The sequence below is a fragment of the Semicossyphus pulcher genome, unplaced genomic scaffold (genome assembly GCF_022749685.1).
Source record: "Semicossyphus pulcher isolate SPU_LCO1_2020_fin unplaced genomic scaffold, fSemPul1.0.p SCAF_8, whole genome shotgun sequence".
In the NCBI taxonomy this organism is placed as follows: Eukaryota; Metazoa; Chordata; class Actinopteri; order Labriformes; family Labridae; genus Semicossyphus; species Semicossyphus pulcher.
In genome coordinates this window covers 30,971,435-31,043,523 of record NW_027211759.1, presented here as the reverse complement: position 1 = coordinate 31,043,523, position 72,089 = coordinate 30,971,435, and the positions used below count along the sequence as shown (strand labels likewise).

The 72,089-nt window shown below is 40.3% G+C and overlaps 1 protein-coding gene across 1 annotated transcript; it reads left to right on the top strand.

The window, feature by feature from the left end:
- Positions 1-39,411: 39,411 nt before the first annotated feature.
- On the top strand, positions 39,412-64,069 carry cbln1 (cerebellin 1 precursor). Its single transcript, XM_069687181.1, has 3 exons — positions 39,412-40,048; positions 41,451-41,570; positions 60,174-64,069. Exons 1-3 carry the CDS (start codon positions 39,791-39,793, stop codon positions 60,369-60,371), a joined length of 576 nt encoding a protein of 191 aa, XP_069543282.1. The 5' UTR covers positions 39,412-39,790; the 3' UTR covers positions 60,372-64,069.
- The last annotated feature ends 8,020 nt before the right edge of the window (positions 64,070-72,089 follow it).

Here is a 72,089-nt window from a genome sequence, read left to right as displayed (position 1 = left end):
GAGGAAGCGAGGATGACAGTGTAAACATTGTCCAGCAGATGGCAGCATTGCACCTCTGACTGCAGAGTGAAGACTTCAGACAGCGGGCGGCAGAACATGGCTCAAACACTGGAACATGGACATGACGTTGTTTGTTTGACGCTGTTTGAATGAGTTTGTCTTGTCAGAGTCCCACTGAAGATTAAACAGTGTGTGTGGCTCAACTTAACCCAGTTTCACTTGTTTTAACTAAATCTCCTTGGCACCATTATTGGCCCTTTCGATCATCCATTTCTCCCGTCTTACTTTTGCCCATCTGCTGTTTCTTGTCTACCATTAATTCATAATTCATCTGGCCACATATTCAGCTTCCTCTCCCTCCTTTACACAGCCATCTCCCTTCATACTTTCATGTTCATCCGTAGGCCTCTCTTTCTGCCTCCTGTGTTTCCCTATCAAAAACACACGGCTGCGTAGGAATTTCAATATTCTTTAATCAGAAATAAAGAAATAAATGTTAAATATTTCTTATACAGTCAAAGTATAATGATATGGCTTAGCAATGTATTACAAAACCAAGATATTTGACATTGTCACAGATTTTCTTTCCATTTATGTTTAAAAATGCGGAGGCTGTTAAAAATAAAAAAACATGGTATAATATATATTTATGTATATATACAGTATATGTGTATATATATATACATATAATCATATAATAAATAATCATATGTCATAGATGATTAACAATATATTCTGTGTGTTTGTTTCCATGTAAGACAGTAAAGAAGCTCCGGACAAAAACACAGCTTATGTCTCCTTCTAATCATACAGTATAATGACATGCAAACTAACACCAATACAAAGATATTCAGTTTTGTATTTTAACAATTCCTACTCGCAGTTTTATGTTTGTTGATTTCCGTGTTGTGAAAATGATTTCAATGTTTGAGAATCAGAAAAAGTAAGATGATGGAAAGATTGAAAAACGTATAAGAAGAGAGAGGAGGAGAGAAAATGAATGCAAAAGGGCGAAACGAGGAATAATAAACAAAGAGGAAACAAAGGGGGAAGGTGGAGAGAGAGAGAGAGAGAGAGAGAGAGAGAGAGAGAGAGCTGTCTGTGGGTTGAAAAGACGTGGGTTGTTATTTTATTTCCTCTGTGGGTACACAACAACAGCGCTGTCTGTCTGAGGTGCTGACACAGCAGAAATACAAGGAGACGTTTTACACTCACACCCAAATGCATACATGCACTCACCCAAACACACACACACATACACACACACACACACACACACACACACAGAAAAACAAAAACACATACAAAACAGACAACATGTTTCACACACAAACATGACAGTATCCATTGTGCTGCTTTAAATGTTTTTGTGTGTTTTTCAATATGTGTGTCCTCACAATACTGTTGGTTGTTGTGTGTTCAAACGTTAAACTCCTCAAAAACTCTGTGCTTAAAATTTTCCACTGACAGTGACGTGTGCGTGTGTGTGTGTGTGTGTATCCCTGGAGCCTTGCAGTGATCTGGGTTTAATTTGACCAGTCAGGCGGTCGAAGCCGGGGCCTCAGCAAATCTGTGTGTGTGCGTGTGTGTGGGCTGACCTTATTGCTGAGGTGTGGCAGAGATCAATGCCGAGGCAAACAGAAAGGTTGAGACAAAACCCACCATCCTCTCTACCTTTCACTCCTCCGTCTCGCTTTAGCTCTCCTCCTCATCGCTCTCCTTCCTCCCTCCAACCTCTCGCCGCACAACTCCTCCTTGTGCTGATATTAAGAGTGTGTGTGTGTGTGCGTGCCTGTGTGTGTGAAGAGGATCAGTAGAGAGGAGAGCTTGATTGATCGAAAGCTAATAACCACAGTTGAGTCTCAGCCACACACACACACACACACACACACACACACACACTGAACAGCAGGCTTCAAGAGAAAACAAAGTCAGGTTAGCTGCTCAAGCAACATTCCCTCTCTCTGCTGCACACACACCTCTAAACCACTGTGGTTTGGCTAAGTGGAACTAGTATATGCCCATAGTGTGTGCGTGTGTGTGTGTGTGCGTGTGTGTGTGTGTGTGTGTGTGTGTGTGTTTGTGTGTGTGTGTGAGAGAGAGCGAGAGACAGACAGAGAGACAGTTGTGACCCAGCAGACAACAGTTATATTCATCCAGTAGCTTTTTAATTGGCGGCCAGTCATTACTAATCTGATCAGTATGGATCTTTTTGTCCTCTGTAGGTGTATGTATGAGCCCACTGTGCATGCACTGTGTGTGTGTGTGTGTGTGTGTGTGTGTGTGTATGTCTAAAAGAGACACAGCAGTAGCAATTTATTCTACCTCTATATCTGTGTGCGTACAGTAAGCTTGTTCAGTTTTGAAGGACAATAGTTGCAGTCCTTTGTTTATTTGTGTATGTGTGTGTGCGTGTGTGTGTGTGTGTGTGTGGTACAAGGTCAAACCTCAGGGTCTCTGTAAATGGTAAATGGACTGCACTTATTAGGTGCTTTTCTACTCTTTTGACCACTTAAAGTGCTTTACGCTACATGTCAGCATCCACCCTTTCACACACACATTCACACACTAATGGCAAGGGCTGCTATGCAAAGTGCCAACCTAACCATTAGGATCTGATCTCACACATTCACAGACCTATGGCTATATGCTTCAAGAGCAATCAGGGGTTTAGTGTCTTACCTAAGGACACTTTGTCATGAAGACTGCAGGGGCCAGGGGTCGAAGCAACAATCTACAGATTAGAAGAAGTTACTGTAAGTCTGAGCCACAACCACCGAATAAGTGTGTGTGCTTACCAATGAATGATGTATATATAGATGGACGACGTGTCTCCATCTGCTCCCATTGTACGAAATTGATGCCAAAATAGCCCCCGTGATAAGCGCTGCCATCTTGCAATGGTGACGTCATTTGGAGCCAGAGTCTGCGAAGCAGAGATCGGCGAGTGGCGCTGCCGTAGCCACTTGCGCTAACCCAAACACACACTTAACTTACCGAAAAAAATAGCAAGGATCTCACGCGTCGGCGTGTTTAACAGCAGAACAGCTTCTTTGTGTTGGTCTGAGGTTAACGTTTACAGGTATGGGAGCTTCAATAACTGAAGTGATTGTATTTGTTACATTTGTCCTCCACTCTGCTAATCCGGAACTGATTGGCTGCAGGAGCCAGATTTGTTAACAGAGCTGTCAATCATCATTTTGACAGCATCAAATAACTAATAAAAAATAAACTTGTCAGAAAAATGAACTCTTGGACGTAAATCAGCATGATAAGAACTAACTATAATGACAGAAACCATGTTTGAGAAGAATTTATTTGGCGTGTATTTTGATTTTATAGTTTGACTCATGTCCCATCTGTTAACATGGAGGAGGTGGGCTTTATGACCTATACTGCAGCCAGTCAGCAGGGGGCACTTGAAATGTTTTGGCTTCACTTTTAGGGAGCTGTCATGTTGTCCATCTTTTTATACAGTCTTTGGTGCTTACACACACACTTTGGGTGTTTGATCATGTGACTAGCTGTCATGGTAATTGTCAGGAAGCACAGTGATTGATCAAAGAGTCTCATGACAGGAGGGTGCAGAACAAACATCCACTCCGTATATCTTTTCATTTCAAACGTACACAAAGAGAGCGACACAGGGTGACAAGAAAAGCTCTCTAAAACAATTTTATTTCATTATGTTTTTGTACATGCAGCCACAATAATTGTGTTGGAAGGCAGTGCAATTAAAGAAACAGATACTTGTGGCCACTGGGTGTCTCTGTCTGGTGCGTTGCAGAAGAGGTGTGTCCTGGATGGCTCATCAGCTGCATGACCGTCCGAATCAGGGTTGAACCCAGAGTCCAAAAACTAGTATTTATTTGGGCCCAATGTGGCACCAAGCATTACCCTTTACCTATTTGTATAAAGGCAGCAAAAAACATTTCACAGTAAAAAAATAAGTATTATTTTTCAACATAGAAGACTCACCAAATTCTCCTTGTGCTCACTTCTACAACAGATAAAAAAATAAAATGTCTGCATCTGTATGAGAATGCTCTTACAACTTACCTTACACCTTTCCCTTTCGTTGCGGCATCCAATCAAAATCATCCAGAACAAAAAGCTGTCTTGATGTTCCAGCACACAGACAGATAATATTACCTGTGACACAGTAGTAATAATGAGCCACAGAAGCATTCAATGCTGTCAAACAGGTCGTTCTGCACAATTTATTGAGGTATTAAGTTAAACTTTCACTGTCTGTATCTCCAGGATGTTTAGAAAATGTTTCCACCTAAGCAGAAAATATCACGGACTACACATTCAAGACGGTATTATAAATGAAAAAAGAAATAAAGTTCATTTATTTTATGTGCAAACACACAACAAATAATGGAGCTTAAAAAACATTTAATCAAAGTCATGTTTATTCCAAGACTCATATTTTGTAGTTTTTCTCTTTTTTTTGTAGTTTTTCCTTCTGTTGGTTTTCACTTTAAATTGGACAGATGCCTACAAACACAATGTGTGTAGTACTATAAATGCACTACAGTACTAGAAGAGCTGGACAAAAACTCTGAGAACATGCTGGGAGTGTATTCATTTTTCCTAAGAATTATTCTATAAAACTGTTAGTCACATCCTTACTGCAGACTAGGCCACAGATCTAACTTACTCACCAAAGGAGGCTACAGCCCACTGAACATGTCATTCTTATCACCAAAACTTTCAGTCAGCATCATTAAAATACATTTTCATATTGTGGATACGTTTAAAAATACTACTGGTGACCAGAAGAATTATGGGGCAGAGGCGTGTTTGCAGCTGTCTATCATCCTTGAATGTAGCTTTGCTATTCAGATTAAGAAACATTACTAGTGAAATATCCCAACAAAAGGAATTAAATTTACAAGGACTTTAAATAATAATAAATGAATTAATCTATTCAACCTAACTGTTGAATTGAGTCACAGGTGATTTAGGATTTAAAGGTCATTCATCTAGCAGGGCACACACTCCAAAGCATCAACAAAGGACCTTTGAGTTGGTGTCGTTAACTAGAAATGGATTATTCAGATAGATGAAAATTGTTTGGAAATTGAAAAACAACAACAAAAAAGACGCAGTTTGTTAGTTGTAATCGGACACAGTTTCCTGTATGTTCAGTAACTCAACCAACATACATCACTGCATCTCTTTCTGTTTAGTCTATAATTAGATTGTCAGAGTGACACATTTTGGTGTGGCTACAGGCACTGTCACAGCATGTGGATCACAGGACAAATTGATTCCAAGGATATGTGGAAACATGATTTTAAATAATAATCGACTTCTTTCGATCAAGTAAGATCATGTAGTTCTTTGTATTTTTTGTCAGTTTTAGGCAAAGCACAGTAGTGTGTGATAGTCTCTACCTGCTCTTCCTATGTCCTAATGGCTGACCACATCAGGTCAATGTGCGCTTTTGTGGGCAATATGTTACAAGCACTGTCCTTAGGAGGCCGATGACAATGTGTTTGAAAGCAGCTGCGCGCTGCGGATGTAGGTGAAGACCGCATATGACCAATGGAAGAGCAGCCCGCCAATTCCCCAAACAAAGTATCCAGAGCTGTATAGACAGAGAGTCTTGTCAGTGGAGGTCCAATATGCTCCATTATCCGCCATTGCAATGTCGCAACTCTCTCTCTCTCTATGGCTGTAAAAGTACCGTCACTCAGTCAGTCATTCAGTCACTCAGTCAGTCACATACAGACTCATGTGTAGGGCTGACCCCGGTGGTCAGCCAAAAATATGCTTATTTTACCATAAAAGTGATGTTTTTTGTGTGCAAAGGATAGGTTCACAATTTTTCTCTGTAAACAATATGCAGCTGCTAACTTGTACAATGAAACATGTTTTTCTTGCTGTAATCAATCGCTGTATTGATACAAGCAAGAGTAACAGATCCCTACTTATAACGTTCTGAAAGGGAGTGAGCGAATGGAAACATGGCCTTTGTCCGATGCACATTGATTTTTCAAAGAAGAAAAGTGAATTTATCCTTTAAATATGTTTTGCCCATGTAAGTGTTTCTATTGAATTATCCACATAAGAACTACTGAGGGCCCTATTTACACTATTGAAGGTGCACGGTATAAAGTGCATGGCGTTAAGTGAATTAATGTGTGTCCGACTCACTTTTGCTAGTTACATGGTGCTCAGTCTGGGCACAAAGTGAGGCGAAACGTGCAAAGATATTGGCCGGCACATTTAACTCCTTTTCTTTTGCTGTTCTTTGAAGCCTGGTTTGGATCCAGAGGACCTTAACAACTACCAGCCGATCTACAACCTTCCTTTCCTGAGCAAAATCCTGGAAAGAGCAGTTGCAACACCACATGTCCAACCATTAGCTCTATGAAGCTCCCCACTCAATCTCTTGTCAACTGCCTGCAAGAAATAAAAAACTGGATGTCATCTAACTTACTCAAACTCAACATTAATAAGACAGAGCTCATGGTTGTGGGTCCCAAGGCGCTGCTCTGGAAGGTTGGAGATCTGCTCCTGTCCTTTGACGGCTGCTCCATCTCTCCGTCCCTGAAGTCCGCAACCTCAGTGTCATCCAGACTCCAACCCCCCCTTTATAGGCTCACATCAAATCAGTCAAATCTGCTTTTTACCACCTCCGTAAAATTTCCAGACTCCGGCCATCACTCTCCGACTCCGTTGCAGAGACCTTCACTCCTGGATTACTGCAATGGAGCCCTGTTCGGGGTTCCCACCAAAGCCCTGGACAGGCTCCAGTATGTCCAAAACTCAGCCACCAGGGTTCTCACCCGCACCAAGCTCTGGCAGCACATCACCCCCACCCTTGTCCACCTCCACTGGCTTCCTGTCAAGTACCGCATCACCTTCAAAATCCTCCTCCTCACCTACAAGTCTCTCCATTCCCTCACCCCCCAGTACCTAAAGGATCTCCTCCATCCCTACACCCCATCCCAGAAAATACGGTACTCAGATTTTTTGTAGATTTTTCTATTTGTTTGCTTGTTTTGTTCTGTTGTCTGTTTGTTATTTACTCTATCAATCCCCCTGCCCAGCAGAAATGAAAATTAATAGAGAAGCTGTGTGTCACAAAACTGAGATGTTTTTCACTTTCAGAGGGGATAGTTTCCTGGAAGTGTTTTAGAAGATGTTCTCTGTTGAAGGAGGACTTATTGTCCACACAACTATGAATGATTTCTTTAAAGTTATTGAGAAAACTGATAAATACAGACCCTGATCTGGTCCAAGAGCCATCGTCTTAACATTTGTAACAGTTCCAGTTGTAGATGGAGTAGATGGAGAATTTTAAAAATGAACTGAAAGAGAGACATTTTATGAAACCCTTAAACATAACCAAATATGTGCACACAAGTGTTCAGGCCTTCAAGATATCATCTGTAGACGGCTGAATGGTCTGAATTTCTGCTGGATTGTCTGTTCTATGTTGCTCTAATACTTTTATCTCTGGGTATCCATTTGTGAAGCTGCTGCCACGAGACCTTGAAGAGAGATACAATAAGCCTTTATGGTGTTATAGATTCTGAGAGAAGATGTTGAAATAGCTGGGCAGTGTGTCTCTCCATCCATTACCCCATCTTAACCTCAACTTACACTGTGCACAGCTTTTATTCAAAAGTAGTCATCAAACTGTTCTTTTTAGTTGATGAAAATCAGGTCCATCTACATTTGAAGCCCAACCCAACCTTGTGTTTGACTCAAAAGATACAAGTCCTACAACCTATACCACTTTCCCTCAAATAAAACCCACAGAACAGCCTACATTAGCACCTGTACCAAGGCAAGAAACAGGTCCTTATTTCAACATGTCACTACTGGACAAACAATTTGTGGAAAGGCTTGGATTTCATTAAGTATAGGTACCAGAACTACCTGGCAAGGTTTAGAAAACGTTTGTGGTTTGGATTAAAATGCGTTATTAAGTTATGTGGGTGATCTATCATACTCTGAGTGACTTTATATATGTTACATATGTGACGATATTTACAAGACATTTAGTTATTTTTAACTAACATTTAAAAATTCAATTCCAGCTTGCAGGGTGCAAGTCTTTTGTTCGTTTGACCCATCCTTGACCTCACCAAGACTCTCTCGCTCTTCATACTACATCACCTGATTTCCATCATTCTTTCTGTCATAAATACAACGGTCGGTTGAGATTGCCACGTAATTATAGATGCAAATACGTTTCTTTAGATGCTCCAGCCTGCACAGTTGTATTTTTGGTGAGGACACTCTCTATAATAGGAGAAGATAAGAGCAAGGCTGAATGGGTTTCCCTTTGGAACTTAAACACAGTTTGAAGCAGGACTGTGTGTCTCATCCTGATGATGTTCATGTCAGTTGTTTCTGTCTTCATTATTCCCTGTGGACTGACACATTGCTCCCCCCGTTCTGTTCTACTTCACATCTTTTCTTCTGCTTTCTTATTCTCTTTTTGCACTAGGTTTGGAGTTAATGTGTGTGTGTGTGTGTGTGTGTGTGTGTGTGTGTGTGTTTGTGTGTGGTGCCTCTTGAGTTTTTCAGATGATGAGAGGAGGGATGCAGTGTCACTTAAGTCAGTGCCTCTCATCTGTCTCCAACCTTTTGCAAGTGCATTCATCCTTAACGCACACACACTTGCGTTGACACACAGATACACACCTGGGCACTCAAGATCTCTGCGATATCTTTTTTTAATCGTTATCTTTCCTCCTCTCTGATTCTTTTCTCTCTTTTTTTCCCCTCTCTTGAGCTCACTGGTCTTTTTTATTGTTTTTCTTTCTCTCTTCCATCTTTCTCACGCTCTCCTCAACAACCTTTTCTTCCTTTCTGCATCGCTCCTCTCCTCATATTTCCTTGTTTCTCCTCCTCTCCATTCATACATCCTGATTTAACGTTCTTGTCCATATTTCCTGGTGTTAGACATGTCACCTTGCTCTCTGCTCACTCGCTCCTGCACTTCCCCGGGGAGCTATTTGCGGGATGCGGCTCGCCTGTGTCCCTGCTACAACATCCCTGATAGTAACAGAAATGAACTTAAATGGATGTGGTGTGAACAGGGCAGGGATCTGTGTTGTTCAATCCTGAAAATCATAAAATGATGATATTTGAGAGTCAGAGCCTGGTTTGTGATCCTGGGAACAGTACTCATTGACATTGCTTGTAACATGCCTCCTCTGTTTTCAGGAGAATATAAAATTGCAGCATTGTGGACTCTTTGATAGCTCCCTCTAGATTTGAATCACTGGTTTCATACAGTTAACTGAAACCTGTCCATTTACAACCTTACCTTTGAAATCTCTTCTTTAAGCTTCACAGCCATTATCATGAACAGGTAATGCACATCAACATTAGCTCACCACCAGAGGAAAGTCTTCATTAAGTGTACTCAAGACTTTCTTTTGATAGGTTTCAGGCATGACCATCCTCAGCCGGAGCAATCTGGGCAACCATGGGTCTTCCAACGTGGTTACATGGTAAGCAGGGGTGGACAGTAAATTTACTTGAGTACTATACTTAAGTGCATGTTTTGAGTATCTATACTTTACTTGAGTATTATTTTTTGGGTAAACTTTTGACTTTTACTTCACTCCATTTGAAATACCGTACTTTTGACTCCACTGCATTTCTATGAATGTTCTTGTTACTCGTTCATTTTGCTCTGAAGTCAGCTGATGAATTTTCTTTTCTTTTCTAAAATCCGAAAGACAATAAACTGTGTTTGTGTACTTCTGTGTGTGATTTGTCTAACCCTCAAATTCCACAGGATCCGTCTCCAGCACGTTCTGTGTGCGCCGCGACCTCCAGAGTCGATCGCGCCCATTCATGTCAATGCTCGTGATTCCACAGCACGTGCCGCAGTCTGTCTCCGGCACATCCCGGAAGCGTCTCGCCGCTCTGCTCCGCTAAAGATACTCGTCAAGTCTATTTTTTGACGGAGTCCGCTTCAAGCTTGCGTCAAGCTAAACAGAGCAGATCGTTTCAAACGTGAAGTCAGACACGAATATAGCACAGAGCATCAAAATAAAATACCATGTACAGACCGGTACAGACGTACGTTTTAACAACAACACACTGAAATCTTGAAAAAAGAACACTGTTAATTAAGTACTGTACTCAGCCATGGTAGAACCACAAAAGTCATGGAATGATATCCAAATGAGCAGATAATCAACCTTGGAGGGGCAAACTGAACTGTAGTTTGTCTGTTGCTCTGTTTAACATTGATGTTATCGCGTGATTTCGCAATTCTCGTGCAATAATATAGTTCTCCCTTCTCTCTCACTCAGAGCAAACCTCACTCAGATCAGGAGGTTCATTTAGTGGTGGTTATGATGGCTACGGCTTATTTTGGGTTGTTCCTATTATTGTTCCTATTATTTTGGAGTTGCAAATCTGGAAATCTGAAGCATGTGGGTTTAAAAATGTAAATAATGATTTCTAAATTAACATACATGCTGCGGTCTAATTAGGACCAAAACCTCACACCACAAGAACACTTTCCTCGCTCTGCGGTCAGCCTCATCAACAAGGCCCCAAACATCACCAAGACAAATTCCTTGTATGTGTAAACCTACATGGCAATAAACTTGATCCTCATTCTGATAACGTAGCAGAATGTACACTCGTGTATTCTGGACTGCACATTGTGAAAATAAAACCATGTTTTACTTTGTCCACCACTGCGAGTAAGATGCTCCGGAAAGAATCACCAGTGATAGGGTATCTGTGGGATTGGTAGAAAATACTGTGTATGTTCATGTCTGTATGTATATGAGGAGGTATTCAACAGCCTCATTCCAGTCAGGATAAGATATTTAATTTAATTCTCATTGTTGTGGGTTTGTCGTGAGCACTAAGCCAGTAAATCTGTTTATCAAAAACTAATGACACGCCATGTTAGAATTATTTGCAGAAACCATTACATTGATTCTACAGCTCCGGAAATAATAAGAGACCACTCCAAATGTTCCTTAAACCAGCATCTCTCTCTTCATGTCATGAACAGCCCAATCCAGATCTGAGCCCCATTAAAAACCTCCTGAATGTGATCAAGAGGAAGAGGGACGGTCACAAACCATCGAACAAAGCCGAGCTGCTCCATGAGCAGCCTAACGTCACCCAACAGCACTGTGACAGGCTGGTGGAGAGCATGCAGAGGTGCATGAAAGCTGTGATTAAAAAAACAGGATGTTCCACCAAATATTGATCTGTGAACTCTTCCTGAGTTCAATCATTCTGTTGTTTAAACATGAACATGACATGACTTGATTTCTTTACATTATTCAAAGACTGAAAAACATCTTTTTTGCATCTTTTCTTTATCTTAACCAGATGTCATTTTCGGTAAATTAAAGACCTAAATGAGAATGTTTTATTCTGAAGAAGGGAGAAATGTTGTTTACTACAAAAAAAGTTCATTTTCAATCCACTGATTGTATAACACAGTCTTTTAGATGTTTTAAGTGACTCTATGGGGAAAAGGTCATATTATGTCAGTGTTGTGTTTACAGCTTGTTCTGCTGCACTCACCTGGCCAAGGAAACCCTTTTTAATACATCTTTAGTTAATCTGATAACCCAGCAGTGTTTGTATTAAATGTATGACTGTTGAACTGTTTCTCTTACCTCCGTATTAGCAGAAATCCCAGCTGTCTCAGTGAGACTAACCTGGATAGATAAAGATTAAAATGTCAGTCGGATAGTCTGTTCATCCATACATTCATTCATCCCTCCATCCTCTTTCCGGTCTGCTCTTTATTTTTTGTCTTCTATCCATTCATCATCCATCTGTCTAGCTATTTAGTTAAACCCTCCTCCTTCCTTCCACCCATCAGTCATCCATCTCCTTCATCCTTTATGTCTGGTTCTGCACACAATCCTCCCTCCATCGCCTGTCTGTCTATGTGTTTTCCTCTGTGCGCTGTCGGCAGCATTGCTAAAAGGCTGTCAGCTTTGACCTTTACCTGCATCCTCCCACCTGCCCAAAACCCTTCACCACCAACACACACACACACACACACACACACACACACACATACACACACACACACACACACACACACACACACACACACACACACACACACACACACACGCACACAAACAGTCTGATGACAGGGGAAAGATGCTCACACTTTCTCACTGTATACCGACATATAAAGAACTAACAAAGAAGGAGGGTAAGAGCACATGAGGGAAAGTTACGGCCATTTGGGAACAAGAAGGAAACAGAGGCCTGGGAAAGAGCAGAGGGGCGCGCACAAAAAGACCAAAAATAGAACAGGGAAAATAAAAGTGAAGGGTTGTTCTGGACAGACAGCATTTATAGATTTTTTGTCTGCTTAAGACCAAAACACCAATAAATGACCTTTTGAACTGACATGACATGAGCATCAGGTGAACTCACCTTGAAGCAGCAATCGAACCTGTCACTATAACTGACATTTCTGAAGTTTCGTCAGCTTGAAGTGAAACTGTTTAACTTAATTAGAACTGATTTTATAGTGAGAGAAATAACTATGCAAGTATCTAAATATGGTTCCGTTGTTAGCAGAGTGCTACAGCTGTTGAACAGGACGAAGCTTGCTCTGCTCCTCCCAGCGCTGCACATTGTTAAAAATAGACGTGTGACAAGAGAGTGTAAATTTGATATGCGTACTATGGCTGTTTTACAAATACCATGAGGATGCAGAGTGCAGGACTCATGTGCACACTGCTGTTTATTTCCCAGGAATAATCGGACTTGTAATGTGAGTGGACAGGTGTAAGTGTGTGTTGCTTTACACAGCTGTCAGCCTTCCCGCCGCATCAGATCGGTGATTTTTCACAGGGAAGAGGTAGGAGAGGCTGCGACCGGGACACTGCAGTGACTCACCCTGCTAATGGACTGACTCTCAACCTTTTTGGTCAAACACAACAATCCTAATGGCAGCCCAGCTGCAGCATTTCGATTAAATCTTGTTACATTAGTGTGTCTGTTTTTTCCAATCACTGGATGTTATGAGTGTGTCAGGGCAAGCTGTGGCTGAGGAACTAATTTCTTTGTGACTTTCATCAACATGTTGATGAGCTCTGTCAGGTAGATCAGCTACACCAGCTTGTAAACGAAAACAAAACATTTTAACCAAAAGAGAGGTAACAGCCTCATCACACTGCTGTTTTACTTCAGGCATTTATTTAGGATTTGTTCTGTTTTTTTCCGTTATCAAGTGACATTTCACTCCTAGAAATATAACTCCAGTGCATCACATGTGTGGTAGCTGGTGCTAGCTGCAGTTAACTTCACACTGGTCAAAGACATAGTATGTCAATGTAATTGTTGGCAGCTGAGGCACAGCAGGCAGAGCTGATCTCCATTAATCCTAAGATTGGCAGATTGGCTCCTGGCTCCACATGTCCTTGGGCAGGATGTTGAACCCCAAAGTACTCCTTTGGTGCGTGGATGTGTTATTAGGAATCATCAGTGTATAAATGTGTATATGGGGGTTGTGTTTTGACATGTAGTGTATCAATCAATCAATCAATCAATCAATCAATCAATCAATCAAATTTCATTTGTATAGCGCCAATACATAACCAGGGTTATCTCGAGACACTTTACAGAAAGAGCAGGTCTAACAAAGCTGTGATTGGTCAGTTATTTTACTAAACAAGAATCATTGGGCACAAAACCATACATGCAGTTTTTTACAGAGTCAGGTAAGCTGTTACCTGTTACAGACGTACATGTGAAGTCAGTCTCCTCATCTCACTTCTGGCAAGTGAAACTAACAAGCATATTTTCCAAACTTCTCTCTTACTAAGCAGAGATGCTGTTCAAACACTCTATTTTAAAGTTTTAGAGGAAACTTCAAAAGTCACATTATAAAGCCACAATGTAGCGATTTGTTTATTTGACAACAGCATCTTTTAAAATGTTATTGTGCAGTAATATAATCCTGGTTAATACGAGCACATTCTTTGTTTTAACTGCAGTCGTGGTGTCCCATGGTCAGCTTCATGAGGTGAGTGGTGCACATTTCTTTGTTCTAGTGTCTTCTTCGATATCATTTTGTAGTAAACATTTTCTTACTCTACTACAGATAAAGGTCTTTTATCAATTCACATTTTTAATAGAACAATCACAGATAAATTGATCAAGACAGTTTGAATACAGAGAGCATAACAGAGAAAAAAAATGAGAGTATTTGATGCCCAAAATGACTTCTGTCTACGTTTACCATCAACATTGCCTTATATGACCCATTTACTTCTATGTCAGTGATTACCAGCATCTCCAGGAACACGGTTAAACAGAATGTCTGTGAACTTGCTGCGTATAGCCATTTGTTGCATGTAGGTGGTTAATTGTTAATTATGATAGCAGTGTGAAAGGTATTCCTGTGGAGAGAAAGTGAAAATCACATGCGAAGTCTAATAACCAAAATGCATTCTGGTTCAAAGAAAAACAGACGTCTCTTTGTTTGCTATCACAGAGTTTGCTCTGTGACTGTGTGACTGTTGAACCCAATGACTGTATGTATAGATGGACGACTTGTCTCCATCTGCTCTCATTGTATGAAAGTGATGCCAAAACAGCCCCTGTGATACGCGCTGCCATCTTGCGCTGGTGACATCATATGGAGCCAGAGACTGCGCAGTAGAGATCAGCGGGTGAAGCGGCTGCTTCTGCTAACTAAAACACACACTTATCTTACCAAAAATCAAATTCAAATCAAATCAAATTAAAACCAATTTCAAATCAAATCAAATTCAAATCAAATCAAATCAAATCAAATCAAATCAAATCAAATCAAATCAAATCAAATCAAAATCAAATCAAATGTTATTTGTATAGCGCCAAATCATAACCAGAGTTATCTCGAGACACTTTACAGAAAGAGCAGGTCTAGACCGACTCTTTGTTAAGTTATTTAAAGAGAGGCCCAACATGAATCCACCATGAGTAGCACTTAGCAATATTCGGCACATTGGCAGAAAAACTTCCTTTTAACAGGCAGAAACCTCGAGCAGAACCAGACTCATGTTGAACAGCCATCTGCCTCGACTGGATGGGCCGAAAATGGGATAGAAGGAGATGCAGGATAGAGACAGGCAAAGAGAGAAACAACAACAACTGTCCTTGTTACATCAACAACAGATAATACATACTTATGGTTACAATGCCAATAATAGTGGTAGACTAGGGTGAAAATTAGCAACAAATAAATTAGCGAGAGAAGCATAGTAATGAAGTAATGAAGGCTGTAGTAATTGTAATTGTAACAGTTAAGGTCAACAGGTTAGCATTAGCATACTACTACTATTAGCATTAGCAGCAACAATAATGATACTATGGGGAAGGCTGATGTTAGTAGTTGTTGCAGTCGAGCAGGTCCACAGCAGCAGGTGGTCTGCAGCAACGATCCTCAGGAACCTACAAGACAAGGGAGCACAAGAACTCCCGGGAAGATATGTGGTTAGTAATGTTAATGGGACCAGAAGATACAGAGTTAATAAGCTGCATTAATATGACAGAGAGAGAGAGAGAGTGAGAGAGAGAGAGAGAGAGAGAGAGAGAGAGAGAGAGAGAGAGAGAGAGAGAGACAGGGAGAGAGACACACACACACACACACACACACACACACACACACACACTCACAGACACAGAGACAGATAGAGAGAGAGGAGCTTGGTGTGTCAGATCCCCCCGGCAGTCTAAACCTATAGCAGCATAACTATGGGCTAGTCCAAGCCTGAGCCAGCCCTAACTATAAGCTTTATCAAAGAGGAAGGTTTTAAGTCTACTCTTAAAAGAAGAGAGGGTGTCTGCCTCCTGGACCCTGACTGGTAGATTGTTCCAGAGGAGGGGGGCCTGGTAATTGAAGGCTCTACCTCCAACACTACTCTTAGAGACTTTGGGTACCACAAGCACCAGCAGAACAGCTTCTTTGTGTTGGTCTGAGGTTAACGTTCACAGTGAAGAATGTTATAAGGGGGGGTTATGGAAATCTCAGTGACTGTAGTGATTTTTTTTGTTATGTCTCCTCTTGCAGATCGTCCTCCACTCTGCTAATCCAGAACTGATTGGCTGCAGGAGCCATATTTGTCATAAGAGCTGTCAATCATCATTTTTACAGAATCCATCCATCCATCCATTATAAATACCGCTTATCCTGTTCAGGGTCGCGGGGGGCTGGAGCCTATCCCAGCTGTCATTGGGTGAACATTTTTACAGCATCAAATAAGTAAATAAAAATAAACTTGTCAAAATTAAAACTTGAACATAAATCAGCATGATAAGAACTAACTTTTATAACAGAAACCATGTTTGAAAAAAATGTATTTGGCGTGTATTTTGATTTTATAGTTTGACCCATGTCCCATCTGTTAACATGGAGGAGGCGGGCTTTATGACCTATACTGCAGCCAGTCAGCAGGGGGCACTTGAAATGTTTTTGCTTCACTTTTAGGGAGCTGTCATGTCATCCATCTTTTACAGTCTATGGATGAACCTCACAGTAATGTGATCATCCGACACAAAAGTCCTTAATTTTGGAGACTGAATATCACCTCTTAAGTTGTAGATAACCAACTGTAAAACATCCTGGAAACAAACTCCCATTTTAGCTTTGCTGAATTAATATTCACCCAGAGAGAGTGCAAACCTCAAAAGAAAGGTTGACTTCATGCTCCTTTCTACAGAAACAGGTTTGCTCTGGTATCACGCATGCAGTCATGTACCAAATATCTCTGTAGAAAACAACATGTTTAAATGACTTTGCTTTTAAAACAGGATACAAACTGTAAAAATGCACGTCATGTAGATCAAATCCTGTCATATTTATTATTCCTCTATTCCTCTGTATTTGTGTTTAAGGAAGAATGGGTCGGATTTATTAGTTTGGTTTGTAAACACAATACTCAATCAGAATCAAGTTTATTGAGAAGTAGGTTTGCACAAACAAAGAATTTGACTTGGTGTTTAGGTGCAGAACAATTAACATAGTTGAATAAAAATAAGTACAAAGCTATTTAACAGTAGTACTCCTACTGTCAGTGAACTTAAAGTAATAATCTTGAACTTATGTCCGTTAAGTCACTATCTATCACTGAATGACTTAACGCAATGGTGATTGAGCATATGACCCACTGATGAAAGCCTTTGCATTTGCAGTATTTTGTATTTTTATGGACTGGGTGTCTGTGGCGACATTCGCAGAAGAAATCACAAGCGGTGCCCAGTTAGTGACGCGTTTTCCATCACCCAGCAGTGGTTGGTCTGCCGAGAGGGTAGACGGAGCTAAGTGGCTGCACTTCGGATCTCTGCAAGTGTTGGAAACGGTAATCTACTATGGCTGACCAAACAAAGAAAAGATCGATGACTACAGATACAACTTCAAAAATAAGTGAAAATCCAAAGAAAAAGAAACTAACTTGACGCTCAGATGAAGGCAAACAGTCTAAAAAGGAAAGCGACCATCAGCGAGGAAAATCAAGAGTTAGAACCATGACAAAGGGAGCCAACCATAGACGTCTGGTTTCCGATTATCACCAGTGGGTGGCGCTCAAGAAACTGAAATATTCAGGATTGTATCTTTTAGTAGAATAAGATGAAAAATAGACAATAAGAACAAGATAAGGGGGGTTATTGTTGATGAGGCTGGCAGCAGAGGGGAAGAAGCTGTTCTTATGGCGTCTTATTATCGCCGGAGGGAAGGCGTCGGCAACAGTCTTGGCCTCTCCTCCTTGGAAGCAGACTTAATGAGACCAATACCTTCCTCTGGGATCTTACCTGGTCACCACATCATTTTAATACATGGCTGTGTTAAAAACTCGATACTGATTGGTACTGACTCGATCACGGCTGTCCAAGGTCTACTATTCTTGATAGCATGTCAATCTACAGAAAGAAGTCTGTCAGCCTGTTTACAAAATGTCTGTAAGCCTGTTGATGCTGTGGTCAAAAAGAGAAAAAAACAGAAGAGCTAGACGACATAAAAGTCAGTAAATTTGAATAATAAATAAGTAAACACTAAACTCAACACTGTATGGACTATGGCATAGGTTTTTCCTTGTTTTTCTCTGACTTTTTCGGAGCTATCTCTTCATACTCTTGACCTTTGACCCATTTCCTTCTCAACTCACAATCTTTCCCTCCCTCCATCTTTCACTCCATCTTTTCCATTAAGAGCACATGACCCCTTCGGTAAGTGCTAGTTGAGTTGATCCTTTCCTCTCTTCACTGTGTTTTAAATAGCGCTGCTTTTCACTGCCCTCTTAGCTTCTGTCCCCTCCCCTTCCTCATGATCTCCCTCCAATCTCTCCCTTCCCCTCAGTGATTTTCAAACCGTGTTTATCACGGTTACTGCTGGTGCTGCAGATTTTATCCTCTGCCTTGGGTTTGTCTTTGGGGTTTTTGCATGTCTCCAGTGTAGTTGTGTCAGCTTACTTTCAAATTGTACCAACATATAAATGTTGAACTGGAAACACTTAAATTCCTGCAGATGTCATTGTGTTTGTCTGTGTGTCATTGGGAGTTATAAATGTGGTGGCTGTGTGACCTTTATGGCTCATTTTGTTCTGCTTTACACCGATTTTATTCTGCGATAGATCCAGCGTTGCTGCAACTGTGGCACAGCCTCTCTCCATCTCCTTCCATGCTACATTTTAAGATGGAAAGAGATGGAGGGGAAAGCCTAAATTACCTGCAAGGCAAAATAACAACCAGACAAAACAAACAAAGTGCTCTTTATTCATTTGCTTTCTCGTCATCCCAGTGACTAAAGGTAAAATGCAGTGGTTACTTTGATGCTACGTTTCTGCTGGTTTGTGTGTGACCTGAGACTTGAGTGATAAATGCCTGATATGCAGTATGTTGCAAGTTAATCAATGGATTCAGACAGCTGAACAGATTTATGTACAATACGCAACCACTAATTCTACTTACATTAAACCCACTGATCTTTAGCAGTGGTTATGTTTGGGAACTTTGACCTCTCAAACGTAGGTCGTCCATCATCACATCACTAATCGCTTGCACAGAGACATTGTTTTTGTCATTAGTTCCTCCTGTTTCACTCAAAATGTAGTGAATGCAGTGAAGCTTGTCGTTGTCACTTTGGAATAAGACAAAGAAACAAAAACATGATCAAGAAAAAGTAGTCCTTAGATGCTAGCAAAGCAATGAAGATTCAAGTCTGCTAGGTTTATTCAGAGAAGTTGGCAGACATAAGATGGACAGAGGTTTGACTGGGAACAAAAGAAAAACACCTGATGGTCACCAACCAAACACAAATCAAAAAGTATCCAAAGTAATAAGAAGCACTGGTGCTACGTAAACATTGGCTCAAATATGCTAATGCTACAAAGAAGCTTGTACATGGACTGTGCATCTGTTTGCACAGGTTTGAGCTCAGTTAATGCACTACTAGGACAGCTCTTGCTGCCTGAAAGTCCAAGTTCAAAGTACAAGTAACAATAAAACTCCTTTATGATGTTTAAATGTCTATAACAATACAATCAATTATCTATATTAATCAGGTTTGTGTGTTAAAACATTGACTGAGAGAAAGTTGTTCATTGAGATGAAACTTTCTAAAGGATCAAACAAATGTTGACCTCACTGGATCTGATTTATTTTCCACTTCATCCCTACATTCTGCTCCTTGCTGCACGTATGAACTAAAACAGCAGATATGCTTTGATACGTTCCTGCACACATCAAGGGGTCTGGATTTGGATCTGGATACTGAAGGCTTTAACATTCAACAATTTAATATTCATTCATCTCAATTTGTTTTTGGTTTTATGTCCATAAAGTCTGTCATATACGTACACCCTTTACCCTTTGCACTTAAAGACATGTTTTTCCTAAACATCAGAACCAAGGCCAGGGTTTGTATTTTTGCACCTCTATCTTTTTCTTCACCCATTTGTCAACCTCTCTCAGTCTTCTTCTCCTGACTCACTCCGTCATTCCCCATCACACCTGCATCATTTTCTCCCATTCCCCCCCACCCCACATTCAGCTCTCTCTTAATGTGTGGATGAAGTGAATGGGCAAGCCAGGCTCTCCTCTCTGCATACATTTAAATTAATTGGGGGCATGAGATGCAAACTCAAGTTTTCATCTTCACAATCCAATCAGGTGCATTTAACACATCTACGGACACACACGCACACACCCACACACACAAGCTGAGAGTTTTAATTATGTGTGTGCTGAGCCCTGCACTGCTTCTAAAGGTAGCTGCAGTGGAAGAGCTAAAGAAAGAATATTTGTTTTACTTAATTTATGGGCGCAGTTGTTTGAAAAAGTTTTTTTTTTTTGTTATCTTATGGCATTATTCAGTCTGCAAAACACTGTTAAAAAGCATTTCTATTTTCTCTTTGGTTTCCTGTTACATTGGTTTACAAGTAATTACCGTGCAGCTCCACCTGTTTTGTTGGATTTTGTGGTTTCTGTTGCTTTGAGCTAACAAAGCCTTTCAAAATGTATTTTTAGAAAAGTAATGAACAAAACTTTGAGCTGTCGGATGCTTTAAAGCTCAATGGAGCTGAGGGGAACTGAAGAGTTGAACTGTCACAATTGTAATCAAAGATCAAACGTAAATAAAAAACTTTTAACACTTAAAAAGAACAAATCTAACGACTTTCTGAGCGGACTTTGACGGCTTCCCTTGAAGATAGTTGCACATTCTTCTCAGAAAATGTGCTCTCATGAGGCTGGACCGACTGTGGTTGGTTAGTGTTAGTTGTCCTATTATCAACCAGACAAAAATGTGAATGAGATGAGAATTTTCGTTTTAATTACCAACTAATGATTAATCATAACACTCCAGTTTCAGGTAATATAGCAGCCTTCATAAAATGTTTTGCACAGCACAGGTAGATGAAGATGTATACTGACACCAATATTAAAAACAATCATGGCTAATGAAACAGTTAACAAGGGTTAATTACATATTATTGTCATTTAGCTACTTTCCATTGAAAGATTTTACAACTCTGCTTTCACATACAACTACGAGATCTGACATTAAGATAGAAATAAAATTTAAAGCAGCTTTAAAAATATGGGTAACGCTTTATATTAAGGTCCTTGTCATAAGCGTTAATATGTAATAAGACCCTTATAAATCCTTATAAGATGCTTATTATCATTAAATATATGTTAATAAGACTATATAAGTGTTAATAATAATCATGTTTTTTGTTAGATTAAATACATTTATAAGCACTTATAAGAAACTTGCAAACATTTTTTTAGACACAGGAAGAGACGGGAAGTTTCTTATAATTGTTTATAATAGCATTACAAACTCATTCATTGAGTCTTACACACTTACCTATTATGCCTTTGTTAAGCCTTTACTAGGCTTTACAGTTGCTTTATTAAGATTAATACATACTATATCATTCAGTAATTATCAAATAAATATGCACTTATAAAAAGTTAATTATGATTTCTTGCAGTTACTGGATCTAGAGTGAGAACAGTGCCTTATTCAGGTTAATAAACCCTTTATTATGCATTTATCAAAAGTGAACTATGGATTTTGCAGCCCCCAAATTGTAATGAGAACTAGGTGGGGGGTCAAGGTTGATAAAAAATGTAAATAAATCATTAGATCCGCTCTGAAGCTGTCTATAAATTATTTTTACACGTTTCCAACTTATGCTTATAAATGTCTTATAATCTAACTATAAACATGATTATAATACTATTATGAACACTTATTTAATCATATTAACATATATTTAATGTTAATAAGCGTCTTGGGGGGGAGCACAGTAGTAGGTTTGGTCAAACACTCACAATGATTCAGAATTATCTGCTAAAAGTAGATTACAACCATAATGTTTTGAAGGATACTTTAATTACTTTACTTTCTCTCAGTTACGTCACATACTGTGGCCCAAAAATGTGCCTTTACTCTTGTGCTAATATTGCAAAAACTTCTGCTCATGTATATCTATAAAAAGTATGCACCCAATATATAGGAGAGGTAACGCACCAAGTTCCTGGCATTTTACTATAGAAATTAAAAACATATTTATCCATCCACATGTAAAGCTCTTGGAAAGCTACAGTTGTTCTAGAGCTTTTTTCATTATTGCTGCTGCTTCCGGTATCGTTGGTTGTCTGACTCTCTCTTATTTCTCTAAAAAGTGTGTTGAATGAAATTTACAACCGTCAGGTCCATAAAACCTGTTGAGCAGACCTGAGTAATATACCAATGATTTTCTAACCACATCAGGAGAACGGAAGTATTGAAACTTTGCTGTAATTAGTTTGAGGAATGTGACTTTTTTATCCTTGACTTTTGCACAATATAGTTGGGGAAAAAAACTTCACCACGTTCCAACATGAAAGAGAAGAAAAGATGCAGCCAGATATCAAGAGCGATGGGCTCATCTGTATGTTGTCCCTGTGAGATGAAAGCCTTGGTTATCATGTCCTGTAGGTCTACACCATGTTTTATATCACTTACACACACACACACACACACACACACACACACACACACACACACACACACACACACACATGCAGGCATATTGTGCCAGTGTTATTACAGTAGAAGATTGGCCTTTTCTTCTTCCTCGGAGATCAACCATTGATCTTCAGAGTCAACACAACACCTCACGCCTCTCTGATATTTGCACACAGGTGCAAACAAACGCTAAAACAGGGACACACATGCAATCACAAAAATGAATGTAAGGAACCCCACCACGTCCTCTCTACACACACACACACACACACACACACACACACACACACACACACATACACACACACACATACACACATAGAAATGACACTTTGACCTGACAAGATTTTCATTTAGATAAACAGAGATGCAAAACAGCCTTGTGTCCTGCTCACCTTGTTAGAACAGAAGACATCGGCTGCTGCCTTCAGGGCAGATTCACACTCATCTGAGAAAAATGAGCATCCACCTCTCTGTGTTGGCCACAGTGGCATGTTTTTCTTCTGGGTGTGCTGCATACCAAATGTTCTCCAACATGTCTGGCTTCCTCTGGTGAACACAACAGTGTTTTCACTGACTACCCACTTTACACCTCCCATTCAACTCTATTTAAATCGCTCACTTTAGCAGCTTATGGCACAGGAGTCAGTCTATTTTTGTTCTTGCTGTTTTCTCGGTGCCTGCCCACTTCACACGTCTTCTGGGACGAGTAGAAAATTCATATCATGAACAAAACTGGTCGGAACAGTTTATGAGAGTGAAGAAGAGCTTTTTCTGGAGACTAAAGACGGCACTGTGTGTGTTAGGATCGCTTTGTTCAAGTGATGTAGCTCTACATGTCAGCCTGAGATGCGTGCTTGTTTACTGAATAGTCTGTTAATCGGCTAATTAATCCATCAATGAAGGAGTGTGAAGTTCTTTGTAACATATCTTATATATAGCTTTAAATTCTTTACAGGCTTTTCACATTTGGAGTCACCATGATCCCTCTTTATCAAAGCTACACCTGCCTTACAGCTACCTTTATATAAATATATATCTTGGTGTTTCTCACCTCTCCTACGTTTTTCTTTCAATTTATCGCCCTCACTCCCGCTCTCTCACTTGTCTCGCAAGTCTCATCTTTCCGCTACCTTCTAACTGTCGTGCTCACAGATGCGTGGTCTTTTATGCTTTAACCCTCTCACCTTTAATCATTATCTGTCATCCTTTGTGTGCCGGCCCTTTTCTTTTACACATGCATAGATTTGCAGGGTTGTTATCTACACTCTGTCCTTCAAAAACTGGCTTTGAAAGAGTTTGAAATAAAAGGAGAGAGAAGGAATACAAAGGGAACAAAAACAGATTTTGGTTGACAGCAAAGGAGAGGAAAATCTGAAGAGGTTCATTAATGGTTAACATGATTGTGCATGCAAAAGTTAGTCAGCAGTGAGGTTTTAGGTCAGTTCAGAATCTCAGTAATAAATTGTCACTAGAGTTTGCTTCAGCTTCTGAGGCAATCATGAAAGAGCAGGGCCAAGGTGTAAAAAAATGATGGGCATTTCACGTCTTCATTATATAACAGAGAACCGATGAAGGGGAGGGGAACTAATGTGCTACAACGCTGGCCAGCCAGAGCAACAGGTCAGCACACATATGCCTTGGCCACTTGTTGTAATTTGATTGAAACATCAGTGAAGTAATGAATGAAAAGTCAATGCAATACAGGGCCACTAGAGCAATTAGTTGAAGCCTGCCTAACTTTAGTCCCTATCATGTGTATGGTGTTAAGTATTCTTAAGCTAAATGTAATGAAGTTCCGTCACGTACAAAGGCAGACAAAGTGTGACGCTTACAGAATGTGCAACTTGGACTTTAGTTTGCAAATTTTAAATAATTTTATCCATAGCTCCAACATCTCCTGAACAATTACATTGTAGTTTTTCAACCACTTTATAACCAGTTTGCAGTTTTTTTGTCTTGTTAAAAACCTGAAACCAGAACATTTGATGTATGTCTCTTTTGACTTTGGGTGTTCTGAAATATGCAATGGCAGACTGAGAAAATAGAGACTATCAAATTATCACGCAGGGGGGATGACATTAATTCCATACTACTAAAACGAGAACTGTTCTGGATGCATACACTGAGCACTTTAGCCCCTAAGGGTTTAAATGAGGACTTTGACGTCAGACCTTTCCTTGTTATAACAAAACTCAGAATTTAAGTCATATTACTACTCTGATATGCAGTATGTTGTGTCATTCTTTAGTGCATCTCTGCCTATATATATATGGTGTTTGCAGACTTCCCTATTTTAATCCATTAAAGGTAATGTTAGAGGCGCCTCTTATAGATAGTAATATATGACAGCTATGCAGCTTGAATCCCCCTTCGAGAGTACTGACTTTTGTGAGACTTTTCTTGTTTTTTCTGTGGGTACACAAGATCAAGACAGATCAAGATAAACTTTATTGTCCCACAGGTGGGAAAATTGTCTTGGGCTAATCACCCATTCTGCAGCCATAAACAAAAAAACAACAACAACACAACAGCATACACATGATGTAATAAAACAGGCATCAAAATGACCCTGGTGTAAATAAGAAATATCAGTGCCAAATAGCATGATAGCACATGACATGCACACGTCTCTTTGTGGGGTTGCATGGTATGTGTACAAACAGAACCACAATTAGATCGTCATGTAAATAGTTATATATTTCTTTATACATGTTTGTACGTATACTTTGTCTACATATCTTGGTAAATTTACATTTTCTGTGTATAGGCAGGACATGGACGCTTTTTTTTGTACATGTTCTACTTATCGATTTTTCTCAGTGTAGATTTTTTGTGCAAGATTTTGTATGATATTTAAAAAATCATCTCATGTGTTACCTAATTAATTATGGATGTCAGCTGTATCACGTGGATGTCTGTATGTATTTAAGATGGTGACTCTCAAATGCCAGAGGAAGAGCATGTTGGCTACAGGACCCTCTCCGGACGCTTCCTGGTGTGTGGATCTTTAAATATTTTTTGATAGACTGAGAAAATAGATGGACACACCTGCCCTATAAAATGTTCACATGACGCTTAGTTACAGCTTTTATTGGATGTGGGCTTACTCCTTCGTTTTATCCTTAGTAACCTCCGCATGCAAAAGCAAATCAAGCAGAAAAGTAAGTAAAAACTGGTGAGACAATGCTGTGAGCTAGTTAGTTTTAGAGTGCGTGTAAGAGCGGGAGCAGGAATGCTCTAAAGGTGAGAGAGAGGACAGAGGATGAGAGAGAGAGAGAAAGAAGTGATGACAGGTTATTTTTCACCTTTCCTCTCCTGACGGCTGATGTTATTTCCCATCCTCCTCGGACACACAGCAGATCCAATCTAAGGCTTCTCTGGACGCCCCTTCTGCAGCCCGTAACCAAATGAAAGCCTTTATTACATACACCTTACACGGGTGCAGACACACACACACACACACACACACACACACACACACACACACACACACACACAATCACTCACAGAAAATGTAAAAATACAAGCTACGCAAAATGTTCACCGTATACCTGCACCCAAACTGAAAGAGGTTTTTACAAGCACACACATTTCCACTACATCGGCTTTAGCAACATATACTTTACACACACGCACACACGCACGCGAACACACATGTAAAAAAGACATCTGACTTAAAAGGCTGCAGAAATCAAACAGTTTGTATTAACTTGCTAATGCATGCATGTTCCCAGTCTTCAGTTATTTGTTGTTGTGTGGGTGGTGTGCCTGATGTACCCCGCCTGAACCGGCATTTATGTTTAGTGTGTTTGCGTGTGTGTGTGTGTGTGTGTGTGTGTGTGTGTGTGGGTTTATAGTGAAGGCCATGGGGTGAAGGTTTAATTCTTGGGCGTTAGTTTACGGAGGTTTATTATTGTTCACAAGGCTGAGTGGGTACACCGGAGACATATACAGTATATGCACACAAACACCATGCACGCACACGCAGGCACTACACTGGAGAGCCATGTGCGTAAGGCCATAAAAATAAAAGCCCCACAGAAACCTCTACTGTGAATACTGGTAAATAATTATTCTACCTCTTCCTGCCTCACTGCTCACTTGGTTTTTATTCATTTTCTCCCTCCTCTTTCCTTCTTTAATCACCCTAATATCTCATGTATGTATGATCTCCAGACTGCGGTAACAATGTATTTATTCTCATTCTTGGAAGGAGTTTGGGACTTTTAAAAGAGATATACACAAAAAGTAGGAGGCCCACAAAGAGATTTAGGAAGCAAGATTCAGAGCTTAAGGCACCTCTTGGTAGAGAAGGAGGGCCTTAAAGGGAGAAACGGAGGAACTCAGAGAGACTTTAAGAGGGAAAGACAGCGAGAAAGCGATGAAGACAGAGAGAGAGAAGGTGATGACAGCTAATAAGATAGGTGTGAGAGAGGAGAGTCAAGGTGAACGTTTCTCTTAATGCGCCACTACTACTATCAGGTTATTTCAGTCTATTAGAGTGACACAAAGATTGGTCGTGCCCTGGGAACTGTGGGAAATTGAGTTTTTGTATGCACTAGGGGTGTGAGTGTGAATGAGAGAATGAAGGAAAGGTCAAATGAGACTTCCTCCTCTGACATTTCTCCAACGTTGAAAATCACATCAAGTGATCCTGATGCTATCTCGTTTGTGTTACATAATTCCCTTCATAATTTACTCACATCTAAGAATGAATTAAAAATAACGTATAAATGTATATATTCTCATAACATACATACAAAGTTATTCATATATTACCTTCAGAGTATCCATGGCTCTCTGTCAGATCACACTTACGGTTAGAATGGAACATTTATAGCTGACATCTCTGCTGCTCAGACCTGAGACTTACTGCCAAGTGTGAATAAGCGTTTCCACGATATTGACTGTTTGGATTCTATTAAAATCACTGATGGTTCATCATTCATGGAAAATAAATGACTAGCAGAAAGACTCTAACATTGTAATAGTTGTGAAATGGATTACAAATCTGAGAGACGTCATGTAAATGCACGCTGACACTTCTGGCCTCCCCGTTGTCAACTCCTTCATGATAATGGACACGTCAAAGGGCATTACGGACATTAGAAGGGTTAATGGTGACTTGCTATCGAGAAAAAAACAAAACCCATAATTTTTATTTTCATGCATTTTGCAATAACAATCTGAAATTTTTCATGTCTCAGATTCACTGCTAACACCAGAGGGTTTGACTAATACCTAGAAAAATCTTTGTGATCTCAAACAGTTGTATTGTGGAAACATTGTTGACTGTTCTAGTAAATAAGACAAACCTTAAGTAGCTCATAGAGTCCTACGGCTTGGCTATTAGCCAGAAAGCTAACAATATGCTAGCCAATAGTCATAGTCAATACCACTGCATACAGATGACAAACACAATTTTTTTTTTTAACAGCAAGACTAGTTCAGTCAGAAGAGACAAGTAAAAAAGTTAAGGATAAACACTGATTTTACAGGGATGATGTGGTAATGAATCATGGTCAGAAGTCTTTGGACTCTACAGGGACATGTGGTGATCGAAGAGTGTCGGCCCTCAGCAGCACTAAGATATATCCCCCCCATGGAGAGACTGGTGGTGGAGGTGTTGACTGATGATATCATCTAAGGCTGATTAGATGATGAAGCTGACGATGAAGACTGGGCAGTGATGGGGAGGTGGAGGGTCGCGCAGAGGGACGGCTTGAATGAAGTGGAGGCAGAGAAAAGCCATATTTAAAAAGACAGCGACAATATGAAAACGAGGGTGTGTTCCCGTGCTATTGGACAGATGTGACCAGGTGATGACAGCAGCAGATGATGGCCGAAAAATTAGAATGAGCATGCGTGAGGGGAGTGTGAGCAGGATGGTGTGGGCTATGAACAATAAATCTAGCATGGGAAATATAGTCTTCCACACTGAACTTATGCTAGAGCTTCATGTAGCTAAACACTTTCTGTCAGCTGCAGCCTGAAGCAGTGAGATAAATAGGGAATTTAAAAAACATGCTGTGGCACAATTGCATGTTTCTGACTTCCTGTAACTGCATTTTATGTGTGTATGTATCACTGCGTCTTTTCATTGACTTTCGTATGATTTGTTTAAAGAGTGAAAATAAAATTGAATTAGATATCTCTATTTTTTCTTTAAGAAGCATCCATTCAGACTGAGAGATTTATTGAATACTGTAACTGTGAAGCTGAAAGAGGTTGACTAATTCTCTGTCTGCCACCCATGTAACACATGGTGTGAATGACTTTCAGCCATGCTTTACCTGGTGTTCACAGTGGAGCTCACCATGCCTCATATCCCAACCACAAAATGTGCAGAGACATGTTCCCAAATCCTCACAATGAATAACATCTACACTCTGACAAAGCAACCCTGACAGACTGTCCAGTGGTTACAGTGAGAATCATTGCGACCATGCAGCTTTCTAAATGTAAGAAGTACAACACAGATTTATGAACTCTACTACACAAACCGCACAGTATACAAGATCGATGCTTCTCTGTGTGGATACTCTTGAAACCATTATGGAGAACGGAACGAAGATGTGGGTATTTATCACTCCCTTCCACAAGTTAAAAGCATGTTTCTATTATCAGATTGTCCTTCCCAGATCAAATCCGACATCGCAGCTCTAGCTTGACTTTTCATTTACTATCTAAACATAGAGGGAAAACATACAGCATGCACTTAAGGTACAGTTTCACATATTAAGTATGCCGGCTCTGAGTGGGTTTACTTTGTCGTTTATCGTAGATGGATATCATGTAATATTGATGGGCAGGTTTCCCTGAGAGTTTGCTGCTTGTTCCTGCTGAGTGCTCTCTCCGTGGTGAAAAGGAGCACAGCTACGGCATGACAAATAAAAAGCATTAATCCAACATCATACATTAAAAGCAACCAAAAAACCTTCTGTATCAAACCACAGGAACTAAAGTGCGTGCAGAATGTCAGCATCATGTTTACCTTGTCCAGAGGCAGGCCTGTTATTTTAGGCTTCTTACCACTATGAATTTAAAGATGTTTTAATACACATACACATACTTTGAGCATTTTGTATATGTTTATAAATGCAGACAACAACTTAAAATATCAAATAGTATATGTACTGTAATGTAAACCTGCTCTGATCACTGATTATCTTTATCCACTCATTCAGCTGCACAAGTTCCAGCCAGGAGAAATAAATCCGACCTCCGAAACCTTCACTGGCAACCATGAAAAATCCTGCTCTTGGTTTACAAAGCACTTGCTGGTCCGGCTCCAAAGGAGGGAAGCTGTCATTTTAAAATCCCTTTAGATCTCTTCAGTCACAAGGTAGAAATCTCCTTCATGAGCCCGGGCCATTTCTAAAGTTTGGTGAGTCGGTTTCAGCATTTAAGCACTTGATTCAGCATTTGATCTCAGATGTGCTGTAGCTCTAAGCCCACACTGAAGACCTTCCTTTTCAGTCAAGCATGTTCTGAAATGAAGGCAACTTATTTGTCTGTGCAGTGTGTTTGTGCATATGAAATGTGCTATTCAAATAACATTCAACCCAATTGGAAAACTAGCTGCAAAATGTGATTGTTAAAGATGAGATACTCTGCGTGTACTAGTACAAAAGCACACTTGATTGTTCATGCACTCAACATGCCCAACTGAGACTCAAAACAACACACTGCCTACAGAAGGATTTACCATAAAATACTACTTTTAAGTCTTTTTCCCACTTAAACCTGCTACACATTTTTTTAACCACACAAAAAGGGGGCAGGAGAATATGTACTTACATTACTGCCATATTTTCACCTTTTAAGTAAATAGATGGCGTAACAAATCCACCGGAAGCCTATAATTTCAAAAAGTCTCTTGAGTCTGACGCTCACTCTCCTTTTACACCTGTTGTGATCTCCAACACCTGCTGGGTAAGAAGTGTACAGTGGTTTTTATCAAAGCCTTTCAATGAAAACAGCCGCCTGCTGGGGCTGAAAATGAGGACGATGAGAACAGTGACAGGAAGTCAAAATAGTCAAGTTCTCAAAGATGTGAGAAAAGAACTGAGGGGAAGTGTAGTGAGATAATTCTCTGTGTAACTGCAAAGATATTCGTTGTTGGGGGACTTATAGGCTCATTGGATGCTGATAATAGCATTACATTACATCGAACAGAAGCTGAACTTTGACATAGGCCTGTGACGGATATAAACAGAAACAGTTTTGTTGTATTTTTTCTGTAAAAGTGTCTAATTCATGGGCTTGTTTACAACTCATGTGATCCTCTGACTGTCTATCTGTACACCATAAAAAATAGATTTTTGAAGGTAGTAAATAAAATCCATGCAAATTGTGTAAATTATATTAAAAGTATATAAGTCAGCATGTGACTTAATTGAAATCAGTTTAACTGCATTACCAAATTTTCAACAGTAACAATTGCAACCCAAAATAACATAATAAAAGCTATCTAAAGATGTTGGGCCTGTACTTCAAAGTGTACACGGGTCAACGTTTGTTCTTGGTTGCAGGCCAGGGTTGGATTAATCTGAGCCAGTATCGCCAGTGTCGGTGTGCCAGTATTTCTGTGTCGATATTTATTAGTTAGATATATCAGACGATTTGTAGTCTGCATGTCTGTGTATGACAAGAAATGTACATTTGTACCCCGGCGGTTACACTGGCTGACTTTCCTGAATATAATAATGTAAACACAAGCAGGCTAATGTTGATAATGACTTATTTTTATTTGAGCATCTTGAAGTCCTAAAAGGCTGCACGGTGGTGCAGTGGTTAGCGGTGCTGCCTTTCTGTGTGATGTTTGCATGTTCTCAGTGCATTTGTAGGTTTATTATTACTTATTTTATTAAGTAATTAGTTGCGTAATCTAATAAGAATGTTGGTAGAATTGACCTAATTTATTTTAGTGTATCATAGTTGTTAAATTTTGGCATTCTTCATTTAAACACAAGGTAAGATTTACTCAATCACATAAAGTGCAAATTGTTACCTCATTTTACTGAGTAGATTCTATAGGTCGCTTTTCATAGTGTACTCTTATCATTACTTATTGTCATGCCTTCGGGTCTTATAAGCCACCACTCAATACTTGCAGGAAATACTTTTATTTTGAAAATAACCCTGGGCACTTGGTTGTACAGGTAAGCATCATTGTCCTATTGCTCCTGAATATTACTCAGCACATCGAGGACTGTCTTATATAGGACGTGACAACCTTGCCGCGCACTAGACTGTCACAACCGGCAACCATCAGAGCCACCAGCGTCCTGTCAACTAAATGTAATCAGGTTTGTAAAATGAGATTACAGGCTGCACTTTACATATCTGATTTGATTATTTCAGCAGAAGTGCTGGATGCGGTGACAGAACATAATTCACTTAATGGCAGCCCCACTTCAAAAATATGCCTATAAATAGCCAGAGCTTATGTTAATTAATGTTATGCCAGGACGACTGTATGTTCAATAACCTATTAGATTAGTGGCAGCCTGCTGCATCAGAACACCACAATGCTGAGACATCAATAAATACAGGGATTAGCAATAATACTGCAGTGACTACCGAAGAGGTCAACACCTGGTGAAGAGGCCACAGCAAGATTACAACTGCAATGTATGAATATGTTTAAGTAGCATTGTATTTACGTATATATCTTATATTACACACACCAGAAGCCAAGCATGGATTGACTTAGTTTTCTACAAACAAAAAACTACAAGAACTAACATGTGACAATGTAACAATTTCATAAAGCGACGTACATCTGAGAGTTAATACAACACAAGCAAGGATCAAGACAGGAGAGAACAATATGAGCTTGTGCAACAGCGTCAAGTCCAACTTTGTGAGACTGAAATCTCAAAGTACATATAAGAAAATATTGTGGCACAAATTATAAGTCCAAATAGTTTCTACAGCCACAAAAACTTTTTTACACATTTGCAAATCTTTTCTGTGAGCACAACATATTTCTACACCGGCAAAACTTATTTACAAATTCACAAACTTGAATGTGTGAGGACACATTTTTTTTGAGCATTCACAAGTTAAAATACTTGAGTGCATTTTTTTTTCACATGCACAAAAACATGAAATACAACTGCAGAGTGTGAAATTATTTGTGAACATTATTTTGCGAGCTCAAAACCTTTTTGACCTTTATTTGACTCCATAGGTAAACAAGAGGGATTTGAAGATTAGGTAGGGAGTGAGTGGAGTGCAGTTGTGGAAATTAAATAAGTACTAATCATAATTATTATAAAATTTGAGGTAATTGTACTTTACTTGGGTAATTGCATTTAATTCATCTCAACAGCCGTTCAGAAGGATGTATTATACTTTTTTATTAAAACAGCTGTTTCCAGTGTCACAAATAAACTGCCATTATTGACCCTAAATAATGAACTTGAAGATTTTCTGTTTAATAAATGCCTGTTAAGTCACTACCTGTAGCTGAGTGAGATAATACACTAGTGACACTAACTAACATTGGGTGCTGTGTCGACTGTCCCACATAAAATGTCACACCCTGCACAGTTAGTGACGTGTTTTTCATCTCCCAGCATTGGTTGGTCTGTCAGAGAGGGTAAGCTGAGCTAACGCTACATCTCACTCTTCACACTTTATTCTGGTCTCTGGTGCAGGTGTCCTTATACATCCATGGAAAAAACACAGGATCACTATAACTCATATAACAGGAGGTCCAAAATACATTGTGTATGTAACTGAGACCTTACCAATATTGCAGTTTTATTCAATGATTGAAAAGAGCTCAAAAAACGCAGAGTCATTGAAAGATTGAAACATCATGCCTACAGCTTAAAGCACCAGAAACTAGTGGATCTTGTCAGGGTCAGACATCTGATGGTACGCTGGTTTAGGTTGAGGAGGTGATGATAACTTAATTATTATTTAATTTCATTATAATGTTCATACTTGGCCTATCTATGGATGTAGACAAGACTATCCACATATACTGCCACTTTATTCAGTGGTTTACAGCATGTTCCCTGCTTGACTGTATAGAAGTTAAGCTCACCTGAGTTCAAGGCATGAATAATCCTGATGTTGCTGGCTCCATTAAAAATTTAAAGACATAAGAATGAAACAATTGTGATTTTGTCCTTGCTGCCACAGACAACAATCTTAGCCTCCCCTTTCATTAGCAAGAGCATGCTGAGATTGAGAGCCAGCTCTGTGCATGAGGAGGAGAGTAGGCATCTGCTGGTGGAATAATTGGGACCACACAACATTTTGTGCTGCTTCCGTGCCTGCTCTGTCAATGGCTCCTAAAAAGCTCATTGTTTAATGTCCCAATGGTCGAAGCATCCTCTGCTTGTTCGCTTTTCCCTTCATGTTTAGTCATCTCCTATTTCTCAGAAATGTATGACATGTACAAGCAAGAAGAAAGCCAGGATGAAGCTCCCCGATGAAGCAAAAGGAGGGCAGACAGAAGGCAGAGGGCATTCGCGATGTTCCTCCCAGTTTCCTTCTCTTTGAGACAGTCAGGAAAAAAAGCATACTGTACCTCAGGCAATTGTATGACGCAATGAGAATGCATGCTCACATGAACCCACCTACACACACATGTACACACACAAACACTCATACAGTACAAGAACAGGGTCTCAGGAGGGAGGCATCCGATCACCAGACAGAACATCCCACTGATGCCTGGTTAACCTCGATCCCTCTGTCTTTACCTGCCTCGCTGTGTGTGAGCGTGTGTGTGTGTGTATGAGTGCACGTTTTGTTCTGGAAGACTGCCTCTGTCTCTGTGTGAGTTCAGTGCTTGTGTGAGTGTGTGTGTGTGGGGAAGCATGTGTGGGTGTGTTGTTTTGCTGCAAACTGTGGGACCTGAGATTTCTCCTCTGAGATGTTCTTTTCAGCTGATGAAAAATCACAGAGAAAGTGTATCTTTGTACACGAGTGCAACTGTTTAAGTACGTGTTGCATAATGCTTTATTCACACTCTCTCTCCACACCTTGTCTATAATTTGCTTTGTACCTTTAAGTAGCACATTTCAGTCAATTTCCAATCCTATTTATATAGTTTTGGTTGAGTTGGTTGACACTCTCTCGGTAAATGTAGCACTTCTGAAAGTGAAAGGCTGTGAAGATGCGCATTATTGCAGGCCTTGAAATAATGATGTCAATCAAAATCCATGTTCAGCTGATGAATACAGGTAAATATTATTTTAATAGAGAAAACCTCCAGAGTTATTATTTCATAGTGTTTTTTTGACATCAGTTATTTTGCTTATTCTACCCACTTAACGTTTTCACTGATCTGTTTTTTATTCTCTTATTTTTCACATTTGCTCCAAAAGTTTGGCTATGGAATGAGTTCACATGGTGGCGTTAAGTTTCACCTGCCATGCACATAAATTACCTACTGCAATATGCCTTGCATGGCCAGTCAAAAAGCCAAAGAAGGAACTATACAACAGCGGCTAAATGCCATCAAATCTTCCGTAATCCATGCAACGTAGAGTACAGAAACCATAGACTGTATAAAAAGATGACGTGTCTCCACCACTTCTCATTGTACCTATTTGAAGCTAAAATAACCCCAGAGGCAGGCGCTGCCTTCTTGCTATGGTGATGTTGTCGACGAGTTGTAGGAAAGTCCCGCCCCTTTCACTCAACAAAACACACATTTAACTTACCAAAAATAATTTCCTGCACATCAGCGTATTCAACAGCAGAACGGCGTCTTCTGTTGGTCTGAAGCAGATATTCACGGTTATGGAAACTTCAATGACCATAATGTTCGTGTTGGTTACGACTCCTCTCGCCGTTCCTCCTCTACTCTGCTAATCGGGAACAGAACGCTGCAGGAGCCGGATTTGTCAACAGAGCTGTCAATCATGAGGTCACACCCCCTTTTTATAGCATCAAATAACTAAATAAAAGTTAACTTGTCACAAAAATGAACACTTGGACATGTATTTGGATTTTATAGTTTGACTCATGTCCCATCTGCTAACATGGAGGAGGCGGGCTTTATGACCTATACTGCAGCCAGTCAGCAGCCTTTTAGGGAGCTGTCATGTCATCCATCTTTGTATACAGCATGTAATTGAAAGCAACATCAATTCTTTTGTACAAAGCTATAAACATGTGTAATTGTGCTGTAAAGTTTGGCATTTTAAAATGGGGATTGACTTTATTCTGGAGTCAGGCTCAAGCAGACACTCGAGGAAAAGCTGTTTTTTGCACTTCCCCATTGGCTATGTCTCTCAGACCCTGAGGCTACCCCTTGGTAAAACTAATTTTGTTTGGAGATCTTAACAGTTATGGTTATGTGTTAGCGTTGAGCCGTTTATGGCGTATTGAACAGCAGAGGTTAAACTCTGGTCTTCCCCCAGGCTCTGCCTCTTCTGTCAAATCCTGTTTTCTTTACTGAAAATAGCGCAGCTGTTGGGAGCTACATTTCCTTAACAGTTACACATCTGCAGGAGCTTCACACTGCAGCTGTCCTCTCTGTAATTTAGTTAAGGGACCACCTTTGTTCCAGTTCAGCTCAGCACTGCTCATGGAAAATGACACCCTGGGACACACAGCATAAATACATAGAATGCAACAAATGGAATGAGACACTTTTCAGCTGATGACATTGTTTTACTATGGATGTTGTACCATAATAAAGTAATAAGACATTTACATTCACGGGATGAATTTATTTGCAGCAACATCTGTTTTTGTTTTCTTTAAAAAGAGTAGCACCAAACAACACTGTGTGTAAAACCATCTAGAAGAAATATAAAGCCATATCATGCATCCCTATCCCTCTAATGTTCAATAAGTATGAGACTAAAATTAGCCTGCAAATAGAAAACGTGATACTTGTTCCTTTCAGCATTCACACCTAATTAGCTTCCAAACTGCACAGTTTGGTCCAGTGAAGACAATAGGCCTCTTTCCAGACAATATGCCGTTTAATTAAAGCCATATTTTCACATTACATTAGCTGTTTATTAATCTGTCCTTTCCTCACATTAGCTTTGATTTATTTATTTATTTATTTATTTTTTGTTGTTCTTAACCCCAAAAAAGAACTTTGGTGATCTCACTTCCTAAATGTCACCGCCGCTCTGCGCAGCCTCAGAGTCTGAGGCTACAGAGCATCATCGGCCAGCAGGCAGACAGACAGACAGACAGACAGACAGACAGACAGACAGACAGGCAACCAAACATGAGAGACAGACAGGTAATTAGGCTGGCAGGTGGACAGACAGGCAGTCAGGAGAGAAGGCTGGCCTCGTGGTCCAGAGGCGATGAATATGATATCAACAATCACTGTTAAATCCTCCCGCGCATGCACCCACACACACACGCACACACACACACACGCACACACACATGCACACGCGCACACGCACACGCACACACACACGCACACGCACATGCACACGCACACACACACACACGCACACGCACACACACACACACACACACACACACACACACACAGACCCTGGCAGACATGCTCAGTGACACACATGGGCATTAGGTGTGCGGTGGCAGCTCGCTTCTGTCTGTCAGTTCAGTTAAACTGCAGTCAGGCCAGTGTCACCCTGAGAAACAATGAGCTCTGTTCCTCCTGTGAGCCTGTGACAACCCCGGACAGCTCACACACACACACACACACACACAGATTGCAGTCAGCAAAAGAGCAATATGGTTTTGAGAAAGAGAGAGGGAAAGGGAGATTTGAGCATATGACAACATCTATATTTGATTGTATGACAGAGAGAGAGTGTGCGTGTAAGAGCGGGAGAGAGAAAGCCAGGGAGTAGATGTGGCTCGTCCCTTGCATCCTGCATCAGAGAGAAGTCCTTTTGGCCCGTCATTCAGCGTCAGCTTGTATTAGAGGCTAAAGAAAACCCCTGGGAGAGAGAGAGAAACAGCAACGGAGAGACAGGGGGAAGAACTGCAGGAACATCAGCGGAAAGGGAGGGGGAGAAATACAGAAAGACAAAGACGGGGAGTGAAGAGAGGAGGGGGTAAGAGGGATAAGGAAACCATGAGAGAAAGATCCTTTAAAGAAGCAAAGGTGGGGAATGAGGGAATTTCTGGAGAAGGAGGAAGGCGGGAGGGAAAGGGTGGACAAGAAAGTGAGACAGAGAGAAAGGCAAAATGGACTGATGTGGATGATAAAAAAGTAAAAAGAAATGACAAAAGAAAGAGTGAAACAAGAGAGAATAGGCTGGAAACGAAAAGGAGCACTAGTTATCAAAGACGGTGCGTGGTATTTCAATTGTGTACGGGACATTTAAACACTTACCTTCTGTTTATCCGGTTACTTGTCCAAGGTCCACTGAAAGGCCAGGGCACGTCTACATTTACTTCATCAAACTTATTACACGTGTCTTTAGGGCCAGTGTTTGTTCTGCTTGAACCTTCCCCTCCAATATAATGTAGATTAACATGAGATTACATGTTCTTTTTTTATTGTTCATTTAAATTTGTCTTGGGATCCAAGCCTCCACATCCCACAATAGCTTGCAAACAACGTCACAACGCACAAACACACATACAACTCAGATTACATTCAAAATTTAAATGTAATTCACACAAGACTTTGAGGATGTCCCCTGACGGAGCAGTGAGAGATAGCTGAAGGATTGGGTCGAAAAACTTCTTATTGGACTTCTGTTCTAAACGTGAGAAGCGATCTCATCTGACTCACTTCAGACTGACAGATTTTTCAGTCAATTAACCATTAATGCAGATGTTTCTGTCCTAAGTCTGAGGACATTATCTAAATTGCATCACTTGAGTGAATTCTGGGCATGGAAGGTACACATTTTCACATGAAGGCCTTAAAAATTCCATTTTGGGGTTTGAATAACGTAAAAGATGCTCTCAGGACAGGTAATGAGCATTATTTGAGCTTCATGCAAGTCAGGCCTCACCCTCTATAACATCAGATCTGATTCTTCTCTTTGTGTGATACTCAGTCACTGGAATACTCTTTAAAAAAAACTGTGTGTGTCCCTGCTGGTTTGGTACCCAGTGGTGCTCATTTAGCACTTTCTGCATTGTTGCAGATTCCTGGTGTCCTTTTCGTCTCTCACAGTACCAAAATATTATTTTCCTTTAAACCAATAAGCCGGAGTTATATCGGTAGGAACCCATTTTCAGCTTTAATTTAATCCATCTGCAAACTTTTAGATTTCAGATCAGCTTCAGGGGGTCATTACACATCCTAGGTTTCATCTCTATACCTAATCCTTGCGGTTGCAGCAGAGCATCTTAACAACTCTGTTTTAAGGCAGCTTCTGTTCTGCTTCTTAAGTCTGTGCTTCAGTGAAGACGACGCTGATGAGCACAGAACATGTGGACTGTGCTCCACGTGTGTGTCTGTCTCCTCTTCCATGAGGGTCGCTGCTTTCTGTGATTCAGTACTAAGTTGTTGAGAAGACAGTGTGTTTGACGGATTAATGAAGAGACAGACAGACAGACAGACAGAGAGACAGATAGATAGATAGATCGATAGATAGATGTTATAAAGGCAGCGGGAGGAGGGAACAGTGAGATGGAGAGAAAGAGAGAGAGAGAGATGCGAGAGAGATGCGAGATAAAGTGGTGGGGCGGGGTGGGGGCGGTCGGCACGCAGTGATTGGAAAATATCGAAGACGCGCACGCGCTAATCCGATGATAGGTCTCCGTTACCGAGGGGAGGGAGGGGTCTGTAAAAAAAATACTAGGACCAGGGCGGGAGCATCTTGCGCTCGCGCGCCGTGTCCCTTCCTCCCGAGCCTTTTGTGTTTGAAACTCTCATATCTCACATATCAATAATTCAAGCCCGCGAAAGAGAGAGAGCAGACGGAGCTCCCCCCGCGCGCTATGAGTTCTGCTGCCTCGTCACTCGTCCAGGGCCCCTCCGCACCGCGCGCGAATCCCGCGTTTTGTGTTTCCAAGTGACAGAAAGCTGCTGAGAAGTGAGAAAAGAGGAAGAGAACAGGTGAAAACTGGTGACACGACCGGAGACTCAGTGGTAATAAAAAGATTTTCGAAAAAAGGAGAGAAGCCTAAAAATAACTCGTCTGGTTTACCCTCCAAGAGACTGCGCGAGGGAGAAAGTGTTTTCTGTAGGCTTATTAAATCCAAGCGAACGGAGTGGCATCTAGTTGTAAAACAAGCCTGCTTTAGGTTCTTCGGGGAAACACGGGGAAACTCTTGCCAGCCGACTTTTTTAAAGGGGAATAGACCCACGGTTTGAGGTGTGAAGGCGACAGAAGAAGTTCATCGTTCTGGTCCGGTATGTTGGCGTTTTGCCTGCTGAGTGCCGTCTGGCTCGCGGCGAGCCCAGCCCGCGCTCAGAACGAGACGGAACCAATCGTCCTGGAGGGGAAGTGCCTAGTGGTGTGCGACTCCAACCCGACCTCGGACCCCACGGGCACGGCGCTCGGGATCTCGGTGCGCTCGGGGAGCGCCAAAGTGGCGTTCTCCGCAGTCCGGAACACCAACCATGAGCCCTCCGAGATGAGCAACCGAACCATGGTCATCTACTTCGACCGGGTAGGAAAATATCTATTCCATTCTACTCTATTCTAAATGTAAAACAAAAAGCAGAGAGTAGCCCAGAAGAAAAGAAATGCTTGAATTGTTTCGTCAGTTTTTCCGTCTGTTTGATTTCAGAGCAATGCCACCTGATAAAGACGCATGTGAAGTTTTAAATGGTGTGTGTGTGCATGTGTGCATGTGTGGCGTGTTCTTTATCTGCTGTTGCCGTTGACAAAAAGGCTGCGGAGGGAAGACAAAGTGAGCTATGACTGGAAGGAAAAGTTAACAAACATCATATATATTTTAAAAGCATGCGTATTCTTTTTTCCTGCACTAAAGTCATTTCACTGTCTTCCGGAAGAGTGCTTCCGTTTGGCTTATAGTGTGCATCTTAATAAAGAAGAAGAAACACTTAAAAGTCTGTGTTAAATGAAGGGTAAATCAAGCCTCGGGCGCTGTTGTAAAGATATTTAAAAAGTCGATAAAACAGGAATCCAGGTTAAATAAGGCGATGGCTACAGTGGCTGGACGTTAGCGCAACTGCATCTCGTGCGCCTCTGGTAATGGTCTCGTGGACAGCAGAGAGCTCCATTTGAGAAGACTTAAACTGGAGCGGAAATGATCTGTCTCGGTAACGATTCTTTTTATAGGTTATACGTTTCCGAAGTGGTTGTGAAAGTATAGCTTGGTAGACAAGCCTTTTGAATATTTCAACTTTTTAGAGCTGCCAATATGGAATATAGGAGCTGACATCTCGCCAAATAATTTAGTAACGGCAGGTCGCGAGGGCGAGGTCCTACCCGCCTTCCGCTAAAGGTTAATTCTCCCTCAAACTGCCGTTCAATTACACTCCATAGTTCGCCTCCCTCCATAAAACCAGACATTTGGCTGCTGAAATGCATAATTGAAATTTTCATTTGAAAGATTGATTAAGTTCCCTTTCATCCCCCGTAAAGTTTGGAAGTTCTGACAGGGAAAAAGCTGAGATAAAAGCAGAGAGTTATTCCACCACATCGCTGAATCTGAATATGTGCTCCGGGGCCCGAGGGGCCTTTTAGAGCCCCCATCACACAATCAGTAAGATATAAGGGCGATAAAGGCTATCCTAGAAAGCATTCCGAAAAGGAAGTGCACAATATTGACATGTGTTATGGTTATAGATAAAGGTTTAATCCTTCTATTTAGACACACTTCATTCCCAAGGATGCGTTCTGTAAGAGTTTGTTACAGAAACATTTGGGATTAACATTTTAAGATGCGGGAAAAGCCTTTTTTTTTTTAGGACGTATTCATTTTTTACACACCCTTGTATCTTGTCTTGACCTCTAAGTGAAAACATTTAAAAAGACAACAGCCAATTCAATTTTATCAATTGAATTAATTATTTCTTTCTTTCTTTCTTTCTTTGTCTCTCCAGGTTCTAGTAAACGTTGGGAAGAATTTCGACGAGGAGAGAAGTAATTTCATCGCGCCACGCAAAGGGATTTACAGTTTTAACTTCCACGTAGTGAAAGTCTACAACCGCCAAACTATACAGGTAGCACATTTCTTCTCTGTACTTTGTGTGTATGTGTTCGGATCTGTGCATGTGCGCGCGGACCACACAAAGCGAACCCCCCACGCGGTTTTCCCCCTCATAAAAGTTGAATATCACCCGCAGTGGAAGTCATTTTGTAGATGTTTGAGATGTCTTTCCCGGGAGACAACGACGGAGGCGGGCGTTAACAGATGAAAGTCAGTCGCCCTCCACCCGCCGGCCCAATCATAATTAATCAATACATGCACAGAGGATAGAGCCAAATCAAGCGCGTGCAGCCGGCAGGAGGACGGGGTGCTGTGGCTAGCGCGAGGAGGGGCACGAGACTCCAGCAGCTTTACTTTCAGCACCATGGACAGCGTCGTTTCTCCTCTCTCTGCCTCCTCTGCTGAAAGGAGGCAGCAGGCAGACTAAGATTTTTGATTATTTAGAAGATTAAAACATTAAGTACATTTTGAACAGAGCAAACAGAGACAGGCATTTTAATTTTCTCCCTCTTTCACACAAACAAACACGTGTCGCATGGGTTTTTATGTAGAAATAACGTGCTTTTTTACTAACTTGCTTCTCACACACTCTCACACACACACAGCCTGCAGTGTGCCCCATCACAACCCTCCTTTCATCCTCGTTTCCTCTACGCCTTAGATGCAGTCTCCCTTTTCTTTTGATGTGTCAAGTGAAGCACTTGAGCATTCTTAAGCCCATTTCCAGTATTTAACATGCACTTGATGAAGCTTTACAAGCCGTGTAGCGTTAATTGCAATGTATCTCTTGCAAATTAAACTGTTGTGTAATTATGCTGTTGGCTCCCTGTGGCTTTGGCATTATGTTTTGCTACTTATACTTTATTATTGGAGTCTTGAATTAATTTGCATGGCAGCGACAGTAACAACAATAACAACAACGAGGAGGACGGGCGATATGTGAGGGGGAAAAGCCATGTCAAGCCCGCTGCTTACTCCCAGTCATCTTTGTGTGACTGAACGCAACACTTGACGCATGGATCTGTGGTAATTAAGGCTATACCATGCAGAACAGTGATAATGTCTGTCACACCACCATTAGTGCTGTTGTTGATGGCAATTTCCTGTGTGTCCAATATGAAGCTGTTGCAATTCTACGCGGTCTTTTAACAGTAAAACACCTTTCAGTGTTTTACTGTTAAAAGACCGCGACTGAACAGAAAACAGCTGAACTGTCATTTTAATAATCACCTGACTGACTGACTTTAGCATTTCGTGAAAGTCATGTTTAGTTTTAAACTTCTGAAGCTCACAAAATTTTAATTTATAATTTGAAATGTGAGGTTTGAATGCAGTGAGACAAAGCTGCGTGCTGTCACATCCATAACATGAAAGCGACAGGTGTAGGTTGTCCTCACTCCTCCAAGCATCCAGCATGTGTGCCGCTCACCTTCAACCTCTTCCACTCATCCTCCCATCCATCCAGCGCATCTGCTGTGTTGAAAACTCCCACTGTTTGATTGCCTTAGAGGCAGCTACTGTGGTGCATGCAAGAGATGAGAGACAGCAGGAAAAGGGGGGCGGCAGGGATGAAGAATAAATGAAAATGAGGAATGAAAGTAAGGAATGAGGAACAGAAGAGAAACGAGTGAAAAAGAGAAAAAACAGGTAAGAGAAAACGAGGAATGAATAACTTAAAGGCAAATGGAGAGATGAAATGTTGTGTGGATTGGAAAGAGGGAGGAGAGTAATAAGTAAATGAAAGAAGAGAAAGAAAAGAGGAGAAAAGAGGGAGAAGTCCGAGAAGAACAGGATGGACAAGAGGGAAAGAAAAAGAAAAGGTTCAGGCGTAGAGAGAGACAGGAGAAAGCCAGGCATTGTGAGTTGCTATTGATCAGTGGAAGCTGTGTAGACGTACAAAGAAAAGAATAAACAGTTTGTTCCATCTCTCATCAGTCGTTTCCTGTGCCGGGATCCGTCTGTCTATGTGAGGGGTGAGAGGAGTGATGTGGGTGTCAAAAAGCAGCTGAAAACCTATCTCACTTTCCTTTTTGTCTGCCAATTATATACAACTACTGCAAATTAAACACATCTTATTCTCTGATCCGAGGGGAACTTTAGCACACCATTCATAATGCAAACTGTCAGCTGTGACCACTTCCACTAATAGATAGCTTACCCACATTACTTTGGACAATATCCACATCAAACACTTCCCTTTGTTAAAGGGTTTCATTTCAGATGCAACTATTTACATTCCCTACATGCACCAGTGCTCGCTAGTCTAAATTAAATTGAATGAAGAAACTCCTATTCCTTCAGCATCTTGTACCTGCAGCTTGGAAAAGAAAGCTTGCAGATCAGAAAGAAAAACAGATGAGTTGCTGGTTTGTTGGAGACTGTTTAATGTATATTGAGGTGTCAGACGGGGGTTACTGTGTGGCAGCTCAAACAAAAGCAAAGAATAAGCCAGTTGTGCTATTATTATAAATCAGCCTGTTAGTGTTAAGTTGATGTATTGCTTTAAAAAATAACCTTCCAAAGAGCGATGGATCTAAACATCAGAGAAGATAATTAAAAAAGCCTAGAGTCAAATATTAAGGAAAAAGACATGTTGTAGTGCGGTTTATTTTGGGTTTCCTGTGTGAATAGGTGGTATTTTACACTGTTTTTCAGCACCTGAGCATTCTGAATTGGCATTCATGAAGCCTCGGGTCACAGCAGCTCTGTAGGGGTGAAAGCTTTACAAGGAGCACGTCTAAAATGCTGCATGCTGCGTGTGTATTAAGCCTTTCATTTTCCCATCAAGAGAAGAAAACCTGGAGGCACTGCCTCAAGCTGCTGATAGCACACTGCTCTGATAATAACTTATTTTACCTTTTACGCTGTGCTCTTTGGGTTATACAAACTTATTTTACATGTTGACTCAGAGCAGATGCATCTGTCTCGAACAAAGTAGAATCCTTTTAGCTGTGTCAGTGCCAGACCATGTGTGTGCTCTGCTTTCCAATACACACATTTTTATTCTCTAAGTTGGGTCACTGAGGTCATCACGTGTTGTAATGAGGTATTTATCTCCAGAGAGAAAGCAAACATGCTCCGTTTTCAAATGCAGTGTGGTTCATTTAGAACAGCAAAAGCAATCCCTGTTCATCTGAGAGCATCAAGACTGTTAGCAGTACTGACATGGTCACACATAATTAAGCTTAGTACGACTATGCCATGCAACAATGTGTGCTTCTGTTAATTATGTTACTAATAACTTTAGATAAAAATAACTTCTTTATTATTATTAGTTTTGTTTAATCTATCATGGACGCTGTGTTATATGAGATAGTTCACTGATTAAACAGTGCTGCTTTTAAGCACTACTTCATTAAAGTGTTTGCAGATTCCGTTTTACAAACACATACCGCTTTTAAAGATTGATACGTTAATATAGAACCACGGAGATGAAACTGAGAAAAAGCCACATCCCTTCTAGACATCCTTAAATATCATCAAACAGTTTATTAAATGTAGCCTGATTCTCTGCAACTTTCCACCACAGCCAACAGACTGCAGAGCGCTCGCTAAACACACAGAATGGCCAGCCTAAATTTAGGAATGCAGGGAATTCACACATTTACGCATACAATAACTGCATATATAGTTATAAATAACCCAATGTAACCCGCCTATATTTGTTGTCCAAGAAAATCTTCGTTGTCATCACATTGCGTTGATAGCAGAAAAGGCTAATTTGACTTGAGAGCATTGTATTTTATTATTGTCACTGTCGTAAATTGTATCAATAAAACTGCTCCTGTGAGCCAAACAGATCAAAAACTAACCTTAAATAATGTGTTCACGTAATGTGTTCATACCTGCTCACAATACCACAATAAAGCATAGTATAGATTCATCTGTGGCTACCTCAGCGATACTGATATAGGCTTTCAGGCCAATAGCACCAAACACATAGTGTGAATCTCAGAAATACCACGATGTGTCACCCCACGTCTTGCATACTACAGCTGTGTATTTGAAGGAAGTGAGTGGCCAGCAGTGTGTTGATGTGTTACAGTGAAGTGTGAACAGAATGAGCAGCAGAAACTGTAAAAAGTCCAGTCCTCTGTTATTGGCTCAGACAGCTCTCATCTTGTACAGCAGAGATGCAGGGAAATGAGAGGCAAGTCACAGCCACATAAATAAGCACCTTATCTGTTCCTGTGCTCTCTTGCCTTTGAAATGGTGGAAGGAGAAAAGGGAAGATAATGGAGTTGGTTTCTTCGCAACTGGCCAGAGCGACAGTATATTCTAGGAGTTGTCAGGCTTCTCACAAAGACAGTGTGTTTTAGCTGTTCTTTTGTGAGCTTCTTAAAAGGATGAATATTAACTATTCTGCTATACACAAGTGAAGACATCTAGAGCAGTGTGAGTGGCATAGCACAAGGGAGGCTTGGTCCAGACTGTAAATATCAACAACTCCAGGGTGGTTTGAATGTGGTCCATTCATAGTCCCCAGAAGATGAAACCTTAGACCTTTCCTCAAGCAGCACCAGCAGGGCGACAATTTGACTTGTCCATTGAAATATCTCTACATCCTCTGGATGAACTAACACTAAGTTTGAATAAAAAAATGTTTTATAGTAAAATTTTCCAAAGAGTGATGGGTGGAATGCTTTGAAATTTGGTACACACATTCACGTCCTTGTCAGGATGAATTGTAATCCCTTTAGTCAAGTCCAGTCAATGTATTTATAAAGCACATTTAAAAACAGCAGCAGATGACCAAAGTACTGTACAAAGCGTAAAAGAAGCACTGCATAGAAAAAAAAAAAAAAAAAGAAGAGCAATGAGACAGAACAAAACGAAACACAACAGGTTTCTATTCCGGACCACCAGACTCAAAAGCTAGCATATACATACTGTGTGTTTTGCGACGTATCTTTAGTGATCTTTAATCTGTTCTTCTGGAGACACCATCACATAAAATCACTTCCAATGTAATACTTGTAGATGCACGCAAATGTTAGCATGCTAAATGCTAAACAAAAAAGGTTCACATACTATATTTTATAACATCAATTTCAATGTTGCTTTCCCACAATTCTCTACATTATAATATTATTATGAAAATTGGATGAACCTTTATTACCTTCCACATATCAATTGTAGCTGAATGGTTACAGTGTATGCCACATAACTGCATCATTACATGTTGTAATGCTCCCTTGAACTGGTTCTAGTGATATACTAATGATATTTGATGAAAATAAAGATTTTTTTTTTACCTTAAAAACTTACGTAACGTAATACTCAAAAGCAGCATATATGTACATCGGTGTTGCACACTGTAATGTATTCAACATGTGACTTGGTCAGTCATCATCATTATGGGAAGAAGTTATTTTTGGAAAAATATTTCAAAAGGTCAAATCTAAAAGCTCACCTTTCAGCTCATATTATAGCATGAGTTCTCTTGTCTGACATTTTAATGGGTCTATTTGGGGGAAATATGGCGCTGACCATAACAATGACTCATTCATCAAAATCATCCGTTGTCAGAAGTTGAAGGATCTCATTCGGAAAAAATGCCTTCCTCCTTATTGAGGAATGTAAAAGCAGGATGTTAAGCACAGATGTATGAAAGGCAAATATATATCCTGAATATACTTGTTTGTTGTTTGTTTCTCCTTAGCATGCTGGTGCATGAATGTCATTTATACATTCACGTGGAGAAGCCTCTGTGTGTATTTGTTCATTGATTTCTGTGTCGTGTGGTTCGCTGAAAACAGAGATGAAGCCTCTCTTCTTCTGTTTTTGAAATTAATGTCATTGTCTGCCACACTTCCAACTGAACACACACACACACACACACACACACACACACACACACACACACACACATAATATCACACACACATAATATCACAGAGGGTCTGATGTTTGGTTTCATTTCATACATCAACCTGTGTGCACGCTCCTTCGGTTTGGCAGAGTACAGAAAGTTGTGCAGTTTTGTTCTCATGTGTGAAATAGAGTGGGTGTGAGAGAAAGATTTCTTTAAATATTCACCGTCTTTAAATTGAACAAGATTATTACAAAGACACAACAAAACTAAATGATTTTGATTTTAGACATTGCTCCACATTTCTCACCAACTCTTCTATAGGGCTAAAGCGTTTCTTCACTAAATCACTTGTCTCGTTGTTCTTGGATCAATACTTGAATAAAAGAAACTTTAAAAGTTACAATCTGGACGGTGCAATAAGCGTTCCTAAATGTCTAGTATTTTATTGTAATGCAAGTAAGAGCATGGTGCTGACATCAGGCTTTCAGAAAGCTCAACAATATATCAACCTTGAATTAGCCTTGAATAATATGTATATAATATGAATAATATGTATATAATATTAAGTGTATAAAGCATTAAGCAGTCTGGTTATTTATACAAATCATAAATATCATTAGCTTTGTGTATCTAACATCTGCAATGATAGTTTAAGACTATACTGTATAAGGGCCTGTGTCCACTTGCGGTGTTTTTGGCGCTGGCAGCGGCACTGTTGCTAGGTTACGGAAGTTGGCGAGCACTTCTGCTTCCCTAGGTTATGACTGTTAAATCTGTTTAAAATTTCTTTGTGTGCTTAATATTTGGTTTTATTCAAGGAAATTTGACAAACAAACAAGTAAACAATGGAAAGGAATCGTGTCCTGGCGTTAGCAGCAGCTCTACACCTGGAAACTGTACGCTCGAAAAAAATGAAAGGATTAGCTTCTCCTCCGCCATTGTTGTTGACAAAGGTGATATTGTCAGCCCCACCACTTCTTGATTTTGATTGGTCGGTGAGGGAGTAGTGATATTGACGAGTGCAGAAGTGTTCAAAAAGCTGTTTTCAACTGAGAGCGCTGTGAGCACAGCGACAAAAAACAGCTGACACTGAGGGCGTTTTTGAGCTGAAAACGCTGAACTGCATTGGTTTTGAATAGAAAATCTGTTAGTGGACACAGGCCCTAAGTCTGGTGCATCAATTCTAGTCCACAGATGGGTTAGTAAGACACAGCTGGACCAAACATGTGCATTGTTGCTGGAAAGGTCGTATCAAACATCACATCAACATCCAGAGGAGAAAGTTTCTTCTCTGTCCAACTGTGACCTGTCAGCAATGCTCACAAAGTTCAGTTTTGACAGCAGCTTTGCTTATGGGAACTACAAGTTGCGTTACCTTACTGTGGCATTTAGCTGGCTTCTTGTGCATCTTGTGTCAATTTTCAGAATCAACTTTATTGGCCAAGTATGTGGGCACATACAAGGAATTTGACTCTGGGTTTTCTTTGTACAAATGCGGGGCAGAATACTTTATGAGTGGAACAACTATAGATTTCTGTGACTGCAAAAAAAACTCTTAAATAGTTGTCAGGAAAAATATTCTCAATATAGTTGAGTAGTAGAGTTTAATGGGATTTGCCACATCTGGTCTGCTAGTGCATGTAAGAAACAATGTGTGGCTTTCAAGGGCTTGACAACATTTGCCCAAATTGGTCAAACCTGTTCACAGAACAGTGCATGCATAGATTGTGGTTTTTGTCAGTTCATGGAAATACAACAGCTGCAGATGATCAACCATTTCTCTACTTGGTGAGAGTATTTTCGTCTGAGTGGTTGGACTGAGCTTGTCTTGGCTGACCTACTGTGTGATGAGTTAATGTTTTACTCAAGAGACATTTAACTTGCAGATCAAACAACTGCCAGTGTTAAAGTAGCTTGTTAAAAGGGTGACACTGATTATTTGCACTATCAACAGTACATTTTGAAACTGCAAAATCAAAGTATCAATACTAGAAAAAGTGTTATGTGCTTCCAGTCTAATGACAAAGTATCCGCATGAAAGATGTCTGTAAAGGTTCTCAGTCCTCCAGGTCATGGTAATTCTAAGCTTAATCCAAAAGGCGACTGGGCTTGGTTGAAGACGTTTCACCTCTCATCCAAAAGGCTTCTTCAGTTCTAAAGTCGCATGAAAGGTTTAACTAAGAAAGACGTACATAAATGCTCAATGTATTAAAAGACTTACAAATATAGTGCAAATGTGGCAGGTTTGGTGGCTGGTAGTTTTACACCACAAATGCAATCTAAAGCCACAGTCCGTCAGCTTGAAAACCTGACCTGTGTGTAAGAACTGTGTGTATGTGTGTGTGTACAAAGTTGAACTTGCATAGCAGGCTATGTCAAACACTGAAGAGGTTAGAGAGCAGCTCATGATTTCCAGCTGCAGCTGAGCCAGAGGCCACGATGTGAAGGATTGACACGTTTGGTCAGAGCATTATAGGATGACCCTTGTTCAAAGGTGCCAGTTTGTCACATAAAGCAGTATTTGCTTGTAGCATCTAAGAAATAATTTCTCTAGTTTTTGTTGTTGTATTCAAGGTGAAGTCTTTAAAGGATCACACACAATCTTATAGAAGTTCTCAACTGAGTTATCTTGATTACTTTTGCACTTTTGGTTTGGTTTGACATCTGGCATTTTCAGAGCTGCAAGTTTTCTCCTTTCACTAAAGGAGATATATGTGGAGTGAAGGCTTTACCCAGTGGTTTAATGACGACTAATGATGTTGTTCCCTGAGGCTATATTGATGAGGACTGGTGAAGATTTGACAATCTGTCATTTGTAAGATCTGTGCGTGTGCCTTGATCTATAATATAAACATCCCAGTGAAGTGCACATCGTTGTGGTGGTTGATTCCATTTCTTTGCATCTTTCAGCTTGGTGTTTACTCAGACTATGAAATTACAGCAACACAATAATATCTAAAGCTGTGTGTATACAGGAACAAAGCAAACGCTTTTTAACTCTGTGCGACAAACGCATTTTGTGCTTCACACAAAAATGCAGTTCCTCATTGGATTTAATTAATAGAAATCTATCTAGCAATTTCAGAGAACACTTTGTGTTTACACTTGTGAAGGTTGTTAGAGATGTCTTTAACAAAAAAATGACAGATGACCAGTGCAAGTGAGGAACAAAGGCCAAGTAACAGCAAATATATATAATGGAATATGTTTCACTTGAAGGCTTGATTAAATTCCAATACAGTAATCGTTCATGAACACATGGTAAATGGACTGCACTTACACAGCACTTTTCTAGTATTGTGACCACTGAAAGTGCTTTTATTCTGTGACCGTGTGTTTAATTGCACCTTGATTGTTTTATACTGTATGTTGCTTTTAATGTCTTTGTTATGTTGTTTTTACATGTAAAGTGTCTTTGAGTACCTTTTAAAGCGCTATATGAATAAAATGTATTATTATTATTATTATTATTATTGTTAACACTACATGTCACATTCACACACTGATGGCAGAGGCTGCCGCGTAAAGTGATGATCAGCCAAATCAGCCACACAATTTGGGGTTCAGTGTCTTGTCCTTCCGATTGAAAGACAACCAACTCTACCACTGAGCCACAGATGCCGCACCAATCTTGTTTTTTTATCACAAGAGAAAATGACACTTTGAATTAGGTTTTTTTTTTTTTTTTTTAAGATAACAACTTTTTCTTTATAAGGGATTTTGTCAACTTTGTTACAGTTTGCCTGAACACAGTGGGGACAACATTACCAATGACATAAACAAAGGTTACCCAGCTAGAAATGCTTTGTTCTAAGACGAATGTGATGTGCGATGTTCTGGTAATGTTTTGAGCGGGAAGTTTTTATTTGGTTCCCAGAATGTTCCTTTTAATAGCAGGAGAACGAAAACATCTTCACAACGTTGCAGTGAGAATGTTCAAATCACATTTCAGGAACGTGTTATAAATCACGTTCTGATAGTTCAGGCGGATGTTCTGATAGAACATCCTTTAAAGATCTTCAGCATGTTGCAGTAAGCATGTTCTACCTTTGTTTTTATGTAACATTGAGCAAATGTTTTATAAGAGGCGTTCTGACATCCCAGGCCTCAATAACATCCTGAAAATATCTTCAGGATGTTGCAGTTAAAACATTTTGTCTTAGTTTAAGATTTAACGTTACAAAAACTTTATTTGAAATGAAACATCCTTAAAACGTACTTTGAATATTAGATTAAAACGTTTTCTTTCAAACGTAATTAGTATTATATTTTCTAGTGACCCAGTAAGCCATGACAGTAGCAGTGACATGAACAATACCAGGACTCTGAGAATGAAGCATCTAATCTGCTGTTTATCAATACTGTAGTTATTTACACCTGTGCATTTCCTTAACTGACATGTCAACATGTCTTCTGTGACAAAGGCCTTTACAGCATGTTATGTATCCTTTTCCGTGAAACATAGACAGCACTCAAGGGAAAGCATACAGCTCCAGGTTTATGCTAGTTACATTTTCTTCTGCACATCATCAATTGGCTTCAAGTTATAAGATTTACTTGAATAATTAATATAAACTATGACCATGTTGTTACGTGCATCACCACTGTGAGTGAGCCTTTTCCTGTATTTTCCAAATAAAGGTAAAAACAAAGATTTATGGATGTTTCAATGTGCCAGCAGATGCTTAAAAGGCTGCAGCAATCAGCAGGCACTGGTGGAGGATAAGTAGAAGACTGAAGAAACACTGCCTATTGTTTTCAATAGCGCTCCCTGCAAAGAGATTGTAAAATATAGTGTTTGAAGGGTAATGTAATCTGTCGTATATCCGGTGCCAGATAAAACACATCTGGAAGGTATCTGCTGGGTCAAAAATGGCTTTCACCAAAAAGAATAAAAGAACAAGGCAGATCCAGAGTAGAGAAGCCTTGATAAGAACCTTTTATCACTTCCAGTATCTACTTACTGAGGCTGTAATATTTATATGTTTGGAAGTCCCCTTAGGTTTTCTTTATTCTCACGGCAGTCGTAATTTAAGACCTCTGTCATAACTGAGCATTACACTGCTGTAGAGTTAGCTTTCAACAGACACACTGCACACCACAACATTGTTAGAATATTCAGACATTGTAATAGTTAACTCCATCTTTTATGTACAAATTTTACCCCAGTTGGAAAAACTGCTCGTTAAAAAGTGTTACAAAACATGGAGACGGCCCACTGAGGACTGCAGGGCGGTAATTGCATCTCTGGGTTGTATTTCTAGAAAGCACCCTCTATATGTTTGCACAATATCTGCACAAAAGGTGCATCAAAAAAGAACAGACATCTGAAAATCAAACAGCTTGTTGAAACCTCCAAATAAACAGAGAGCTGACCTACATAAAGTCTCCTGGCCAGCACAGATGTTCCAGATTCTAATAATGAGTGTTTCTGCTGCAAGAAAAGCTCCTTTCTTAAAATGCAAAGCATGTTCCGAGAAAATATGAGATTTCACCTCAAAACTTTTGTCAGCAGGCAGCTTGTTGTGGGTAAAATGATTTGAGCCAGCATCACAAGGTGTCCAGTGTTTCTACAACATTCATTAAGAAGCAGCACCACAGCAATCCCCTGTGGGTAATATTGCTTTATTGAACCCTATTTGCAGGCAGTCCTGTCACTCAAACATCATTGTATAAACAGGGTATGTATTGTTTTAAACAGAATCAGAATCGGGGTTTATTGCCAAGTAGGTTTGCACGTACAAGGGATTTATTTATTTGTTTTGGTGATTTTGGTGCAGAACAATTAACAGAAGTAGAATAAAAATTAGAAAATAGAATACGATAAGAAAATAGGCAATAAGAATAAAAATATAAAAAGCAGTATGTATAGTCCAAAATATGTACAACAGGTGTAAATAAAACTGTACAGGTGTGCAGGATATTGAGCAGAGCAAAGAGCTTACAGTATTTATTTAAAAATAGTGCAGTGTACAGACAATATAAAGCCCAGTGCGCGTTAATGTAACACATAGTCCGAATTACAGACGTGTTGAGTGACTGAAGGGCTGGATGAGAGTCCATGTCACGCGGGGGGGTGGGGTGGGGGCGGGGCCTTGTTGATGAGGCTGGCAGCAGAGAAGAAGAAACTGTTCCTGTGTCGGGAGGTTTTGGTCCTGATGGAGCGCAGCCTCTTGCCAGAGGGGAGGGTCTCGGGGTGAGAGGGGTCGGCCTCGATCTTACCTGCACGCCTCAGGGTCCTGGAGGTGTACAGGTCCTCAAGAGATAGCAGGCTGCAGCCAATCACCCTCTCTGCAGAGCGGATGATACGCTGCAGCCTGCGCTTGTCCCTGGCAGTGGCAGCAGCATACCAGACGGTGATGGAGCAGGTGAGGATGGACTCAATGATGGCGGTGTAGAAGTGCACCATCATTGTCTTTGGCAGGTTGAACTTCAGCTGCAGCAGGAAGTACATCCTCTGCTGTCCCTAACTGTGTGCTGCTGCAGTGATTTAACGCTGATTTGCAAAAGTCCTGTAGACATTGATTCAACTTCTTCTGCATGTTTCTCCCCAATAAATTGAAACATCAACAGGATGGTAGACCATCACAGTATTTTGCAGTGTAGCAAATAAATATCATGTGACATGTCTCTGTGTAGAGTAATCTATCTGCCCTTACTTGCACCCATTTACGGTATTTGTTTCCCCGTTAGAGGCTTGCTTTTTACTGTGTACCCTTCCCCTGAATGACCCTGGAGTCATTTGCCCTAAAGTTTAGAAAATCTCCCACTATATAAAACTATAGTAGAGACAGAGAGTGTCACAGGCCCAGACAGGGACACCATTATGAGTGTATCTATCATAACGTCTATCTGTGTCAGACAGTAAAGATGGGTCTGTGAAAGGAAGAGAGATAGAGAGAATAGAAAAGAGAGGCGACAAGAAAGAGATATGGGGTTAGAAAATATTTGGAGAGCAAAGGGAAATGTAAAGATGACACAGGAAAGGGAAAAAAAGAAAATAGCATGTGGAGATAGAGAGACACAAAAGAAAAAAGTAGTATCATTGTCATGTCAGGACATGGAGCGGACAGGAATTGATGATGCAATAAGAAGATGTCATCATGTCGTTGGCATTAAGTGCTGCACTGAGATGTCAGACAACTTCCATTTACATATCGAGAGACGGCTTTTCTTTTTTCTCTTCCTCTCTCCTCCAACCTTTTCCTGCCATTTTCCCCTTTCTCTGTCTCTCTCTCTTTTTGAATATCCTCCTTAAAGCCTCCTACTCTCCTCTCTCTCTCTCTATGTCTCACACTATCTCTTTCCCTCTGTTATCCCGACTCGCTCTCCGTTACTCAGCCAGTTAATTGGTGCTTATGCATTAATGAATGCAGATCGATTGAGGCCTGACAAGATGCGCAGCCCTATTATCATGCTTTCATATTTATGGCTGGTAATTGTAAGGGTGTAGCTGACAGTGTGTGTGAGTGTAAGCGTGTGTGTGTGTGTGTGTGTGTGTGTTTGAGAGAGGTGGTTGCAGACAGCTGCACACCAACACATGTTCTTTAGTCTTTACAGGTGTGTGTGTGTGTGTGTGTGGATGTGTTTGTGTGTGGTGACCACAGTCTCATCCTTTCAGAGCCACTGTCACAGCTTTATTAGAGCCATACATCACTGGGACACAGCACACGCTGACCCGCTGTGGCTCTGTGTGTGTCTGAGCTACACAGAGAAAGAGAGAGAGACAGTAAGAGGAGACAGAAAGGGAGATTTGAGCCCCTTACAGTTTTCTGTAAATGTTCTGCCAATTTTACAAGTTGACGTGATGTTTGACAATAATGTCATTTAAACCTCAAAAGTCATTCTGGCAATTTTGTATGTCACTTAGGTCTGAATAAAAGCTGTCATGATGCCAGTAAGAGCCTAAAACAAGATAATGGACTTTAATCAGGAGGCACAACGTTATAAAAGCCGTGTTTTGACCACAGCGGCCATTTTAAAGCAGCTGATTTGACTCTGTATGACTTGTAAAAGCGTTACTTATGTGTAAAAATGACCAGGCTTTGGTGTGATGCCTACATAAGAAGAAACAGTTTTTTCCTGCTCCGTGCACCAACAGAGCAGCTTTGTGATATTGTAGGAAACAATCTGTCTTTAAAGTCCTGTCTTTGTATCAGATGTGCCAACAGCCAAAAATCACACGGGCACTGTGGCTCTGTCTGTTAACAGTCTCATCATGTCGAAAAGAGTCAACTTGGCACTCCTCCACAGCAGAGACCTTTGTGGGAAATCCAAAAAGCCATTATTTTAGATTAGATTTAGATTCAAGGTCTGACAGGCGCTTGAAAAAAGCAAGACAACAAAGCAACATGTTTAAATAATTGACTTTAAAAAGAGCTTGTGAGTTATGTATGTATGCAGGGAGAAAATACAGGGCTTTGGGGTAAGGGGGAAGCGTTGTAAGTGTGAGTTCCACATGAGTGACCTGGCTGAATGGTCGGGTGGGTGAGAGGCTGGATTTTGTCTGCATGATTTGTGTGTGTGCTTGTGTGTGCATGTGAGGGTAACAGAGTGATGTAGCGTTTCTGGCGTGTCTTTGTCTGCTATCTCTGTCTCTGTTTGGAGGCATTACATGCACACTGGACAGGAACCATGTCTCCCCCTCCCTCACCCCCTATATCCCTGTCTCCCCCTTCTGTCTATCTTTCTCTCCCTCTTGTGAAATCCCCCCTTACTCTTTTTTTCTGTCACCGTTGGGTTTCAGCATTTTGCCCATCTATCCATGCTAGTGTTCTCTTCTCTCTCCTCCCTTCCATTTAAGTCTGTCTCATATTATGATCTGGAGGTTAATGGGGCTAAGTAGAAGTTTTTGGTTGCACCTCTCTACATGCAATGTTCTATTTAAGTGTCTGTCATCTGTATTTGAAAGAATATTAGTGCAGCTTTACATTTAGGGTTGGCGAGGAAATTCTTTCTTTAAATTTACCTTCTGTTTCATTTGCTGCAAGAAAGAGGTGAATGTCAATAAGGATGTTAATATATCTGTACATTCAGGTATCTATAGGTTTTTACTTACTGTAATAATTAAGCAGTCATAAAGAATCAGTTTTGAAGTTTAAAAAAAGTTAAGACACGCTGAGGATCACTTTAGGGATTGTTGTTCTCAAAACAGACACAGCCCAGGCCTCCATCTCTATCACACCTGCTACTTGTCCGTTGTTAATGGCTGCAAAGCTGATTGAGATCTAAATGTCAAATGTCCACATTTAACTAGAATTGATTTATGCTCATCTCCTGCACTGATTCTAGTGAACAGTTTAATGGTTTTTAATAATACAATATAGACCATAATAAGGTACGTTTTTACTGTGAGACGGCTTCAGTAATTCTTGCAGTTAAATTAAATCAAGTGCATACTGCTGGGGCAACATACACATTTGGTGGTATTGCATGCTTTAATGGGATTATTATCAGCTGAGTTGAGCGCTGAAAATATTGTTTTTAATAAAAATCTGTCGCTTATCCCTTCATCAAAAAGGATGATGAAACAAAAAATAAAGTGTAATTACCACAGCAGAAGGTTCATCAATTTCACTTTCCGCACATATGTGTGTTCAGTCCAAAATATTCCCTTTGTCTCTTTCCTGAAATGCTGCCCGGAGAACAGTTTGAAACCCTGACTTGAATGACCTCTCCATGTCCATGAGCAGTGTTCTATGTCACTGTGTGAGTTGTGGCCTACTGTAGAGAGAGAGGACGAATGTGAATGAGAAGAGGGAGTAAAAACCTGTCAAAGCTAAATTTTCTATCTTTCTCTAAAGAAGAGACCGTTCCCCTCACTGCTCAAGATGCGTTCAGCAGAAGCAAAGTTCACGTCACACAGCCAAAACACTGTTCTCTAATCTCATTCTGGCTGACATCTCTTTGGCCTCCACATGGGACACGCTGTACATCATACAAAGTACACGCTGCACATCATACAGAGTACATGCTGCACATCATACAAAGTATATGCTGCGCATCATACAGAGCACACGCTGCACATCATACAACACACTGCACATCATACAGAGTACATGCTGCACATCATACAAAGTATATGCTGCACATCATACAGAGTACACGCTGCACATCATACAAAGTACACGCTGCACATCATACAAAGTACAGGCTGCATATCATACAGAGTACACGCTGCACATCATACAGAGTACAGGCTGCATATCATACAGAGTACACGCTGCACATCATACAAAGTACACGCTGCACATCATACAGAGTACAGGCTGCATATCATACAGAGTACACGCTGCACATCATACAAAGTACACGCTGCACATCATACAAAGTACACGCTGCACATCATACAGAGTACACGCTGCACATCATACAGAATACATGCTGCACATCATACAGAGTACATGCTGCACATCATACAAAGTACACGCTGCACATCATACAAAGTACACGCTGCACATCATACAGAGTACACGCTGCACATCATACAGAATACACGCTGCAGATCATAAAGAGTATACGCTGAACATCATACAGAGTACACGCTGCACATCATACAAAATACACGCTGCACATCATACAACATGCTGCACATCATACAGAGTACACGCTGCACATCATACAACACACTGCACATCATACAGAGTACATGCTGCACATCATACAACACGCTGCCCATCATAAAGAGTACACACTGCACATCATACAGAGTACATGCTGCACATCATACACAGTACATGCTGCACATCATACAACACGCTGCACATCAGACAAGACGCTGCACATCATACGGAGTATTTTAGTAAATTTGTTGTGGGCCTAACTTACCTCATTTTCAACATTTCTAAATATGTGTACTGCCATGACCTGTGCTGTGGATAATTATAAAAAATTGTTTAAGTATAGTCTGAGTGTTCTTATCAAATTCAGTCTGGCTGTTTAGAGAGCACACACACACACACACACACACACACACACATTCACCATTCACCGAGTCAGTCTGAGTTGCTATGTTCAGTTTGCTATTAAGAGGAGTGCCTTGCCAAGAGAGCTCTTGACTCTGACAGGCTCTTCATCTCCTGCGCGCACACACACACACACACACACACACATACACACACACACATACACACACATCCACGCTCTCTCCTGACCAGCGGGCAGAATGAGGTGGATAAGTGTATAATTATGGGATGTTTATGTCTATGTGTTCCATTAGTTAGCAACAGTTTTATAATCACTTACTTCCCGGGTGAACAGAAATATTTAATGTAGAGCTCAGGTGTGAATGTCGGTCTGAACTGAAACTGAACCTTGAAAAATCTACATGCTGTGTAAATTATGACAAGAAACACATGCATTGCTTAAGTTGGTCTGTGTGTGGTCTGTGTAAGCACCGTCCATGTGAACTCTTTTAACAGTCCGCTTGTTATCTCTTTTATAAAACAGTAATCACAAACTGCTACACAGAGGTACACACTGTTGATGAGGTATGTAACAAGAATGAATTTTGTGAGGCAGCTCTCTGCACAGCATGTTTAAGGTGTATGGTTGCATGACATATTTTCATGGTTTGAAATGGTTTTATATTTTGTGCAGGAGATAAAAGGTTTTTACTGAGACACTGTTGATGTTAAAAAATGTCAGAAATATCCCAAAAGAATTTGTGCAAACAAGAGACAGTGGAGGGATTCAGTCGATCCATCCATGCAAGAAAGCCAATACAAAAAGACTGTCCTCCAAAAAGGAATGACAGCATCTGGAAGTTTAGTGAGTTCCTCAAACATCACATGTTTCTATTCAAGTGACAAAGCCCTCCTGTGTCCGAACTTATGATGGGAGCAAAAGAGGAATTCGTGTGACATTTTGGAGCAACAAAGTCTACATGTTGGTGTCAATGGATTTGTCAAAACATATTAGGAGTCACATATTTCCCCCCCTCCTCGTGCTAAATCACTCATCATGCAGTGATACTGTTGTAGTGTACAACCACTCCTAGAAATGCAGAACACACACCTCATGTTCTGTCTCCTGCCTTGTCGAGGTACTGAGAGTTTGCTCACAGGACGGCTGTAATCTCACAGGTTTTATAAAGTGTGATCCTGCATAAACAGACATTTATCCCAAATTCATTTCAGTTTGTTTTAGTACTGCGCCGGTGCCAGGGGTGGCATAAAACCTTCTCTTAGTGAAGCATACGGGGGAAACAAATCCAGGGAGCGCTTGTATTTCTGCTGTTTCTCAAAGAGAAGTGATGAAAGCCGATGTCTGGTGTGTGTGTGTGTGTGTGTGTGTGTGTGTTGTCTGGCCTGGGAAGGGAGGAGACGCATCACTGACAGCTCCTTCTCTTTGTAAGGAGATGTTATTCCCCGTTGCAACATTTGTCGAGTCAGACACAGTGTGGGTCTGTAGTGTCTTTGTGTGTGTGTGTGTGTGTGTGTGTGTGTGTGTGTGTGTGTGTGAATGTCTCTCTAAGTCATTGTTAAATCTTCTCCGAGTGGTAATTGAAAAAAATGGAGGCACACACTACGGATAATTTGCTGACTGCACAGCACGAAGCTGCTCCATGAAAATATAATATTCTGTTGTATTATCATAACCACATGGATTTTTGGTCATATTTCACAAAGAAACTACTGAAAGGTTTTTGAAATCTAACCCGAGTGGAAGCCTTAAAATATAACTCTCTGAATCCACATTGAAGCATCATCATGTTTAGTGTTTTGGCCGTGATGTACATGTCTGTCTGTCTCTTTTTATTTACCTCTTCATTCACTGTTTCTCCTCTTCCGCCTTATCCAGGTGAGCCTGATGCACAACGGCTGGCCGGTGATTTCAGCGTTTGCCGGCGACCAGGATGTGACGCGTGAGGCGGCCAGTAATGGTGTTCTTATCCAGATGGAGAAGGGAGACCGGGCCTACCTCAAACTGGAGAGAGGAAACCTAATGGGAGGATGGAAATACTCCACCTTCTCTGGCTTCCTGGTGTTCCCCATGTAGAGGAAGAGGAGGAGGAGGAGCAGGGGGTGGAAACAAAAGGAGGAGGAGCTGGTGGAAGATGGAAAGTATGATGATGATGATGATGATGATGATGATGGAGAAAAGGCAGATGGAGGAAGAAGAGAGGCATGGGAAAAAGAAGAGGACTTGAATAAGATGGCGGACAAGGAGGAAAAGAAGAAAAACAGAAGAGAGAATGTGACAACAGACTCTGATCGGGACGCTGCAGAGGGAGGAGGGAAGAGGAAGGATGAGGGATGTTAGAGAGATGTAAGAGCATGGCACAGAACGATGAGATGAGGGTACATTGAGAGAAGAATTACGAAGCCAGTACACGAAAGTGTGGCCAGCTTTTTCACTTCCCTCCTTTCATCCATCCTCTCATCCATCCTCCCTCTGTTTCCTCTGTGGCTTGACTGCAGCTTTGGACAGCCAAAACTTTTTTTATTCTCTGCTGAAAGACGCAATTGATCATTTATATGTTCCAGAGTGTTCTAAAGCCCGAGTGTAACCCCCCTCCCTCCCTCCACATTCATTCATTCAATCCTTTATTCATCGATGTCCATCAACATAAGCTTTGAAGAATGTTTCTTGAAGATCTGCTCCCAACATCTTCATTTTACTGTGGCCATATTTGTATGTCTTTTTCATGCTGGAGATAAATTGATGATTTTGATTTTGGATCAGGCTCTACCCCAAAGCCAAACTAGAATTTTTATAGAGGATGCACAACTCTGATCACTAAATCATGTTGTACGGACACACCAACCTTCCTTGTAAAAATGTGTTTGAAAGTTATCTTAATAACTATTGGCTCTAAACAACTCTTGTGTTGGATAGACTAATCTCGTTTGTCCCCTTATCTCGTATCCATTTCTCCTATATCCTCAGTGTCCATGTGTGACTGACAGTCACACAGGACAATGACAGTTAATGCAGGAAATATAAACTATATTGTTGTAAAATGTCCCCAAGAAATGATGTTTTTTTTAATTTGGAACAGAAAATGGATTGTTAAAGGTTATCCATCCCAAATAAGGGTTTTGTTGTCATAATGAGGAGATATAAAACATTTTCCAAGTTGATACTGAATGTGTTTCTACAATCTATTCTTGTAGTAACTAAAGCGTCATTTAGCTTAACATGTGGTTAACGCCAAATGGTCTTTTTGGTTAGGTTTGGTTAGGTTTATATGAAAGTATTTAATGGGAAAACATCTCGAGGTAGATTCAAACGATAACAAAATGTTTTCTAACAGTTTGACATGGGACTCGTTCCCGGTCTCCTGGGCAAAGGGCCTGTGTGGTTCAGCACTAAGCGAACTTTCTCTGCAGTTTCTCTGATCATATAAAATGAACAATGAAAGGTTTACATTAGTTACTTTAAAGCCTCTAGCTTCTCATAAAGATGCAGAGCATCTGTGACACTGACAGCTTTGACAAAGCATCAGTATTTGACACCTTGTGAATAAAAGTAGGGTGCGTCTCATCTTCACATTGTTTTCAAAGTATAGTTTGGTTCTAAAGACAGGACACAAAGTGCTTGTACATTAAGCCAGATCAATGACTTTCCCCTTGCTAAAACGGGAAACAGACCCTGGTGCGCAGTGTCACAGTCCTGTGCTTTATATATTCCCCAGCACAAAACTCCTGTGCGGCACAAAATGTAGCGCTTTCCACATTATCCCAGCAGCAATGATCTAATCAGTAGTATATAGTTGTATAGTTATATAGTTGTCCTCCTGAAACAGGAGGAGATATGCTACTTTCCCACTTCTATTAAACACACAAATTCCGATCGATAAGCTGAAGCATTTATTATTTTTCAAAAAGAGCAGTATTGAAAAAATGAAATGGCAAAATGTAAGTTCACATTTCCACAGAGGACAGTTTAATGTAGATGTAATAAAAACCTTCTCCAGTCATACACTTAACCATGACTCTCTTGTGACTGTATGTAATGTCCCTCACGCTGGTGCTGATACAAGTCACACAGAAAGTACTGCTGCACCTCGCTGTTGCTCTCATCTCTCTGGCAGCCACACTCAAATCGACCTCCATCCTGTCCTTCCATCCTGCGCCTACATCTTCATCTCCTTCCCTCAGTCTGTTTCTGTCACTGCTGCTGTTTTTCAAATTTGTACCCCTCCCTCTACAGGATCCCCTTCTCTCTTTGACTATGCTGTTTACCCACAAGTGCAGATTTCTCTCTCTTCCTTTTTTGTATACGCCTGTTATCCCCTCACTCACCTCTCTCTCTTCCTTTTCCTCAAAGGTCCATCCCCCTCTCCTTCCTCATGTCTGTACTTTATCTGCTGCTGTACTTGTTTGCCTCCCAGCACGGATCCTTCCTTGCTTTTCTTCAATGTTGGACTTTGGGACACTGAAACCAACTTACAACCACAAACTCTCTGATATATAAATATAAATTTACACAGTATATATACAAATGGATATATAAATATATCAAAATCTAAGCCACCATTTCTATTCTACTGGTATTATGATGATAATAATGATAATACAAATATTGAAAACTGAATCTGGTTGATGACTATAATATCTGTATTTCCGTACTTCAGTGTTATATAAGAGAAAAATACTCTAAGAGAAACTTACTAGTGATTGTGTGTGGAAATCTGAGGCTGCTGTCCTTCTCTTCTGATTAAAACATGCTTCTTGTTTTTGTTTTGGGTCAAACCAAGTTGTGGCAAAAAAAGCTGAGACTACTTATATTAAAACCTACAGCTTAAGAGGACTTTTATTTTTTATATTATTATTATTATTATTCTCATTTTTATTATTATTATCAATCAAATCCATTTATCTACTGTTTTCTTATTTATTTGCTCTGATGAAATCAATAAAATTTAAATGGTACTTTTATTTTTCTTAAACCTACTTTAATCCTGGCCTGGCACTTTATTTTGTTGACGCTGGCATGACTACTGAAAGCAGCTGGAGAACAAACACACCCCTAGGTGTGTTGATGTATGTAACGGGGGGGTCTCCTCCTCTCTCTACGTCTCTGTGGATCCTTACTCAATATCTTTCCCCTTTCTCTCTCTGTTTTCACCCTCTTCTTCTCTCATACATTCAATGAGCGTTCTTTGTGTCTTCCTCTGTCCGTCTTTTTCCGGGTCCCTTGAAACTTTTACTCTCATTCGTCATTTTCCATTTGTTAATTTTGTATTTCTTTGGTTGCTTTTACCCCTCCTCTCTCTCTCTCTCTCTCTCTCTCTCTGTCTCTCCACTCTGCTGGTTTTTAAGGTTTTGTGGTTCGTTTCTCTCCAGACTCTAATGAGCTCCAGGGGGAAAATTAGAGCTGGAATAACAAGCAAACATCAACATCATCGCCCCTCTTCCTCCTGTTCCTCTTCTTCCTTTCCCCCTTCATCTGACTTCAATTCTTCTTCTTATGCCTAGCTTTTCCGCTACTTTATTTTCCTTCCTGTCCTTCCTTAAACATTTTCTTCTCTCTGTTCACTGGCCGGTCTCTGACTTGCTGCTCTCTTACCAGTTTTCTTCCTTTCTTCTATTTTATACACTGTTTTTTAGGTCTATTTTCCTCTTAACTGCCAAATACTTTACTGGCACTAATATGAGATAATGTTTACTCTTAATTACTTTGGACAGCTGGAGAACTCTTCGTCTCTGTCTCTATCTTGCTTGTTCTCAAAGCTCTCTCTGACACATTCTTTTTTGGAATAAATTAATAATCTCAAAGATTTTAAATAAATGTCTGTTAAGTCACTATCCATCGTCGAATGAGATAACTCAATGGTGTTTGAGCCTATGGCCCACTGATGAAAGCCTTTGCATTTGCAGTATTACAGACTGGGTGTCTGTGGCGACTTTCACAGAAAAAATCACAAGCGGCGCCCAGTTAGTGACGTGTTTTCCATCAGCCAGCAGTGGTTGATCTGCCAGAGAGGGTAGGCGGAGCTAAGCGGCTGCTTTTCCGGCTTCTGCAAGTGTTACAAGTAAACAGCAATCTACTATGGCTGAACAAACTAAGAAAAGATGGATGACTACAGATACAACTTCAACAATAAGTGAAAATCCGAAGAAAAAGAAACAAATTCGACGCTCAGATGAAGGCAAACAGTCTAAAAGGAAAGCGACCGTCAGCCAGGAAAATCAAGGGTTACAACTGTGGACGTCACACATGCAACACTGTTTGCATTACTAGGAAATGTGCTCTCGCTCTCTTACCGTTTATCCGCATAGGTGCCGCCAAAGGGAAAGAAATTGAGATCTTCGAAATTACAACTTTAAAGTTGGTTTGCTCAATTTGAGGCCATTAAGCTACCAGGTTAAGATGGAGAAACTTTCTGAGAGTGAGAAGAAAGAATTGACACACCCTCATGTTTGCACAGTATCTTAAGTTACGGTCAGTAGATGCATAGCTTAGCTTAGCATAAAGGCTGGAAACAGGAGGAAACAACTAGCCTATAGAAACACAACAATTTACTTATTAGATGATTGTATCAGGTTTGTTTAAGTCTACAAATGCTAGGTGTTTAGCCCTGTTTCTAGTGTTAATACTAGAGCTAAACTAAGCATGTAGCCTTGTATTTTCTGTACAAACATGAGAGTGCTATCAATCTGATGATTTCACTTTGGCACATAAAATTAATTAGCATATTTCCCAAAGTTGTTGCTGTTCTCTTGAGTGTTAACAAACAAGCATTGCTGTCATCTATATCCATGTATGTATTTCCTGGTGAGAGCAGTTCTTCAGCACACAGGTGCTCAGTGCATATTCATTCTGGAAGTCCTCACCCTTGGAATGTTGGAAGTTCTTATATTTTTAATATTTGCAATATAAATGAAAAATTATCAATCAGCCTCGGTCAGTAGCACTTTTTTGTCATCCATTCAAGTGTCATATATCGGTAAAAGTGTCTGGAGGCTTGCTTAACATTTCCTCAGAACCTGAAGACTCCGGTTTTTGGGTTAAGTTGGAGGACATTATGTGACATCTTGAGAGCCTTCGGGAAGACTTGCAGGATGAATAGTTTAAAGTAAAGCTGTGCGTCATTTGCATAATAGTGGGTGATAAGAGATGCCTTCATATTGACTTAGCATGTACAGGAGGAAGAAGATAGGCGCAAGGGTTGAACCCTGGGGTACACCACATGCTAGCCTGGAAGATGAGGAGACACTATAATCAATAGCCAAAGAAAACTACAGTTAGAGAAATGAGAGGTAAACCAGTCGAGGGAAGTCCATTTTATACCAGCTGATGTCTACTAAAAAGAATAGAGTGGTCAACAAGCAGAGATCAATAAGCAACAGAGCTTAGTTCGCCTATATGAGCAAACATTAAAACCTCATTTGAAACACTGAGCAGAGCCGCTCCACGAATGTGCTTCAAATGAAAATCAGACTTGAATATTTTTGTATCTACTCACAACTGATGTTGACTTGATGTTAATATACTGTAATTACTGTAAAGACTTTTGTGAAACTCGCCAGTTCAGATCAATGATTCGGAACGAGCCTGGATGCAACTGCCAAAACAATCCCCTGACATCTGATCGTAAACGTTCTAAAACTGGGCCGTTCACATCAAAGCAACACAACGCACACAGACACAGCTGACCATCTCCGTAGCAACGACGCACTGACATACCCCACTACTTCTGCGTTAACACTATATAACGTTAGAATTAGGCCGAGGTTACATGAATTAACTAGCTGGATTTTTGTTATTGTTATAAAAAGAAATGGATGACAGTGACATACTCGCAATGTTAGCTGTAACATTGGTTAATTAACGTCGAAGACAGAGTTTGCAACATTCTAAAACTGTTTTGTTGCGTTGCGAATCATTGATCTGAACTGGGCAGACTGTTAGTAGAAATCTAACTACACAAAATCAGCCCAATAATGGCACAACCTGACAGATGAGACAGGTCAGTCACAAAAGGAGTGTTGGGCATTGCAATTTCTTGTTTTAGCCTGCATATCGAGGAGCCGTACAACCACCTGACAAAAAGTATGGAAATGTCTTGTTCCGTGATGTCGGCCAACAGGAACACAGTGCCATCTTCTCTAAATGATTATTAACACAGCCAAGCCAGAAAACAATCATGTTTTATTTAATTTCAGTGACAACGTTTGACATTAATCTTTGTTTTAAAAGCATTATAAAAATCATTCACTCTAGTGTCCCTCTACTGACTGGGAAGAACAAAGACATAGGCCACCTTAAAATTTGATGATAAGTTCCTTTCTTAAAACAATGTTAACATTTTGTGTGGGTGCTGTCAAGTGGAGTAAGTATCTGGAAACAGTAACTGATCATAACATCACACAAGTTACAAGAGACAGCAAGCTATGATTGGTGTAGTCGGCCAAGTCACAGCAAAAGAATCATGAACCTGTTGAATCAGGAATCAAACACAATGACCATTTAAAATACCAAATATAATAAAGTCTGTTCCTGGCAATGATATATTTTACATTATTTAATAATACACCATTTCTACCTTTGTTTATTTGCAATGATTCTGATGCAATGATTTTTTTGAAGTCTTGTTTCAAAACACTGAGGACTGTGATGTTTTATAACCAAGAAATTTCTTATCAGTGCCAATACATTTATTTTTTTAAAAACCTGATCAACAAATGCAGAATGAGCTGTAAGAGTTTTTGAGTTTTGTGTGTGTATGTGTGCACGATCAAATGTGTGTGTAGGAGAGGGAGGGTATGGGTGTGTTTGTGTGAGTGGGTTTCTTCCAGAGGCCTTGTCCTCCAGCAGTAATTTGATTGTGGCGGAGCGAGGGAGACATAATTGTCTGCAGCAGGTCACTGCATAGCAAACAAAATGTGTGTTTGTGAGTGTGTGTGCGTCTGTGTGTGGTGTTTGTTCTGGCCCATGTCCTCCAGACCAGTGTCTGCTCTACTACAGTATACTCCACTTCCTTCCTCCTCTCTATTGTTCCTTTCCTTTCCTCTCCTCTCCTCTCCTCTCCTCTCTATTGTTCCTTTCCTTTCCCCTCCTTTCCTCTCAATGTCAAGAGAAGCTGACAGTTGGGTCTGATGCAGCATTATATTTTCAGCTCTATGGAAATGTGCGTACACTTATTTACAGTTGCCAAGAGCGCACAAACATGGGCGCACGCACACACACACACACACACACACACACACACACACACACACTTCCTGCTGCCATACACACTTTTGCCCCCGTGCCCTCTCGTCCAGCCAGATGGGCATGTAGGCAGATAGACAGCCAACGAGAACGAGCAGCAGCGAGCGAGTCAGACTGACATCTCGACAGGAAAAAACAGACAGATCAGCAGTTCTTTTGTCCCAATGACAGATAACCTTTGAGCTCTACCAACCTCACCCTTTCCTCAGGTCACACACTCTCACACAAATGCAGACACATCCATGGTAGCTTGATCCCAACCATTTTCACATCATCCGACACAGAGTCCCTGAGGCCCTCCCCCATTGTTTCACCCTGTGTCACTCAAAGAGCACAAAAACACAAAAATTCTTCTTTGCGGACTGCAAGTCAGTTTGAAAACAATTCAAATTATAAAAAATGTTTTAATGTTAGAGTAAAGTACATAACTTGAGTTTATGCATGTGAGGGAAGACATTTGTAGAAAAGCAGAGTGAAAACATCATGTATGTGTGAGGCTCTGAAGGGAACAGTCCACTGAAAATATTTCTTAAAAGTAAAAACTATGTGAAGCAATATCCTAGTTCTCTATTCTCTGGGCATTACATAAACTGATGGAAAGACCTGAATAGAAAAAGGAGTACAGTATAACATTTAACAATTTGTAAACGTCCTAAAACTCGGCCGTTCACATCAAAGCAACGCAACGCAGCCGACCGTCTCCATAGCAATGACGCACTGACATAGCCCACTACTACTGTATTAATACTATAACGTTAGTTAATACTATAACATTAGAATTAGGCCGAGGTTACATGAACTAACTAGCTGGATTTCTGTTATCGTTATAAAAAGAAATGCATGACAGTGACATGCTCGCAATGTTAGCTGTAACACTGATTAATATACGTCAAAGACGACCACGCAACATCTTGAGACGCTCTGCAGATTACCAGTTCACACTGCTGCAAATTTCTCTGCAACATTCTAAAACTGTTTAGTTTTGTTGCGAATCATTGATCTGAACTGGGCTTTACACGACCCACAAGAGCCTTTCCTTAATTAGTGCCAGTGCACTTCACAGGAGATACATACTAACATAACACACACTAATCCGGGCAAGTTAACAAGCCGCCATTATTTTGGTGGCGTTTGAATGTAAGCTGTCCTCACAAGTGAACAATTTTCTACATTTACTCCTTCTTCGTGTGTAACTTTACTTTGTGAAACAGTTGAGACAAACTTTAACTTTGGAAAAAAAGTGCACCATACACAAGCATTAGCATCATGAAGAGTCCCTCTGTATGATACCGGACACTCATAGATTCACTGGTCGCACAAAGGACTACAATTTTCTTCAGAAGTGAATAGAGAATATTGTAATTACTACATTATTATTACAGTAACTTTGTTACTTGTTGTAACCGATGTCAAATATGTAAAATCTAAATAATGTTAAGATCGCCTGATTTAGGTTCCTTCATTAGTAACGAGAGGCAGCTGTCTAACATCTTTAACCCAACTAACTATGCATGCTGTCACAGTCAGCAGGCAGCAGCAGGCACTGAGTTGCCACCGCAGTAATGGCGGCTCCACAAGATGGCAGCACGCACAAAACGGTCGCCGGATTAGTCTATTCATAATGTCATCAAGAGTATGGGATAAAACGTGGTTAACACTGTTAAACAAAGGTATGTGTTCATTTCATTAAATTCCTTTGTTAGAATCTGGGAAAAGATTGTGATTCAGGTTAAAATAAGTGAAGTTAAGGACACACTGTACAAACACGGGTGAAGTAATATGAATCAAGTACAGCACCTCTGGCGAGCAGAGTAAATAATGACGCTTTGAACAACAAGATTTTGAATTAATTCCTAGAAACTAGGAAACTAAACTTCAAGGAAAAAGTCCTATAACCTTGGTTTATTAAGACTTACACATTATGGTCAAATATCTCAAATGTGATACAACCCTGACGTAACGTACGTGAGAAATTTTGTAAATGCTTTAAAGTCCCCCTCCAGTGAAAAATGTGTTACTGTACTTGGTTTTAGCGTCACTGAGCGCATGAATGTGCAGAGATGGACAATAAAAGAGTGTTTGCACACTGCATCTGTTGAAGCTAGAAAGTTACTCTGTGGCCACTTTAAATCCAGAAGTGTGCAACATGCGTTAGTGTGGATGAGCTGTGGACCAGTATGCAACTTTGACAAATGTGAAATCATCACTGCACATACAGTGGAAACTTTTCAGTGAAGAAGACATTTTGGTGGAAATTAGCAAATTAGCAAATCCATTGTTTGCGGACTGTCCAATCACAGAAAAGGAGAAGAATCTAAAAAAGGGTCATTTAACTTCTGATGGAAAACGCATATCTGGCACAAATTATTATTGCAAGCAGAGAATTTTTAAATGTCCCAAAACCTGTCTGGAGTGAGCTTGAATTAAAAATGGTTTCGTAATTAGGGTTAAAATACAGTCACTTGCTTAGTGACAACACAAACCAATCCAGATTTTGTGTGGGAGCAAACAAGCTGCCATTTTTTGAAGTGATATTTTACTTCACAAACCGAGTAGAACACTGTAACCTGTGAAAGATTTTACTTTTTAGGTGCTTTTATAAAGAAATGTGTCGAAGAGATCTTACAGAATGTTTTACAGGTCTCATTTATGTCATCGATAGTCAACAGAAATAAGACATTAACAACGTGTTGTCTGTTTTGCTCTTTATTGGGCTTCATACCAGGTTAAATATTTGCAGCAAAACGCTTAAAAATAATTGTTGCATATAATGCATCACTCTCAGCTGTTGTTATAAGTAGCTTTATTGTATAGATATTTCAGGATATTTTATTTTCATGTTCAATAAAAAATGACTACATTTAGTTCAAATTGAATATACTAGTCACTATATAAGAGATAACTCTTGGCCTCATCAGTGCTCACTGTGGCTTCAGTGGCACGAGCAGAGTCTGACTGTTGGTTTTGTGTTATGAGCTGCGGTGATGGGGGAGAGCAGGTGAGTGAACAGAAAGCAGAGATAAAAAGACATAAAACAGAGCAAAGAACAGGAAATAATGAACACATACAGCTGCTCAGCTCTGATGTTCACATACTGTATGTAGCAATGACTTTCCAAAACTCAAAGGGCTTCATATTGTTTGTTTTTAATGATACGAAAGCAGGCTGAATTACTTCCTGCGTTCTCTACAGTCTCACACACCCGTGTTCTGGACAGATATTGCTCTAAGACTAAACCACACAGTGAGATGATTGTGAGATTTTTCCATAAACACCATGCAGGCCAATCATCAGTTGCATATTAGCATTTTCTGCAGCACAACGAAAGCCAATCCTGTGCGACTGATTTTCCGTTTACTGGGAACCAAACAGTGACCTGACTTTAGCGCCATCTGAATGTGAGAAACCAAGACAGCTGTAGCAACTGTTTGTGTGTCTGAAGCAGTGCAACAGTGACATATTTGTGAATAAAACACATTTCATATATCAATACGTTACTGGCTTTCACACGTAAATAGTTATTTATTAGAAAGCACTTTACATAAACACTATACATGTGTGTTTGTGTAGTTGTATTCTCTAATTTAAAAATGACTTATTTCACATCAGTTGTACAAAATATTAGTGTTCATGGTAAAAAAAACAATCTGAAAACATGGCAAACAAAAAAAGATGTAGTTTTGATTTCTGCATGTGGAGGCACTCGTTAATCTACTAATCATTTCATCACAGTGTCTCTAGTTGTGTTTCTTTTGGGAAACACATTTTAAAATGAAAATATTGGACAAGTTTGGAAGAAAGATTTTACGATCATCTATGCCTTACGATGCTTTTGGGATACATGTCCCAGTATGACATCATCTGGTGAAGTACTGGATCCTTTACTTACAATGACCATGGCTGGTGTAGTTTTGTGAAACATCAGTATTGCTAGCATGTCAGGCAGCATGCCACAGGACATGGCCCAGTGTTTACATCTCTAAGACAAGCTCAGCAATAAATTCTTAGTTCAAGACACGTCCCAGACTACTCTAAAGTTGCCTGTATTTAAGTCTGTCCAGTACAAGCCTTTATTAGATGAAGCGCACAGACCTGTCTATGATTACAGTTTCCTACTTACACGTACAGGACATGGTCAACTTACTGCATACTGCATACTGCTTTGTCCACAGGGGTTTCCAAAATCGACAAAGACCAAAAGTTCCTCACGATAGCTTTAACATATTGCTTTCCCTTTGATGAGAGGAGAAGCCTGTTAGCCTCTATAGTAGCTGTGCCTTTATCGATTAATTTTAAATGGGCTGACCAGTCTGCTTTATTGCTCAATGGTTCCATGTTGGTTGTTTGTTTAGTCTTTTGTAGCAGCGTGATCAATATAATTTCAACACATTGCATTGTCTTTTCTTTCTATAAGATATACAATTAACAATCATCATTTTAATTTATTTTTTATTTCTCTTTTCTGCTAACAAAACTTCCCTCCTACTTTTACCACACATCAGCTCTCAGCTACCGTCCCTGACACCGTCAAAATAGGTGGAGTACAGGGGGAGT

Bases quoted from the DNA above. Each gene is read 5' to 3' on its own strand.
- cbln1 (XM_069687181.1), top strand. From the start codon at position 39,791: ATGTTGGCGTTTTGCCTGCTGAGTGCCGTCTGGCTCGCGGCGAGCCCA. The intron at 40,049-41,450 runs GTAGGAAAATAT...TTGTCTCTCCAG, and splicing joins TGGTCATCTACTTCGACCGG to GTTCTAGTAAACGTTGGGAA. The intron at 41,571-60,173 runs GTAGCACATTTC...CGCCTTATCCAG, and splicing joins ACAACCGCCAAACTATACAG to GTGAGCCTGATGCACAACGG.